This window comes from Pseudonaja textilis, chromosome 7 (assembly GCF_049901715.1).
Source record: "Pseudonaja textilis isolate UNSWEBS1 chromosome 7, rPseTex1.2, whole genome shotgun sequence".
Classification (NCBI taxonomy): domain Eukaryota; kingdom Metazoa; phylum Chordata; class Lepidosauria; order Squamata; family Elapidae; genus Pseudonaja; species Pseudonaja textilis.
In genome coordinates, this window is record NC_141996.1 from 39,029,621 (window position 1) to 39,101,709 (window position 72,089).

The 72,089-nt window shown below is 35.5% G+C and overlaps 2 protein-coding genes across 2 annotated transcripts; one reads left to right on the forward strand and one right to left on the reverse strand.

Annotated features, from left to right (window-relative positions):
• The first annotated feature begins 16,080 nt into the window (after positions 1-16,080).
• POU1F1 (POU class 1 homeobox 1) lies at positions 16,081-32,434 on the forward strand. Its single transcript, XM_087937491.1, has 7 exons — positions 16,081-16,222; positions 20,726-20,791; positions 23,107-23,220; positions 26,285-26,527; positions 26,672-26,836; positions 28,427-28,487; positions 32,017-32,434. The coding sequence occupies exons 1-7, from the start codon at positions 16,081-16,083 to the stop codon at positions 32,225-32,227; spliced, it is 1,002 nt and encodes a 333-aa protein (XP_087793617.1). The 3' UTR covers positions 32,228-32,434.
• CHMP2B (charged multivesicular body protein 2B) lies at positions 32,176-53,653 on the reverse strand. Its single transcript, XM_026700680.2, has 6 exons — positions 53,560-53,653; positions 37,478-37,569; positions 37,090-37,284; positions 35,473-35,575; positions 35,048-35,154; positions 32,176-34,915 (listed from the first exon to the last, which is right to left on the reverse strand). Exons 1-6 carry the CDS (start codon positions 53,591-53,593, stop codon positions 34,802-34,804), a joined length of 645 nt encoding a protein of 214 aa, XP_026556465.1. The 5' UTR covers positions 53,594-53,653; the 3' UTR covers positions 32,176-34,801.
• Positions 53,654-72,089: the final 18,436 nt, after the last annotated feature.

A 72,089-nucleotide genomic window follows, 5' to 3' on the forward strand; every position in this document is an offset into this window, starting at 1 on the left:
GCAGCCATGTATTGGTTGATAGACTCTTTTTCAGTCTGCTTCCTCATGCGGAATGTGAACCTCCTGGCAATCTGTGAGGGTCTAGGAGAATAATGGTTAGTGAGGATTTCTAATAGTTCGGTCCAGGGGACGTTTTTAACTCACGTGGAGCTACCAGGGCTGTGGCGTGTCGAAGACGATGGCCCCGCAATAGCTCAGAAAAAATGATTTTTTCCGGTGCTCCCCAGCATCAGCCAGCCCTATGGCGTCGATGTAATGGTTAAAACGGTTCTTATATGACTCCCACTTCTCCTCATCCAGTTTGAACGATGGGAAGGCTGGGTGGGAGTTCATGGTGAAATCCTCGTTAGATGACCTGTTGAGAAAATCTCTCTGGGTAGCAGCAGGAAGGTTTTTGTGTCAGCGATAGGCAAGTGACTTCAGCTCTGGAGAGGTGTTATACAACTCTCACTTCTCTCTCTGGGACTGCTGGTGTTTTGGCTGCAACGGCCGTTGGCAGCGTTTTTTGAATTTCGCGCCTGTGTGGGCGTTAGTGATTTCAGCATACAGCACCGCGCTGTTACTTGACGGGAAATTCAAACTGACAGCCGTTTGAATTTCGCGCCTTTTAGAATGAGCGGCTGCGGCTCGCAGCGCTACACTTCCTTCTGTAGCAGGCTAGCAAAATGGCTACAGGCGTTTCTCTCACTTTCACTAATTTGCTGACCGCTTTCTCTCTGGCTGTGGCTCAGCGTTCGCTGCAGGCTAGCAAAACGGCTACAGGCGTCTCTCTCACTTTCACTAGTTCGCTTTCGTTGCCGGCTGATCGCTCTCTCTCTCTGGCTGGGATCAGCGGCTAGTGACTCAGCGGTCGCGTTATGCCTCTGGAAACGATCCCATCCTCGTCGCCAGTGTTAAGTTCAGAGGAATGAGAGTCTAAACCAGGGCATTTAAGCAACGAATACTTTATTGTCAGAAATAAAGGGCTGATTGAGCTCGCCAGCCTGGAACGGGCTCGCAACAACCAGCAGCTAACCGAACCCCGCAGCCTGCTTATATAGCCGGCTGCTGGGGTGGTCAGCCAATGGGGAGGCAGTAACGCCCCCCACAACTTGGGCGGACCTGAGTGGGGACTGTGGAGAGTCCCAGGGACATAACAAACACTATTACTGTACTTAATTATTTTGAATTTCTAAGTTAGGATTTTGATAGAAGCATACATTTATGCTTGCATCCATTCCACATTAACTCTCCATGTATAAAAATGCATATCAGTCTGTTAAACACAGAATAAAAGATTCATAAGTATGGATGAGGCTACGTAGAATATTAATTTGAAATAATTTTATATGTGTACATGTTTACAACATCACGTACACAAATGTAACCTTTGTTTTTTAAAGACATACAGAAAATTTTATATATATACACACATTACATTCTAACATAGTTCCGCATTTGGTTTCCTTCTGCCCCCACTAATATACATTTATTTCAAAAGACCATATTATTGTGCCATCTGCAGGTAAAAAGATAAATTGCCACATACTCCTTAGAATTACCAACTGTAAAAGCAAATTTACATTTAGGAAATCCCAATATTCTTATGCTGAATGACTTCTTTGTACATGATATTTCCTATTTTTATTGAAATAATTCTTTTATTGTGCATTTACAAAAATTAGTAATACTTTTAAGTGTAATATTATTGCTGTAGTTTGACGTTTTTAAAACACTTTGTCATTTTAAAAGAAAGCATCGTTAAACTTTTAATCACTGGCAGTATAATTCTAATGTGAAACATTACCATTGAGTGTGCCAGTGTTAGAGACTCTGCACCCACTTTGGGCTAGGGCAAAATTTAAGACAGAGCACCATTTTCTTATTTTGACCTTTATTCTTTGCTTTGGTTTATTTTAGACTTTCTCAAGTTATAAAAGACAAAGTTATATAAATAAATAATCTAAATATTCTCCGATGAATATAGGTTGAAGATCTTCAGAAACACAATTTAAACCTATGATCAGCCTTACACAGTATGTTTTCCCCAATCTTTAATATTTTAGAAGAGTCAATCTGCACCACCAATGCACTTGTCATAGGATGACTACAGATATCCTTTTAATTCCCATAGATCTTAAGTAAACAGCAGGGAAATACCCTTTTCAAAATTCAGTTGTTGTGCCAAAGGAAGATAATATGTGGGAATGTCTCCAACAACCTTCTTCAGATATAGTTCTTTAATAACTGTGAAAAGGAAAGTCCACTTTGAAATATAGAATTTCTCTTTTCCCTGGATGTGGTAAAAGAAAGGGACGTCGGAGGTCTTTTAGTCTAAGCTCCTTGTCAGGTAGCAGACCCTATGCCATTCTGGACAAATGACAGTCAAATCATTTCTTTAAAACTTCCAGTGATGGAGCACCCACAACATTGGAAGCAAGCCATTTCATTGATATTATTTTCATTGTCAGTAAATTTCTCCTTAGTTCTAGAGTGAATCTCTCCTTGATGCTGTAAGTTTCCACCCATTGCTTCTTGTACTCAGGTGCTTTCGAGAAGAGTTTGACTTCCTCTTTTTTGTGACAGCCCTCAAATATTGGAAGACTGCTATCATGCCCCCCCTAGTCTTGCATGTTAGACTAGGCATTTCCAAGTCCAACAATCATTCATAATTTTAAAATGTAAATGTTAAAATTAAAATAACTCTGAAACCCAATAGGAACCATTAGGCCAATCAAATTTTCCACAAGAGAGGGGGAGTCTGATATAATACACTTTAGAGACACCAATTAGTGAACAGTCCCTTAAAAGGGATAGATGGCAACATCTGCCAATTCTAAATCACATAACCACTCCCTAAACAAAACAAAGATCCAAAGTTTACCTCCCCTCCATCATCATGGATTGGATGTGTAATAAGCTGGGTCGGGTCCATGATTGTCATGATTGCCATAAATTTCCACACCATCTTTGAGTCTGCTCTCAAAGATGGTAGATTGAATTGCCCCAGAGTTGTACCATAAGTCTGGGTAAATATACTGCCAGGCTGGATGAATGATTGCAACACAAATAAAAATTAATCTGGAGTGATTTGGTATTAGAGCATATTAAATAGGATATTTTTTTTATTAAAGAACTAAGTAACAAACTTGAACATTGGGCACTATCTAACAAAATGAAATTCAATGGGGAAAAAAGTAAGGTTCTACATTTAGGCAAGAAAAACAAAATGTACAGTATATGTGGTACCTTTCTCAATAGTAGTAACTGTGAGAGGAATCTGGGAGTCCTAGTGGACAATGACTTAAATATGAGCCAGCACTGTGCTGCAGCTTCCCAAAAAGCCACAGTTCTAGGATGCATTAACAGGCAAAAAGAATCAAGATCATGTGAAGTGTAAATTCCACTTTATAATGCCTTGGCAAGGCCACACTTGGAATACTGCATCCAGTTTTGGTCGGCACAAGATGAAAAAGATGTTGAGACTCTAGAAAGAGTGCAGAGAAGAGCAACAAGGATGATTAGGGGACTGAGGCTAAATATACAAAGAACGGTTGCTGGAATTGAGTATCTCTAGTTTAATGAAAAGAAGGACTCAGGTGTCATGACAGCAGTGTTCCAATATCTCAGGGGTTGCCACAAAGAAGAGGCAGTCTGAAGGCAGGACAAGGAGCAATGGATGAAAACTAATCAAGGAGAGAAGCAACCTAGAACTAAGAAGAAATTTCCTGGCAGTTAGAACAATTTATCAGTGAAACAACTTGCTTCAACACTGGAAGTTTTTAAGAAGAGATTGGACAACCATTTGTCTGAAATGATATAGGGTTTCCTGCCTAAGCAGGGGAGGGGGTTGGACTTGAAGACCTCCAAAGTCCCTTCCATCCTATCCTATCCTATCCTATCCTATCCTATCCTATCCTGACTTTCTTTTTTGAGATTAGGTAGTATTAAGAACTCTGGACCAGAATTTTGGAATCTTTGCAGTTGATTGAAACTATAAAGCTCTTTTTAGACTTTATTCAACAAATCATTTTACTCCCTAAAAAGCTTCATGAATACTGGTAATGAGATGTCTTAGATCTCTTAAGTTATGATCTGAGATTCATTATTTAATACTAAACACTTTGTAAAAAGTCTCTGACAGGTGGTGTCCCTAAGTAATATCAAGTAGACTTTCATTCAAATATGAAAATATTCATTTAATAAATTTATTTATTTTCTATTTAGAGTTTGTTAACTGCTCAAAAGCCATAACTTGCATAGAGCTGGACATCTAATGACAGCTCTGATATCCTGCAAGTTCTTCATACAAAAATTTTAACATGGTTGGGAAGAAATTTGAAAATGATGTTTAGAAAGTATAGAAAAGAATTTCCTGAATGTTGGATGAAGAACAAGACCAAATGATGGATTTTGAGACCACTTCTGTACAGGTATATTTTTATTTCATGTGTAAGCAAGAGATGTAATAGGCACTTCCAACAGCTAGTGCATTTCCTATCCTATTCTTATTAAGATGCTTGTCAGAGCAAGAGGCTGCCTCTTGAATTTAGTTATCTCACATTTATCAGCACCCTATTAAAATAGCAGCATGAAGAACTAATTCACAAAGCAGAATTAGTTTGCTTTTATTTAATAGTCTTTCTGAGAATTGTATAGCATGCTAAGTGCTTGTATTTATAGGAACATGAGGCTGTTCATATAAACAATGAAACAATAAATCAACTATGCATTGGGAAATTTATTACATATGTAGTTTCTAATAATACGTTGTTACTATTTAACACACACACTATATTTCTGCTAAGATTTTAATTGCAAATTGCAATTAAATTTAATTGCAAATAAGAACAATCTTTGCAATTGTGGTCAGAGATCAACATAGTCAATATCATGAGGACATATTTCCTTTAGACAACTCAAACATACATTACTGAAAAAGCTTCAAATGCCAAAAGGGTTGCTTGAGTTTTAGGAACTCCATCATTCTGATGGAGTTGCTGGCAAACTATTACAAGCTTCCCATGAATCTTTTTTTTTTTAAATAAAAACATCAGAATCTTCATGGTTTCACCAGAGAGGAGTACTGCAGGAGATATGACCATCTATGTCAATTATTTTAGATAGATGGGATGTGTGACAATTATCCTTCCAAAACTGCCAATGGCAAAAGGCTTAAGCTAAGGGGTTTTTGGTAGAAAATTATAGATATATCTTGCTGGAATGCAATCCTTCTGTTCCATAAAGATTTTTAAATACAGATGCTAAGCTAAGATGTCTTTGCAATTATCCTTTGTTTTACTTTTTTTTAAAAAAACTGTACCTTTGTGAATCCTTAGAGAATTTTTAAACTTTTTGAAATATCTTACTTTTGGAAATCCTGCTCTAAATACTTCAATAGCGTAAAATAAAATGTGTTGTAAAGAACAAAGGCATCAAGCTATTGTAAGTAAATATATTTTTATCAATGGCTCAGTGTTTGTGTATCTGTATGTGTGTTTTACAGAATTACAGAAAATTCTTCCACCTGTTTGCAACCCATATGGTCTTGAGTGTTCTTTTACCAGTTGGGCCTGCAATTATTTATTTTTATATTTGTATGTGTTGTGTGTGTGTGTGTGTGTGTGTGTGTATGTGTATGTGTATATGTATGTGTAATATGTAATATGTGTGTGTATTGGAGGATATTTTTTTTCTCTGTGCATCCAAATGCATTTATTTAAAGTGTTCCTGATTGGGATCCATTTCCAATCATGTCTGATGCCAGCTGCTTGTGATTACTGTTTTTTTTATTGTGAAGGATTTTTCATGATTTTTTCCTATTGCTTAGAAAATACTATCGTACATTTATTTTTCCTTACAGAACTGCATCAGTGTAAGCAATTCTCAGTTTGGATACTGTTTAAATTATGCCATTTATGACCATACATTTTCACCGTTAAATTCCATTTTAAATTTATATTTTATACAGACACAGGCAAATATACACAGATATACACAGACACACATATACACATAAATCAAATTACTGTTTATTATTTGTATAAAGTATGACAAAAGTAGTTGAATCACTAATTTTTGCTCCATTTTGTGAGCATTCCTTTTTTGGCTCTGAATCCTCAGAAATTTCTGATTTTGGAGGCTTGATGAATCTAGTTCTACAATTCCTGGTGCCTTCATGTGAATTCTGGCACCGTCTTCTGAAATGCCTTGGGTTAGCATGTATGTGGGGTTTGGCTTTATCTGAATATCTACTTTTGCGGTATTCAACTTTCAAGTATCTTTTTAGTCTTTCTGCCAAAATTGAAGCAAAAATTTTATAGACTGAGTTCAATAGAGATATAGGTCTATAATTTTTAACTTGCTGCAGGTCTGTACCTTTCTTTGGTATAAGTGTAATGTATGCTCCTGACCATGTATTTGGTATTCGTTTCTTCAACATAATTTCATTCATAACTTCTAAAAGATGAAGATTCAATATTTCCTGAAAAGTCTTGTAAAATTTTGCTGGCAAACCATCTGGACCTGGTGCTTTCCCAACATTCTGTTTTTTTAAGGCTTCTGTTAATTCCATCATTGTTATATTTCCTTCTAATATTGTTTCAATATTTTTAGGTATCTGAGGTACGTTCCCTTTCTGTAGATATTGCTTAATTTTTTCTTCTTAAATATTCTCTTGAAAGTACAGTTTTCAATAGTAGTCTTGCATAATTTTTTTCTTCTCTTCATTTCCATAGCAAACCTGTCCTTCTTTATTTATTAATTAACGAATCCTTCTTGCTTTCCTTTCCTTTCTTAGTTTATAAGCTAGCCATCTGCCTGGTTTGTTTGCATCTTCAAAGTAACATTTGGCATTTTTAATTTTTTGTGCAAATTCTTCTTTTTCCATTAGTCCCATTTTATGTTTAATTATATCCATTTTATTTTTAATATTTTTTTTTTGGTGGGGACTTCTGTAAGTCTTTTCCCAATCTTTTATAGTCATCCCCTAATGTCTTAAAGGTCTTTTTCTGTTTTTTGTTTCTTCTCCTAGTATAATCTATTATCAAGCCTCTTGTGTAGGCCTTCATCATGTCCCAGAGATTCTGTAAAGATATATCCTCTTTTCTATTTTCTTTGAAGAAGAAAACAAGTTCTTTCTCTATTTTCAGTTTAAAGTCTTTTTCTTTTAATATCATAGTATTTAAAGTCCATCTAGATCTCCTCTTGTACCCTTTCCAAATAACTGACACTGGATTATGATCTGCCCAAGTGTTTGTTTCTATTTCAATCTGTCGTGCATTAGTCAATAATTCTGCTGACATCCATATCATATCTATTCTAGACCAGGATGTATGCCTGTTTGAATAAAAAGAATATTGCTTACTTTCCGCATTTCGCTTTTAAGTTAAATTCTTCTATTATTCGAAGGAAGGATTTTGGTGGTATCGTTCTAACTTTCTTTGTTGTTTTCTGTGTTTTATAATCCAACCAGTCATTAATTATTCCATTAAAATCTCCCATCATACAAATATTAACATAGTCCAATTCAATTATTTTCATGTGTAATTTTCTGTAGAATTCTTCTTGTTTATCATTCGGGGCATAAATTGCAATTAGAAGTGTTTTAACACTGTTATCCATTATTTCCACCATCAGAATCCTTCCATCATCATCTGTGTAGATTAGTTCTGCAAAAATTGTTTCTTTAATATATAATACCACTCCTCTTTTTTTGGATTGTGCCAACGACGTAAATAATTTCCCATGTTGTTTTTAATATGTACCTCTTGTAAGCAGATTATGTCAAATTTTAATTTTAATTTTTTTCTAATTTGGGAAATACTATCTTTCTTTTAGTAGCCAAATTAAGTCCATTTATGTTAATCAAAATCAATTTTCTTTCATCCATGTTAAGCTTTATAAGAGAGTTTTATTGCTCTAGTAGATCTCAATTCTCATTGTTCTCTGGGTTCACCGCCTACTGCACCTTCTTCTTTTTCTTTTTCAATTACTGCTATACCTCCTCTTGAAATTCAGTCAGTGACTCTTCCTTTCTTTCTTCTTCCTCCTTTCCTCTAAAGTATTCTAAGTAGAATAGCTCAGCTTTTTCAACTGTGTCAATTCTGTATCTTTGTTCCCACCAAGTGAACAAGAGGCCTTCTGGCATCAAACATCTGTAATTTACTCCTCTTTTAAGTAATTCTTTAGTCGAGAATAAATATTCTCTTCTTATCTGTTACTCTTGGTATCTGTTTCAGCACCACAATTTCTTTGTCTTTATATTTTAGTGTTTTCTCTCTCACCACCTGGAGTATCTGTGTCTTAATAATCTTCCTAGTAAATCTAATGTGAACTTCTCTTGGTAGCCTATTCCTTGTTGCATATCTTGTATAGACATGAAACACTTCATTCATCCCATCCATCATCTTTTCTTTAGTTATTTCCAGTGCTTCTGCCAATATTTCTGCCATTATTTCAGCAAGGTTTTCACCTTTTCCTTCTTCTATATTTTGAAATCTTAGATAAAATTCTGATTTATCTATTCCCCATCCTAATGGTTCACATCTGCCCTTCTTGACATCATTCAATCAAATATCAATATCTCAAATTTTCTTACCTCTTTGTATATCTTCTTTTTCAATTTTTTAAAATCTGTCTTCATATTTCATCATCATCTGTTGAATGTTTTCCACTTTCTCATCTGTCTTTTATATTTTTTGCTCAATCTTCTGGATTCCTTGCAAAATCATCTGTAATGTCACTTCCTCTCTTTCTCTTTTTCCTTTTGCAATATTGTCTGTATAGATCGTTGTCCTCCAGATGGTGAGGAGGTTGGTACTGAAGAAGCTGGAGCTGTTGTCTTTCTACTCATCTTATAATGCTTATCTGTAAAGAAAGAGAGAGAGAGAAAAAGAGGAAAAAAGAAAAAAAGATGAAGGCAAACAGTTGCCACTCCAAAGGAAAAAAGGAAAAAGTTTCAGGCACTTGTATATCTTAGTCCAATTAGTTACAATGGTAAATGTAAAAAGTAAAAAAATCAACGATAAAAAAGGGAAAAAGGAGAAAGAGAAATATTCTATATGTTCCTCTTAATAAACAAAAAGAAAACAAAAATAAAAGATTTACATTCTGGTTCCTGGTTTAAAAAGTCAAAATCCAATTAAAGAGGGAAAAAAACCCAACTAGTGGGGGGGGTGGGGTGGGGTAGAAAGGGAGGCAAAAGTTAAAAAGCAATTCTAATATAAAACAAGCCTCTGCCACCAAACATCCAAGGCTCTTTGATAAATCAGCTCAGAGTTTTCAAGGTCACTTCAATCTTCTTTCTTTCAACTTCAACTCCAGACTCGTGCTATCTGTTCACAAATGAGCACCTGAATAAACAAACTGCCATGCTCATCTCTATCTTTTCCAATACACAGCTCAGAATCCTTGATTGTAACACAAACTAGTGAAAGAAAAAAGAAAGAATGCATCCAAGCCTCTGGGAGGCAGTGCTACTTACTTTCCTTCACTTTCACTTCCCCCTCCTCAATCTACACTAAAAGAAAACTAAAAGAAAAAAAGGAACTAAAAGAAAAAAAGTAAAATCTCTCCACCCCCCTTTTTTTAAAGGGAGAAATATAAATCTTAAATCAAGCAGAAGAATCTTAATCAAAAAAGAATTTTCAAAAGGATTGTTAAAAAAAGGAAAAAGAAATATAAACAGAAATAAAAAGGTTAAAAAGTACCAGTCCAGCTTAAAGTTAAACAGCTTTGCCAAGTTCAAAATTCCAATAAAAAGGGAAAAAAAGAACAAAACCTTTCACTTTGACAATCAATCACGCTGCTTAAACTCTTTCCTCTTCACTTTTAGTCCACTTTAATTTTTTCAGGGTTTTCTCTCCAAGAATTAATAAGTAAACTGACACACTTTCTTCCAATCTCTTCCATTCCGGAGCTGTCCCAGCTTCAGCAGCTTGGAAGGCTGCCTCTCCAACACCTGCAAAAAGGGCTTTCCCTGGATCAACCAGGGACTTTGCGATGTCTCTGGGATCAACAGGACATGCCCTTGTCAATCACCATCTCTATGGGATGGTTTAGGTCCAACAGGTGAGATATCGACGGTGATCTTGGAGGATCAAGATCACCCGTCCAACCGCCATGACACCAGCTCCTCCCTCCTTCAGTTCCAGTATTCAACTTTTAAAAGCATATATTAAAATGAAATTCTTCAAAAAAATTATAATATGTAACTGATTGATTCTAATTTGTAGAAAATTACAAATAGAATGTTACTTGATCCCAAATCAGACATTGGTGCCTTTAACTCAATATTTTTGATGTTTGCTGACTAAAGTTTTCCAGGATTCCAGAAAGACATTATTTTTTTAATTGCAGGTGGGGATTCCAAATTCTGAACATATTTTACCTGCAAATTTATTTATTGGAATTTGTCAAACAAAAATGAGAACAAGAACAAGAGAATAAAAATACAATGACAGGGACGATAGGCATGTTAGTGCACTTATGCACGCCCCTCTACTGACCACATACGTATGAAGGTCCACGGAAGTCCATTTGTAACTGAAACTGTGAAAATTTGTAGCTGAGACAACTGAATCAGGTAGGGCATTCCAGGCTTTGACAACTCTATTACAGAAATCATATTTTTTACAATCATAGAATGATTTACATTGAGTTTAAAGTGGTTATTTGCGTGCATATTATTGCGATCAAAACAGAAAAAGTCATTTACAGGTAAAACATTACTATGTATAATTTTGTATGCAATCCCTAGATCTGACTGCAAGTGACGCAGTTCTAAGTTATCCAAATCAAGAATTTCAAGCCTGGTAGCATAAGGAATTCTACTGTGTACAGAAGAGTGCAGGATTTTTCTCATGAAGTACTTCTGAACCCTCTTGATGTCAGATATATGGTGGGGATTCCAAAGAGTTGAACAATACTCTAAAATTGGTCTAGCATAAGTTTTATAAACTTTATTTAGCAATACAATGTTTCCAGAAACAAAGCTTTGCAAAATTAAGTTTACAACTCTTAATGCTTTCATAGCAATGCTGTTACAGTGAGCTTTGGACCATACATTGTCAGAGATAAGTATACCTGGGTACTTAACAATTGAGGGTCATCTGCTAGATCAATGCCACGTAGCTTATACTTGACATTCTGATTACGTTTACCAATATGTAAGACAGAGCATTTATTAATCAAAAGTTAAAGTTGCGAAATAGATGATCATACAGACACATAGTTTGTATGATCTTTGCAAAACAACAGAATTATCTGTATAATTTGAATAAATCACTTGCTTTGTTCTACAGCTATAACAAATCCATAAACTTCAGGAAAAAAATGTTTAACTCTTCATGGATGACCATAATAATTGTGATGGGAATATGATAGACACTATGGAAATCCATGGGCCTTTTTTCCCCCTTACTCTTACTACCAAAGCAAATCTGTTTAAAATATTCTGTTTTAGAATATTTAGTTTTAGAGGAAGCTATATTTAGTTTTAGAGAATATAGCATATTATTTATTTTGGATCATATTATTTACAAATTGGAAAGATATTAAAGGTATAAGCATACTTGAATAGTAGGCTTAAATATGAGTCTTGGCCCTGAAGAAGACTATTAGTTTCTACTGCTTATTTGCTACTGTAGAAAAAATAATAATAATACAAATACAAATTATGAAAAACCTGCTCAGCTCTTGAAAGTGTGATTACAATGCTTCATTTTATTGCCAGCACTTCAAAAGCTTACTAACAGGACTTTATTCTTTTTTTTAAAAAAAAATGAATTATTTTTCCTATAAGACAATTTTAAAAAGTTTATTTTTTAAAGTTATTTCAGTGACCTTCAAACTAAGCTGGTTTGGAACTTGAATATGCTGATGAAATCACTTATGTTGAAAGTTGTTTTGTTTTCTAATGAAACTCTAAACGACCAACCATGCTGAACAGATGATGTTTTTTCCATTATAATCCAATATTCATTAATACACGCAGTAACAAAAGTTCAAGTATGAATATAAATGAACAATAGGATTTGCAGGGTGCTCGTATGATAATCTCCATTAGGTCTTTAAACTTTCTATTTGTAGGTGTGTTTCTAAAACAGCATGACCTTTACTTTATGCTGATTTTTGAAAAGAGAAAACAGTATCTTACCATGACAAATACTGCACCATTTTCTTTCTCTTTTTATTATTGCCAATGTATAATTATTTTATAATTATAAATTATCTATGTTATAGATTATATATTGCATATACTGAATTCATTGTAAACAAGCACGGAGTTTTGTTATGATTTTGTTCTGTCTCTCTCTCTCCTTGTGGTAAAAAGATTCTTTTTTTTAAAAAAAGAATAAAGTCCTGTTAGTAAGCTTTTGAAGTGCTGGCAATAAAATGAAGCATTGTAATCACACTTTCAAGAGCTGAGCAGGTTTTTCATAATTTGTATTACATGTTTTCTACTTTTTTCTACAGTAGCAAATAAGCAGTAGAAACTAATAGTCTTCTTCAGGGCCAAGACTCATATTTAAGCCTATATTAAAGTATGCTTATACCTTTAATATCTTTCTAATTTGTAAATAATATGATTCAAAATAAATAATATGCTATATTCTATTTGATGATAAGTTGAAACAAAAGCTATGGATTCAAGCATACAACTTCCTTGATGAATCAATAGGAAGGTAGAGAAGATGAGGTAGACTATCTAATAGGAAAGATGCTTTTTCCAGAAATGATACACATGAATATATAAACTAACCAATTAACAAATTAACAGAAATGATACACATGAATATATAAACTAACCAAATAACAAATATCGCTAATAAGGGTGTTTGGATAATAAGGGATACATCTTTTGCAAAAGACATTTGCTGTTAGATCTTATTCTTATTTTTCTGCACATATATTCTATGATTTGTTCTGAATAATTAATGGAAAGATAAGCATATTAATTGCAAGATAAGAAGTACCACAAACTATACTGACAATTTTTGCCCTAAATTTCCATAAAATTTCAGTACAGTATATTAGCTTGTATTCACTGCAGATTTTTATACTTGTATTCAAAATACAATAACTTTCATATTAATTATGTGTAATTCAATTTTTCTTCTTGTAGTAAACAATAAAGTGGCAGATACATTATAAAGATAAATTAACTTTCTATGGGTTCTGCAGAGCAGGTATTTGAATAAGCAAACTCAATAGTTCCTAACAATGTGAATTAAAAAATTAGTTGGGATGCCTGGTTATCTAAATAGCAGCATATTTGAAAAAAAAAGGTATATGCCATTGCCAAAATTATATATTTGTGTCTGATTCATTTGTGGTGTGAGAAGCGTGGGAACACCCTTTTCTTGACTAATATTGAAGCTGCGACATACATTCAAAGATAGTTTTTCATCAATCTTGTGTGAAACAGGTGTCTTAGGAAAACAAATTATCTTACATTTTGATCCTTCAGCAAGTAGGCCACAGCTTATCTCAATCAGGCTTTAAAACTATTGTCAACTATAATACAATTATCCTGGTTATAGTCCAAACCAAATGAACCAAGTCTTGGCAACAGGAGTTAATATACCTTCTATATATTTTTAAAAGCTATGTAGGCTGCTTTTCATACATGGGAAAGTGTTTTCCCATAAAATCTTTTAATCCTATCTTTTTTATCAGTTTTCTAGACTACCCTGAAGGTACCTGTGACTGTGATATGACTTGTTGAGAAAATCATTCTTTTTGTCCCAATAAGGCAAACTGTTAATTACAGTGTTTTGAATGTGTATAATAAACTATCAATCTTTAATAATAAGTGGTATTATTATTCTTATTATCATCATCATCCTTCTCCTCCTCCTCCTCTTCCTCCTCTTCTGGAGGGTAATGTTTGGTGGGTGGCATTTGGCATTTTTCTTTCAAGACTGGATATCAGAATTTCATTTTGATGCGTGCCATTGTTTTATGCAGAAAAATGACAGTAAAGGTTATCTTATCTAAATTTGATTTTATTCTGGTGATTCATTAAATATTGTGTTACTTTTGCTTAATCAAGGCTATCAATTGAATATTGTCATCTTAATATGCTATTCATTTTCTAGATGGCTATGATGATCATCTCCATAAAAGGTTTCCAGAATTCTGCTTTTATCTCTTTTCATCCCACCCCCCACAAATAATAATATGCTTGCATTTACATCTAATGTCCCATCTTCAGACCTGGTTTTGTCCATTTCTGCTATAATTATTATGTATTTCTCCATTCTCAGCCTAACCTTCCTCACAGAAAAAGAAAATAAAGAATTCAAGGACCCAGAGCTCCTAATTAAAGGAGACTACACATCAATCAATCAATCAATCAATAGATAAACAATGTCCTAGACTTTTTACTAGCTCTTTGAAACCAGCATTAAAGTATATCTTTCTAATGACAAGTCTTTGTAACATTTCACAAGGCCTGTTCAGCATGAATCTCTTTTTTTCTTGAAAATAAAGAAGGGGGAAAGGAGAAAGATCTTATGGTTTCTGGAACAGATTCTAGATAATATAGGATTGTTTATGTCTCTTTGGCCATGACTGGAGATGAAGCTGATAAGAAGTGGGAACCATCAACAATATTATTTGCATCACCATGGGGTATATAAATATATTTCTTCCCTTTGTTTGCAAGCATAGTTCTTTTACAGGCAGAACTTTTGGTCTGTGATAATACCCTGCCCAAGACACAACATTATTACATGAAATTAAATGCACATTAAAATATATATGAAGAGAACAGCTGATATTAATGCAGCAATTTTGCTCTTGAGTTGGAGCATTCCAAAGGTACAGTGATTTGAAAAGCCTCAACTTTTGCCACTTAAGAGAGAGGGATCAAGAGCAATGTTTATTTAAAAGAAAACAAAATCCTTCTGACTGCTTGGTTGGTTGTTAGATTCTTTCTGCCTAGTATCATTCACAATACTATTCTTCCAATTCTGTTCCTGCCATAATCATGATGATGATTTCAATGATGATAATATGTGAAATAAGGAGTAAAGGCAACAGAATCAAATTTTCATGCATTAGATAAATATACAAACATAATTCCAAACTTCTTCATCAACCAGGTAGTTATAATGATAGAGAAATTGGTCCAAATCCATTCCAACTCTGATGTTGTAGTCTAAACACTCTATCATCTGGGTATCCCATGGGCAAGTTGAAGAAAAAAACATATTCTAGCAAATTAGATAGTCTAATCTTGGAACATGGACTGGACTGTTATTTTAGAATTGAATGAATTGGATCTAAATTATCTTCATTTCTCATCAATCTGCCTGTCTGTCCTCAGCGTACTTCTTTTGAGATTTTCTGAGGTTGGGATTTTGTCATTTCTAAAACAGTGAAGTGTATAAGTTGACAGGACTGAGCAAACTGGTGTTTTCCTGTGTCCTAAAATAATATACACTGATTCATAAAACAATATATCCAACCTAGTTTTCCCAGACTCTAAAATATATTTAATATTCTTTCAATTAATTATTCTTAGTTATATTCTCCAGATGTAAAGAAATAAATCAGATCGCTGCAGTCTAGAATTTAATATCATGTATAACATTTTAATTTCTCAATATTTACTGGGGATGGTAAAACCTAGACAGGTGTTCATAAGATAACGCTGAGAAGCTTTTCTCCCCCTCACGAGCAGAAACTGAGGTAAAATGACTCCCTCATATAGCTTTATCCAATATTGTTCCTTCACAAAAGCTAGCTTGAAAGAATTTGAAAAACTAGCTCTCTTGTTTCCCCTCATTAATTGGGTATCTGTTGCTTTTGGGTGGGAAAGAAGGAGTTTCCACAGTGATTAAGCAACACAGCCTAGCAAAGCCCATTAACATGGATAAAAGGATTTCCTGGTGGTATAAATGCCTGCACACAACTCTCAGTGCACCATAACCCACGTTATGTATATATGCAAGTAATGAAGTTGGCCAACTGAATTTGAGTTGCTGTGAACTGTATAGGATAGTCTTGAGAGAAAAGCAAGGCAAGGCATACCTTCATTCCTCTCTTTCACTCTCATTCTATTTGCTTGTTTTTTGCTTATTTTTGGTGGGAATGAGTTGTCAAGTCTTTTCTTCAGCTGACACCTTCATCCCCTTGACTTCTGACTCGTCTTCCACTCTGCCTCTGATAATGCATCATAGTGCTGCAGAGTGCTTGCCTGTCTCCAATCATGCCACTAATGTGGTGTCTACAGGTACTGTTTCTCTTATTATAAAAATGCTACTTTTATCAGTGTGCCATTTTACTGGCTTCAGTTTAGCATCTTTGCTATGCTATAACAAATAATTTAAGAAATTCTTCAAGCAAAACCAGCGTTTAATTAGCTTATGGTATCTTTTAATTACCACGTTGCTTTCACATTGCTCTTTGAGGCTAATCTTGTAATCAATATTTGACCACAAATCAATGTCATTCTACTCAATATTTAATGATTTGAACTCATTTAAAATAATATAAACTTTTTGCTTTATTTCCATTTAAAACCTTCTGGCACAGAATGGAAAAAATAGAAACTTTACATTTTATGAAATGACAGGCAATGACTTAAATGAATGATAGGTATCTATCAGTGCTTTAATCCTGAGGTAATCCATTTTGATGCTAATTATGCAAAATTGGTTTATTTCAGGTGATATGAAATGACTTTGCACTTCCATCTGATTTTCATTATGCTTCTTTCACAAGTAGTTGGAATTAATTCAATCCATGAAATATAGAATGCTTTTAATATTATAAAAATTCATTGGTGAAGAAAGCAAACAATCATGCTGTTCATGTAAAAATATTGAATTTCTTTATGAAAGACTGTAATTTAATTGCAATGCAATGAAAAAAATCACTTTTATCCCTTTCTATTCTGCCTTATGATTTGTTTTAAAAAATAGTTTTTCCATTGCTGACCCTCTATCATTGTCCATGTAATTACAAGCATGATAAAAAATAAAACTTGATGAATACTTTAAAATAATAAAAGCTTATAATTATCTCTAGAACAACCTTTAAGTTATTAAACAATGAAAGTATGTACAAAATTTTGTAGCTTTGCATTCTATACATGTATTCAGAAAAATGATTTTAGTTAATATCTTCTACTGATTCTTCAAAAGGAATAACAGAGAATTGATAATGTTTTTAATATATTTTATAGAATATCTCAAATCAATTTAATCTGGCAACTGATAGTTGTACCTAAAGAAATATTTTGCTTCTAGTTGAATGGAACTACACATTTGGAAATTTTTAATTGAATCTGACAATTTGGAAAAATTGTTAATCAATATTTCATATGATGCTAAACTGAAGATCCTGCTATAGTGTTCATTAGTGAAATACTGATTCATATTGATTCATAAATTGATGTACATATAATTCTTGGAAAAGGAGTATAAATATTTTCTTGCTGGAAGATTTTAACTGAACTTGTATTTTATTTTATTAAATAATAGCTTTACTTCTGAATGCTTGCTTGTTTACTTAATAAATCCCAGTGTATTCAAAGAGTCAGAATTCCAAGTAAGCATATATAGACCATAGCTTTGTTTTCTTTAGTACTGTTTTAATCGTGTCATTAAAAATATATATATATAGATAATTTCCTTGCTTTGTACCACCATTGATAGCAAGATATTTTAGGCACTTTGAGTGGTGTTTTCAATGTACATCCATGGGAAAAAAAAGATTTTTAAAGATGTGTTTTCATTGTTATGCATACATAACTCAAAACATTGAATATCTAATACTCCATGCAAAGAAGTTCATGATCAGGGTGAAGAAATGAATGAATGGAAACTGTCTTAATTAACCATTTCATTAATGTAAATAAACGATTTAAGCTATTTAACACAAAAATAACAAGTAGATAAGTATCCTATAATGACTTCTGCAGGAACTGAAGTTTTCAGTAGTGGTGGTATCATTTTGATCAGAACTTTGATATGATCAAATGTTAAATCACAACCTTGCACTGAGCTTGGAAGCAAATCAATAGCCGTCTCTTTTAAAAAGGAACTCCGTATTTGATTTGTTTCATGACTTTGGCATTTTGCTGAATTAACATTTTAACACATTGACATAGTTTGACATATAATCTGTTACACAGTTGTATCCTGTAGAACAAAATAAGAATATGCACCAGAAAAACAATAACAACTTTAAAAGCTGTTTTGTATGCTCACTTTCCTTCCTCTCTCTCTCTCTCACTCTCTCTTTTTCTCCTCTTTTAAATGATCAGTCCAGGATAATTACTTATAGTATTCATTAGTATAAGGGTCCTCTTATGTAATATGCGGGTGGATAGTCATCTTTACCTCAATGACCAGTAGTATCATCTTAAACATTCTGATACTTTCTGTAATTTTAATCAATAAAGACTGGTTAGACAGCCTGAGCATAATGGTCTAGATTTAGTGCAGTTTCATTTCATGTCCAAATGGCCAAACTCTTTTTGGCCAAAATTGTGATTCAAGAACAAATGGAGGGTGACAGTGTGGAAAAGTTTAATCAATGCCATAAATCTGCTATGATAATCATGAACGAATTATTGGAACTCTAAGTCGTAGCCCAGTGATTCTTCCTGGACAAGAATGTGTTCTGACAAAAGACAAAGGTTTCTATATATAAACAACTGCACTTCTGAACAAGAGATGTATGAGAAACGCTGTACACCACTACCTTGGCTATTGTGCCAACTAACATTTTAAAGCACTGCAGTCAGTTTTTCCTGCAAATAAAAAAAACTCAACCCAATGAAATGTCACTGATAAATGCTTTCCTTATCTTATAACTCCCACCCCCCAAAATTATTTTAATGATGCCTGAAAGTCACTATTCCTAGGAAAAATAAACTTCTTTTCTTATGAAGAAAAAAGTAAATGCAATCTCCTGGAACATTGGGTTTGATTCCTATATTTCTAGCTTTTAATGGCATGGTAGTTGGAAGGCTTACAAAGCAGACAATCCTGAAAATATATTATGCTATACTTTTTAAACTTTATGTTCTACCTTGTAGTTATAGCAGAAACCTCATTTTGAATTCAAAAGAAATGAAAAAGCAAATAAAACATTATGTGGAGATTTTGATTTATTCAGCTTTTTCAGGAGTATAATTTATTTCTATTTTAATTATTTAAAATCTGCTTCATATATGTAACAATTAAGGTCAAGAGTATCCTACCACAGAATGGTTTGTTTTCAATTGATGGTTTGCAAGTTATCATATGCAGCCTTCTTTTAAATAATGCAATATATACAAATTCCTTAAATTTACTTTTTGAAGTTCCCAGAAAAGCATTAGCCTTAAACTGTTCATGTTTGTTTGAAAATTTGCATGGATGCCTTTAAGTAGGAATGTTGGTTTAAAATAAAATGTAATAATATCATTATTTTTTTGCATAAAAAGTATAAATAACACAATCAAGAAGACATTAGTCGAGTTAATTCTTAACACAACAGGTAATATTTTATGTATTTTGTTTTGCATTCTATTAAAGTTACAGCTCACAGTGTTGACCTGTCTTAGATGTGCAATATTATCACAATTCAATACATAATCTGAAATGATTCCTAGAATTTTTGTTGCTCAAAATAAGTAATGAAGATCTCAAAATAAGTAATAAGAAATGAAGGTAAAACTAGCAGGCAAAGGCCATGACTCTGACATAATCAAATAACATGTCATTCATTATACAATTGACATATGTTAATGAAAGAATAGACTTATACTCATCTTGACCATTCCTAATCTTTATCCATTCAAGATTTCATTTATAAAGAAAACAATGTATTTACACTGAAACATGTAATCCAGCCCTTCATTTTATATGATACAAATTGCTCAGAGAGTTCCATACAGGTATACTTATCCTATTTGCAAAAAAGATCTTCAAGACAAAGAGGGTATGGGCAATTATTCAGTTGATCTCTTTCTTCTTTCTATATGTGATATACATACTTTCAAAGATTTTATTTCATGTTGTCCTACATTTCAGAGTATGATTCTTTCAAAGTGTTTTACCGATAAAATAATGGAACAATTTAAATGTAATTTTAGAGGAGCATGTTACAGAATTTGAAGCAGACTTCAAAAGTTATTAACAGAAAACTAAGTACAGCTGTCACGATACTTATCTTTGTAATGCAGTAAAATACTTATTTTATGTTATATTTGAAAACTAAGGGGTTGTTTTAAAAAATGTTTAAGTATACTGAATAACAATAGTAATAATTGTAATACTTTATTAAAATTATTCGCTGGTTATTCAACCATTTTGAAATAATCATAGTACTGTTTAGGTAACTTTTTTTATAAAAGTCATGTGGAAATGAATTTAGTAAATTGATACCTAAATATATGACATGAATGGAAATATACATAATTTAACATGTACTAAATGTTTAACCAACTGCACAGCTTATTCCATGTTTCAGCCTATAACTTACCGGCCAGAGAAAATGGAATGAAAACTAGGTCTGTAGTCATTAAATTGGATTACTAAATTGCTGCATTGTATTCTTAAGATATTCAGTGAGTTCAGCTCCTGACAAATGCAAAAGATAATTTTCATATATTTTGATAGAGCTTATATTTTATGAATTCATGTGCATGTTCTTACTGGTCTCATCTATTTGTTTTTGAACCCAACGCTTAAATATGCCCATATATGCTTTTCCATGGCTATTGTGGGAACTATTCCTCCAGGTCTGCATTATTCTGTTCCTTCTTGTCATTATGGAAACCAACAGACTGCGTATGGGATGATGGCAGGTAAGAAATACTTTCTCAAACAAAATCTATTGCATTTTGAGTCTGTGGGAATAATAAAGACAATTCAAGTAATTGGTTAATTGAAACTATAGCTTACCTGTGGCAATTACAAAAACCTAATGCCAAAATGAGTGCCAATCTAAAAGCCTAAAAAACTCATAATCATGGCTACTTGGAATTATGTTTTGGTCTGCTAGCTAATATTGTCATTGTGTTATCACAAAGTATTAGCATGTATAGAAAGCATGGCTGTTATGCATAATAAATGTAAGACCAATCAATCATTTGGATTTTTTCTGTTTAAGGATTTGTAAATGCTTACATAAGGAGGTCTGATCCATGAGAAATATCTTGATAAAGGCCTTTCTTTGGTCTTGTGTCATTATTATAGAATTAAATTTCCCTTTAAGCTGAAACTGAATCCAAATAACTTCTTAATTTATTTATGTACCTTTCTTGACAATGTGTCAGAAATGCCTTCATTTCAGGAGTGGTTTTCTTTTTTCTTCAAATTCACATTCTAGATTATAGATTGGCTTTTCTTCGAAGGACTCTCATCCACATACTAACTAGGCTTGGTTTGTTTTTGAATTGTAGCACAGTTACTGCTACTTCCTTTGACTTGTGCCAAGGAATATTACACACTGCTTTAATTCATTTATTTCATTTATTTATCTTTAAGAAAAAATATCAACAAAAGAAAAGGGAACTATGGAAAAGAGTGAGAGACAGTTTCACTCCAATTTCACTAGACTGTTTATGTTGCAATTAGAACACTATGTAGACCAGTGTTTTTCAACCTTGGCAACTTTAAGACCCAACCACCATTCAATTCCACATGCCTTAAATTGGCCAGAGTTGAAAAATATTGATGTAAATCTTTTGTAGAACAGTTCATAGTAGTTCTCATCATTCACCTACATTACTTATCATGGCAATTCTCCATGCTAAATAATTAAACTTTCTAAAAAGAATCTTGGTATCCATTAAAAACGAAAAGAAAAAAAACTTCCAGATAAATATTCAGTGGAAAACTGCAAGAGGTTCTAAATAAAAAACAAAACAAAAACAAAACACATAGTATTACTTATAGGTGACTGGAATGTCTATGCAGATTCTCTCCAGATGGTTGTCCCAAAGGCAACTGGATTTTGTTTTTCTTTGAAGGCATTTTGCTTTTTGTCCAAGAAGCTTCTTCAGTTCTGGCTGAATGGTGAAGAATGGAAGAATTTATATTCCTTGCAGTCAACTTGGTCATCAGAGTGATAACAGCCAGATGACTTTTTCCACCATTCGGCCAGAACTGAAGAAGCTTCCTGGATAAGAAGCAAAATGCTTTCAAGGAAAAACAAAGAAAGCCCAGTTGCCTTTTGAAAAAGCACTTTTGGGACAATCATGACTTAGATTCTGAGAATCTCCATAGTCATTCCAATCACCCATATATAATACTATGTGTTTTTCTTGTTTTATTTAGAACTTTTTGCAAACAAAGAAAGTCCAGTTGCCTTTTGACAAAGCACCTTTGGGACAGATGATTGGAATATAAAATCTGTAGAAAGATATGACCTGGAAATTACAGGTAGATTTGGGTGAGAATATTTTCAATACCTATATCAAGCAGCATGCATATAAATCTTGTCTTTGGATATATCAAGTCTGTTGAGATACTTCTTGATTCAGACTATAAAAAAGATCATGATTTATTGGTATCAGTTATATATGATACATTTATAATATTTAAACAAAGAAAAGGTTCTTCCTCACTACAGCACAAAAGTAGTGTTATCAAGTGGACTAAGTGCCATAAAATATGCTGGCTCAAAGATTTCTAAGAACCACAGGGGAAATGACAGGTGGAATGGAAAACTCCTTTGTTGACAATTACTGCGAGCAGAAGACCAGTTGGTCTTTTGCTATCAGTTATCCATTTTCTGGTGCTTTTCTCCTCTGTCATTTTTCCTGCTATCTATATCAAGAGAAGTGCGGAAAAGAGGAGAAACCCAGTTCACCTGGAGGAGATGAAAGAAACTACAAGATGGTTCTTGGAAATTGCTGCAGATAGGTCAGGATAGCAAGCATTTGTCCATACAAGCATCTAATTCCCTAACTTTCATTAGCTTCCCCTTTTCTTAAAACTTATCTACAAAACAAACAACACTGGATGAATATAATACAATGCATTTTTTTAAAAAAGAAAATTTTGTGGGAATGGTTCTTATTTATTAATGCTATTATTGGCTAAAACTAAGGTGGACTTCTTTATCTCTCAATTGATATTCTTGCAGTGTCCTCTCCCTCCCGTCCATCTCTAATAGGTATCAAGCCTACTGCTCCAGATGTGCTGGCAGCAAGCCTCTCTCAAAGCCGTATCTTGCAGACCTGCAGCATGTCCCATCCCAATGTTGTGAATGGAGTTGGGACTTTACAAGGCAAGTCTCCCGTTCCTCCCCAGTGAAGTTCCTCTTAACCATCTCTTATTTAAAATAAGTATTTTCTTTTTGTGCTCTTGATAGGCTGTCATTGTCTCTTTTGCAGTCGCAGCCACTGCTGTCTTATGTTTAATCTCTGTGCTCTGTAGAGGCAGATTCTATCTACCTTGTATGTGTGCATCTGGTTTTCCTACAAAATGACACCTTACATTTATCACCATTGAACAGAATCTTGCTAGATACATACAACATATCAAGATTTTTTGAAACACGACCCTGCAGTGTGATAATATCTCTCATTTATCTATTATTTACAAATTTTCTCAGTGTATTTCTAGATCCTTAAGTCATTTATAAAAATAGTGAAGAACACTGTACCAAGGACAGTACTTTCAAATACTCTCATGCATTCCTGCTTCCATGTAGTCATAGATCCATTAAGGACCATACATCAGGCATACTTGTTCAATCTACTATGAATCTGTGTGGCTGGTGGATTATCTATTCCATACCATTCCCTTAGTCTAGTAATATGTTGGCTAAAAACAGTAAGATTTGTCTGTCATGATACATATTTTAATATAACCACACTGGCTTCTAGAAATCACTGTGATTCTTCCTAAGTACTTGCAAACTTGTTGCTTGCCAATTCTTTCTAATTTTGCCAGGTATTGATTTCTTATTGGCCTATAGTTTTCTGTGTGGTTTGTAGCTTTCTTCTTTATACTTAGCCGTGTCCATCAACCTTGCTGCTTCTTGCTCCCTTCTTGTATTTACTTTTACTTTTTCCAGCATTATAAACTTTTTAGTAAAGGTAGATCCTTTTCATAAAGAGCTGAAAATATGATATTTTCAATGTGATCATTTGTGCCTCAAATAAGAACATTTGATGATTTGTTCTATGATTCAGTTATTGTTGTTGTTAGCCACCTGCGGTATTTTTAAGGGAGTTCTCCAATACTAATATTCAAAAGAGTCAATATACTTTTCATCCAGCTTCTTCAAAAGCATTTCACCTTCACTTTCCTACAATATCACAGAGAAAATAGTTGCCTGAATGATAGAGATATTTCTATCATTCTATGATAGAGATATTTCTATCGATAAACACATCATGAAGAGTGGATGGGGGAATCCAGAGTGGGATAGAGGCTTGTTTGATTGCTTGTTGTTGCAAAGGGTGGGGTGTGGGTTCATTGGTTTTACTCATTTTATATTTGTTTTTTTTTAATAAGCTGTATAAAGTTATTGAAAGTGAGTTGGCAGCTATATACTCTAAATAAATGAATGGATCTAAATATCTTTCAAAAACTTTATTGCTACCTTATCAAGTGCCTTATCTACAGCATATTTTTTGACTGACTTGGCTTGTATTTTTAATGGTCGATCTTTTTGAATAGTGTACCTAGGCAGAAATAATCCAGTATTTCATAATCTTCATTTTCAATTCTAAGGCTAATTGCCACATTTATTGGCATTAATTTTATATTTGTTAGATTTTATATTTAATATATGTTCTGTATTGCCAAAATGTACAGTTGCAATTAAATGTTTTCATTGTAAATATGTTTTATATTTATACTTTTTGTATTTAATCTTAGTCCCATTGTTTCACTATGTTCTTTGATTTTCATTAGTAAAACTTTCATATCATTTGCATTATCAGAATATTACTGTAGATACAGTGCAGGTTACTTATGTTTCTTTCTCAAATTTTAAAACCATGCTGATCCTTACACTGATCTTGGCTTTCATGGTTTTATCTGTTGGGCAGTGCTGGGCTTCAGTGTTTAGTGGACAGTTCATGTCTACAGATCTGACTTCTCAAAAAAATCAATGAGAAGTTAGGATATTTCGATATAAAGACAGGACTCTAATCAGTCCCTGATCAGTTGCTTGTGATGTGCATAGCAGAACCACCCTGTGTCTGAAAATGTCAGCTACAATTGTTGGCAAAACATCAAGAAATCTTTTGTCTAGACCATGGTCACTAAACATTGAAGCTCAGCACTGGTCAACATGTTCATCTTCTTTTAGTCCAGCTCCCTTAATATATACTCAGCTTATAAATTGAATAAATACGGAGAGAGTACACAGCCTTGTCTAACTTTTCCAACTTAGAGCTAGTGCATTTCACCTCATTCTGTTTGGAATGAGATTTTTTTTTAAAGACTTGTCTTGTTTCCATGATGACAATGAAATATTTTGAGATTCCCATTCTCCTAAATACATTCCATAACTTAACTTGGTTGACCCAATCAAGGATTTTTCTACATCAGTGAAGCTGATATTGATTTGATATTTTCTGGATTTCGCATTAAAGCAATGTGAATCAGCAATGATGTCTCTTCTAAAACCAGCTTGATCATCTTGTGTTTGCCTTTTATGAAAGATTATAATCTGAATCAGATGATCCTAAACTTTATTGTCCAAGTTTGTAAAATTAAGCTATTGAATAATTTGAACTATTTTTAAAAATTTTCTGTTGGCTATCATGTCGTTCTCCAGATTTGCTATAATACCTTGGTTGGAACTTTAATTCTTCTTCTGCTGCTTAGCATATTTTTGTGACTAATCCATTAACTCCTGAAATCATCCAACTTCCACCTAGATTGCTGATCTATCTTAATGTTCTACTACTAAAGGTCTTTGTACTTATGGAATATCTACTAAGGTTTCTTTGATGTCAACATCTGTATAGTATTTTACTATACTCTTTCCATCATAAATAAAGATGGACTATTTTTAAAAAAAATCAGTTACTGTTGTCCAATGTTGGCTCCCAATCTAAGGTTAGCTTTCTGAGTTCAGAGATCTTTTGAATGACATTTTTTTTCTGTTTCCATCTTCAGTGTCTTTACAGATATCATTGTAACACTGCTGTTAATATTCAGGCACATGTTCTCTAAAAACAATTGACTGAATTCAAATCACTTACAATGTAAGCTGTTGTTACCTATTCTTTACCAATGATTGATACACACTTAACAATACTAATACAATATTTTATCTCCTTAAAATTGGTTTTTAATCAGAATGCTGTATGTGTTTTGTTTCTGAATAGGTGGTCTCACTCCTTGCCTGTATAAATTCCCTGAGCATGCTCTAAGTGCCAGTTCATGTGCTCTAGGTCACAGCTTTACTTCCATGCATCCATCTCTACTTGGAGCTGATCCTACCACTGATTTTAAGCAGGAATTTCGGAAGAAGGCCAAGTCACTTGATGAACCGATAGATATGGATTCTCCAGAAATTAGAGAGTTGGAGAAATTTGCCAATGAGTTCAAGTTGAGAAGAATTAAGCTGGGTATGTGATTCATGCAACTAGACAACATATATTTTTATTCTAAAGTATCATATTCAGTGTTTGGAAATAAATGTACCTACAGTACCACTCTTCTTTGACCTTGGAATTTTAGTTTGATTCTTTAGACCTATTTTCTTTTGGCAGGTTATACCCAAACAAATGTTGGAGAAGCTCTAGCTGCAGTGCATGGCTCTGAATTCAGTCAAACTACTATTTGCCGGTTTGAAAACTTGCAACTGAGTTTCAAGAATGCCTGCAAACTAAAATCCATATTAACTAAGTGGTTGGAGGAAGCAGAACAAGTAGGAGGTATCAGAGATTTTTTTTGTCAAAATTATTTGTGTTTTGTACAAGTTAAGTCCTTGAAGAATTTGAACCTGAAAAGTTTTGAACACACATGGATACACAAGTAGCACTCATCAGCAACTTGCTAAACCAAATGTACAATAGGTTTAGGATAGTGCTGTAGTTGTGGAGTGCAGCCATTGAATTTAAGGAAGAAATGTAGCTATTTTAAGGACTTGTTGACAGGGGCAAAAATATGGTATTCTCTGTGCTCCAAATAACTTCTTTCCTTTCGAAACTGAAATGTTTAAAACTGTACGTGGAACAATGAAAATACAACAGCATGGTTATTTTCAGACAATGATTCTCTTATTTTTTAAAGGAAGAACTTGATTATTCTCACAATCCATTTCCAAGTTTAATGTCATGTACCTTAGAAAGCTAAGCTAGTGTATATTTGCATTATAACAAATGTTGTGTTTGTGTATGTACATATATTTACATAAAGCCCTCTATATACATAGAGCCCTTTCTCACTGATGTATAGTGTGTCTTGTAAATAGGGATGAGATACATTAATGCTATGGAAACAGTGATTCCTTTTTACTATACATGTTCACTAAATTTATGGAAAAAATGCATATAAATAAAATCAAATATTTCCAAAGCCTCCCTGACAGAAATAGTAAAGTACAATCTATAGCTTAAACCAATAATGCTAAATATGTTCCTAAACTCTATCACTTTAGGCAATTATAAAGCTACTTTAATAAGTAATACTGTTTACACAATTTTAACTTGAGAATACAAGCAGACAACACTTTTTATTTGCCTAATAACATACGTGAAGGTAAATTATGAAGCATTTCCTCAGAAAACTATGAATATGTAGATTTACACAAATGTTGTTGGCCAAATACACAATCAGATGCATATATATTGGACAATAATAGATTTTTGGGCCATTGGCCTCTGTACACCACCACATTGAATTTGAAATAAAATAACATGAATGAAGTGAAGACTTTCAGCTTTAACTCTAGGAGTTTAACAAAAGTGTGGCATTACACATTGAGGAATTACAGCTACTTTACATGCGCCCCAATTTTGGGTGGTTCATAAATAATGGGACAAATGGCTGACAAGCAGTTACAGGGTGCATTCTTCTTGATTAGTCTCTAACAAACAAGCAGCTAAAGATTCATTCACAGCTTGACTGTTTCATATCAAATTCAATGTGCTAGTGTACAGAGACCAAATGCCAAAAAACTTATCATTATCCCAATATATGTAAACGGACATCATATGCTCCTGGTTTATTCAAATGCGTTCTCTTAGTCATAATGTACAAAATGATTCTGAACAATTTAACTTTTATTATACAAGACCATAGCAGACTGCCAGTTAATATGCATGTTTGTCATAAGTGAATAGTTTAGTTTGAATTTTAACAAACTTTACTGCATCTATCTCTCACTCTCACAAACAAGGATATATTTTATATACATATAGAAACAAATATTAAACACACTACAGGTGACAAAAGATGGTTTGCAACATTGTGATCAATTACTGAAAATTAATTATTTTTAATTATTTTTTTTCACTGTATAGCTCTATACAATGAAAAAGTTGGCATGAATGAACGGAAAAGAAAACGCAGAACCACCATTAGGTAATAAGAAATGCACTTTCTTCACATGTACAGTCCTCATGAGTTATAGGGATTGTCTTGATGATTAGGCTTCTCTATTATATTTTCTCCTAATGATCTACAACTTGTATGCAACTGTTTGGACATGCCTGATTAAACTATAGGTTTCAATGAATATCTAAATGAACACAAATTCTATGAACTGTGAAAATAAATATTACAAGTTTCTGCAAATTATGAACAAAAACTATGAACAATTGAAGTTGAAAAGAAGTCGGATTTTACAGCAATACAAAACAAAATATACTTCCAATTGAACTATGGATTACTCAGTAGGCACACAGGAGGCAGGCAGGCAGGGAATGTGGAACTAAATCTGAATATTATTAAAAGTCTGTTGGGAGATCTCATATATGCAATACATGTGAAGGTACCTAAGAATATTAGTGACCTAGAAAACATCTGTTGTGCAAGGTGGGACAAATTTTAAAAAACAAATGGAAAGATGGTTACAGAAAATATTTGAAAAATATTAACTTGGCCATAATTACAAAAATACAAATTGAAATACAAAATACTGATTGGAGGGCGCCTTACTTCTCTATCATATTTTTCTTATTTTGAATTTATAAGCTATTACTATTAAATATTTGTTTATATTCTTAGAAAAGTATCTTGCTTAGTTTTATACCTGAGATTATATCAAGTTCTGTTCAATGAAGAATCCATTGTAAAACATATTTTAATCTAAACAACTGAATCTTTTCAACAATGAAAACAAGCCACAAGTGTTGTTTCTACTGTATCCATATTAATTGTTGCAATGTTGTGTATTATTTATAATTTTATGAGACTGTAAACTGCTCAAAATGGGTGCAGTTTATATGATCACCTCAAACTTCAAAATCAGTATCACTAATATTTAACAGAATACTGCATTTATAGCAAAACTGAAGTACTGTGCTGCCCTCTTGTGATCAGAATTGTTGGCTACAGTTATATTGCATTTTTGAAATTGTTAAAACTAATTTTGTTATTACTGTATAGAATCTTTTATAGCATTTATAAGCCAAATCAAAGCATTTAATTAAAGTAATTAAAGCAGAAAAGGGTCTTTGTGAGCCAAATTGACACAAAAGGAAGCAAAAGAATTTGTTCATGGGATTAAAAGACAAGAGATGTTGTCTTAATTTTCATTTGTCCTTAGTATTCCCTAGATAGATGGAACTGTTTATATTCATTATTTCCAGGAAGGTACATCAATAACGTCAAATATGTCAATAATGACATCAAAGCAATAGTATAGGGAACAACAGCAAAGAACAATGATCTAAATATACATCATTTAGAAGTACTGAGATAACATGAGCCTTGGCTCCTCTCTTCCTGTAATTTTTCTTTCTTACACTGTGTGGGGAACATAAGGCCAATGAAGAGGATTCTTCTCACTGTTGTCCTTGAGGCCTACTAAATAAGCACTGACAATAAGGTCAACCAGCAGCCAAGAGCAGGGCACCAGCAGGCCTCTATAGCTCTCAGCTAGGCCCAATAATGCTTACATTTCCCATTAGCCAGATCTTTTTTAAATTTTGCCAATAGCAATATAAGTACATTAGCTAAATCATCTACAGATGAAACTCAAAAAATTAGAATATTAGAAATTAGAATAAAGTTCATTTATTTCAGTAATGCAATGAACCTAATATGTGAGATAGAGTCATTACATGCAAAGCAAGATAGTTCAAGACGTGATTATGGCTTACAATTCATGAAAACCCCAAATCCACAATCTCAGAAAATTAGAATATTGTGAAAAGGGTCAATATTCTAGGCTCAAAGTGTCCTACTCTAATCAGCTAATTAAGCTATAACATCTGCAAAGGGTTCCTGGGCCTTTAAATGGTCTCTGTCTGGTTCAGTAGGAATCAAAATCATGGGAAAGACCGCTGACCTGACAGTTGTGCAGAAAACCATCATTGACACCCTCCATAAGGAGGGAAAGCCTCAAAAGGTAATTGCAAAAGAAGTTGGATGTTCCCAAAGTGCTGTATCAAAGCACATTAATAGAAAGTTATGTGGAAGGGAAAAGTGTGGAAGAAAAAGGTGCACAAGCAGCAGGGATGACCACAGCCTGGAGAGGATTGCCAGGAAAAGGCCATTCAAAAATGTTGGGGACTTTCACAAGCATCTTGCCTAGGCTAAAGAAAAACGGACCTGGTCTGTTGCTCAGTGGTCCAAAGTCCTCTTTTCTGATGAGAGCAACTTTTGCATCTCATTTGGAAACTAAGGACCCAGAGTCTGGAGGAAGAATGGAGAGGCACACACTGCAAGATGCTTGAAGTCCAGTCTGAAGTTTCCACAGTCTATGTTGATTTGAGGAGCCATGTCATCTGCTGGTGTTAGTCCACTGTGCTTCATTAAGTTCAGGGTCAATGCAGCCATCTACCAGGAGTTTGGAGCACTTCATGCTTCCTTCCACAGATGATCTTTATGGGGATGCTGACTTCATTTTCCAGCAGGACTTGGCACCTGCCCACACTGCCAAAAGCACCAAAACCTGTTTCAGTGACCGTGGGATTACTGTGCTTGATTGGCTTGTCTGACCTGAATCCCATAGAGAATCTATGGGGCATTGCCAAGTGAAAGCTGAGAGACATGAGACCGAACAATGGAGAAGAGCTGAATGCTGCTATTGAAGCATCCTGGTATTCCATAACACCTCAGCAGTGCCACAGGCTGATAACTTCCATGCCACTCCACATTGAGGCAGTAATTGCTGCAAAAGGGACCCAAACTAAGTACTGAGTACATATGCATGCTTACACTTTTCAGAGGTCTGATATTGTTCTATGTACAATCCTTGTTTTATTGATTGCATGTAATATTCTAATTTTCTGAGATTGTGGATTTGGGGTTTTCATGAGCTGTAAGCCATAATCATCACAATTATGACGAATCACAGCTTGAACTATCTTGCTTTGTATGTAATGAGTTTCTCATATTAGTTTCACCTTTTAAGCTGCATTACTGAAATAAATGAACTTTTGCATGATACTCTAATTTTTCGAATTTCATCTGTATATATCTATATATATCTCGCTCTCTCCATCTCTCTATCTAGAATTTTTATTCTTTTGAGCTACTTTCTGCAACTCTACTGAATGTAAATTTTAAATCTAATGCCACTCTAATGCATATCAGGTACGGGAACCAATGGCAACATAGGATTTCAGAGAAACTTCTTGGATGAGAAGCGAAATGTCTCCAAAGAAAAACCAAAAAGTTCAGTTGCTTCTTGAAAAACTACTTTTGGGACATAGGATATTAGAGTTCCACCAATTGTTTTGCTAGTCTCTTTTTATGCTACTTTATGCGCTTATTGGGGTGAACATGGAACTGTCCTTTCCCAGAAGCCTGTATTGTACCTCAGCATATAAAATGTACATATGATTTCACATTGTTTGCAACACTGAGATACTGATTACATTTAAGCTGCGTACTGAAAACAGCTGTTAGGAATATGACTGCAATGTGGTATTTTTCTTTTCAGTATTGCCGCAAAAGAAGCCTTGGAAAGCCATTTTGCAGAACAAAGCAAGCCTTCATCTCAGGAGATCATGAGGATGGCAGAAGGGCTTAATTTGGAAAAGGAAGTGGTGAGAGTTTGGTTCTGCAATCGAAGACAAAGAGAAAAGAGAGTAAAGACAAGTTTACACCAGAACACCTTTAATTCCATTATTAAGGACCATCAAGAGTGCTAGAATTCTTTCCACAGACAAATTGATTTCTTAGCTTTAACTGTTTGAAAAACGTCTTACTTCACCACACAGACAAAAAAAAAAGTAGCATGTCATCTTTACAATTATTATTATAATATTAATGTATTTAATAATGGAAGTTTAGGTATTTCTGTAAATACCTTAACTTAAAAGAAAGCATTAAAACTGTATACTTCAAAAAGGATTGAGGGAATCTTCACACCTCCCTATTCATTAAGATATTCCTTTTTCTTCAGAATTTTACATCAGCTGGAAAAAGAAGTCTAGCTATTTAAAAGTCAACTTTAAATTATGCTTGTTCAACTTCTAGGCCATTCTTCAAAATCATTTGTGAAGGGTCTATTGCTCTGGAAGACCCATCATATTAGTGCAGAAGGAGAAGATATTTGGAAAGCTCAAAAACATGCATTTTTTTCCTGTTATGAAGACTGCTTGGTCACTTTATTGCCTGCATTTTTAGTTTTTGCAAGGAATAATTCTTGATGCTGGAAAGGAAAACATCTAATATATGTAACATATCAATTAAATATACCAATAAATTAAATGTATTAATAATACATTCTTTATATTTAATTAAATCATTTTTAAAAATTGTATATTGATGTTTAAATAGGAGCATTATGCCAAGTCCCATTTGGAATTTGGAGATCCAGTTTTTAATAGTTAACTTGGTACTATGTATCTCATTCACAAAATGGCTATCACAAAACATCACCCCTGATCCCCAACCCCAAATCAGGTAACCAAAAAAAAGGTGATTATGGTATTTATATACTGTAGTTATTTAACCCAATACTTATTGGCATCATTTATACTTAATTAGTATAGAACATTACAATAAAAGCATTTCTCTCTCCTACAAGGAAAATGGCAGAAATTCCTAAAGCAGGAAGAGATGAGAAAACAAACAAACTCAAATTGAAAAGTTGCCAAGTTAAATTCTGTCTCACATTGGGCGAATTTTTCCTGTTTACTACTTCTTTTAGATGTTTCCTTTAATCAGTAATTATACAATAATTAATTTTTAAACATAATTTTCAATATTTCAGCTGAGGTAGTAGATATAGAGTAGTAGATATATATATTTTTACCAGATGAATTATTTCTCCTCGTAAGTTTATTCTAATAAAATTATTACAGATGTTTTGTAAGCAAAAAAAAGAAAACAAAGATTTATATACTGTACTAAATATTCTTGTAGCTATAAAATCAACTTTCATAATACTTAAGTGATTTGACAGGATGCATAATTAAATAATTGCTTCATTTTAAAATTGAATGCTACATTGTCATTGCTGTTGACATTCATTTTCATGTAATTATTGGTCAAATAATATAGCCTCAACAATTTTGTTATGTCATTCATTGACTCATCCTTTGCACAGTGTGAAGTCTGCACTGCAGTTTGAAAAAATACAAAATACTCTTACAACCTGCTCTTCTATTGCTACATAGTTCAAGTAAATTATTTGTACTTTAATACGTTATTTAACCATATTAGATGCAAATTCAAATAAATTCATTAACTTCAGTTAAGCCAGTGTATAACATTCAAGTGTAAAAATGGATATAGAGCATTTTATATTGGACAATAAAGGATATTTGGAAAAGTAACATTTGTTTAATAAAAAATGCTGCATGGTATTTATGTACAAATGCTATTGCAGGAAAAAGGTTATCTTTTTCAGGTGTTACCTACTCCATACCAATCATGGAGTTCACATAGTTTCAGTGCTAACATAAGTTAATGGCTTAAATTATTTTTCCCACAATTCAAAACTTAATTAAAAGAAACCAAGCATTATATACACAAAGGCACAAACTCTTCAAGTCAGCTATATTACAGTACGATGGAAATTATTCAATATTTTCCTTTCCAACATTTTTTGCTAACAGAAAATTATTTTAGACCACAGTCCTGTCTCCAGAAGTTCCACTAATTGACTATCAATACTATTCCAGAACCTATAATGGAAACATATGTATCATTTCAACATTAAATTGAACTAGAATAAATCGTTAAAAAGTATTTAACAAAAGATTACCTAAATGTTTATTGAAAATTTTATAATCATTCTGCTGAAGATGACAACTGTCTTTTCCAACTCAGAGAAAACAAGGTTGCATTTTAACTCATGTTATTTCTTAAGAACAGTTTACAATTAAAACACAGCTGAAATGCTTTCAGAAAGGCTGCTTGTAATAATTTACAAAATGTAGAAATCTAAAGATGAATGGAAGAGTTATCAAGCTAAATACATTTTGTCCAAAATTAAACTGAAGAAATCAAAATTTAAACCATATATAATAAATGGCCTGTAAACAAAATATCCCAATTTAATTAAACATATACAAATTCTTCATCACATAAATTTGTTCTGTTTTCTGTCTCTCACATTTAGTTCTTCCAGCTGTCTTTAGAAATTACCATTACCAATAATGGCTTAGGCAAGATTTGCGATGAAATCTGGTTTTTTATTGAAACCTGTATTGGAGGTTTGTGCATATGCCAATGTTGGAGCAGCTGTAGAAATCAGGCTTCATATTAGCATAAAGCTAATCTACTCCTAAAGCTTTAAGCTGCCGCTCAATCTCTTCATCTGAGATTGTAGCATTTTTTGATGTAGATGCAGACGGCATGCCTATCGCAGCTGAAGGAGCCTTTGCCATCTAATAAAAGAAAAATAATACAAAAAGTTTAATTTATGTAACCATGATAACAGTCATCAACTGCAAGCATACATCCAAAAAGACTATTACAAAGTAAATTAAAGTGGGGAGGAAAATGACATTTCTTCCTACCTTTCCAGATATTTCAATTCCAATTTCATCAAGAACTTGGTTAACAATATCCTGGCTTTCTTGTTCTTCATCAGAATCATTGAAGATATCATCTAGGGTATCGTTGACTTGAAAGAGAAATCAAAGCCAAGACTGAGCATAGTAGCTCGACAATTTCAGCATAACTTTTCACTATTATGTCACATAATTTTTAAAACTAATGTCAGGAACATACTTTCAGTTATTTCATCTCCTGAATGAGCAGTGAAAAATTTCATTTCAACATGCTGCATAAATCTTTCCCAGAAAGTTGTCATTCTTTTCCAAGCCATTGATGTTTAGTAACTTCAATCAAAACTAGTTTAAAATCTATGACATTAATTATATCACAAGCCTAAAGGAGAACTAAGAAAAAGATTTAGCATAATATGAAAAGAACAGCTTACTCATTTCTTCGGTCATTTCCATTTTCATATTTTCTTTCTGGAAATTCTGCATAGTTTGCAATGTCTTCTGTGGATCCATCTTTTTATTGACAGCCAGCATTGTCTATCAGAACAGAGAGAAGGTCATTTCATATTCAAACATATTGTAGTCTAATATTTTATAAGAATCACACCACCATAGCAATTTTATATATTTAAAATAAGAAAATTCTTATCTTGTTTGTAATCCAAGTTTTATCATCATAAAGAGTTGTTAGAACCAAGCTATCTGCAACCCATATTTTAATATTATATCTAATTTTGATTTGGCTTGGTCCAATAATAAATTAGAACTACAGATTCACAAATTTGGAATAGGCTAAGAGCCACAAAGTCCAATATTTATTCAGTAGACACATTCAGATTAAAATACGCCTGACAAATGTCCATTTAAGCCTCTTATTCAGCAAAGGAGAACTTGCTTTCTCCTTAAAGTACTGACTTTACTGCTCTTATTGGCAGGAAGTTTTCCGAGCATCCATCTGGAATCTGTTGCCCTGAATTGAGGGCTATCATTCCATATCCTTCTACTAGGATGTTTGAGAACAGGTCATGACCTTTTTCCTTGTGACATCACTTCAGGCATATGAGAATGTTAGCATATTCTCCTAGACTTATCATGTTTCATGGCAAAACAATACATTTCCTTCCTTTTCTTTTCTTTTAAACATGATTTTGTTTCCAGACTATGAACATCTTTACTGGCCTGATCAAGTTTGTCATTTTTTAAAATGCTGCACTGTAATCAAGATGTAATCTAATTAATTAGTAATCTAATTAATGTCAAAGCCTAATATTACCTGATCAAATACTGGATTCATCAAGCACCTCCTTTGTGTATTTTTTCTGGGGCAGAAATTCACTTTGATTATACACATTGTATTTAATTTTAATTATGGTTACTGAAACAAGCCAGCTTCAAATAATGGCTGATGGTTGACTTGTTTCAAGTATGTATAAGAATAAATACTGTTTGTTCAGGAGCTGGAAAATGGCAAGTTTAAGGATGGTTTCTGTAATGCCAGCCCATACTATACATTAATGGAGACATTGTGGCATGAGTTTACATAATATTTTTATTATAAAGGTCTTACAAAGTAATGGAACAGCCAAAAGTCAGAAATGTTTTAAATTTTTTAATTAGCGGCCAGCTGAAAAAAATGCCTTAAACTTTTGTTTTCTGTACTACTTAGTTCTAATCAATCAAAATGCTCTAGAATTTAGATCAACAGTTTTCAAATGCTGTGCCACAGCATATTTGTGTGCCACAAAAGGTTAGCTGGCATGCTGATTCAGCAAACCAAAATAAACGACAGAAAGTGCTGTGCCGCTGTGCAGCAGCATAGCCAGAATCCCACTTCCATTACACCACAGTGGTAAATTGCTTCCATTTTTCTTTCTGGGTCCCAGAAACCTGTGATGTCAAAGGCCCTTTGGTTTTGTGACCCAAAGTCCTGACTATAGCATGTGTACTCTGAGATGAAAAAGATTAAAAAATACCACACTAAATTTTCAGACAGGGCTTTTTCCTAACTACCGGACTCCCACTACTTGGGTTAGTTAGAATCAATTGCCTACTTTTGCTGTTGTTGACATTGCTCCTGCCATCTTCATCTGGGAATTCATCAGTTTTGTCTGAGTTGACATGGATGTAACTTTTGAGCTAACAGCGTAGGTCCGAGTTTTCTGTTTTCTCAACTGCACAAGCTGTTTTGCTAGAACCTTACAGGCTTCTTTGTTTCCTGTTTTAGCCATTTTCTTTATTTCCAATTCCTATTAATTGAAAAAAAATGTTGATTTTGAACCTTATTTGCATTTGTATTTTATCAATTATCAATATAAGTATTATAATAGAAACATTTACAGTAATTGATTAACTTGTACTTGAATACTTTAGAATAGAAAAATATCATTTTACTAATGGTCTCGTACTGTAAACAACGAACTAGTTATTTGATACACTTACCAATTGCTTTTCTTGTCTCTCCAAAGCTGCTCGATCTCTTCCTATAGCCCTCTGCGTACCTCTTAATTCTTTATTTTGTTCTTTAATTATATCTAAAATGCAAAACATTTACGATTAATTCATAGACATTAAAAACATGAACAAACAAGAAATTTTCTAACTGTGAGAAAGTATTCTTAGCTGGATTGTTTTTCTTATTTCAAAATGTCACCAATTTTTCTTAGATTTCTAGAAAGAAAAGAAACCAACTTTTCATCCATTTGCTTTGGCAAATATAAATATAAATCTCCATGTTCCTTCTACTTTTTAAAAAATCTTATATTGCTGCAATTTAATACTCATCAATCTCTAAAGTAGTCCTGTACTCTTTCTAATACATTGACAGAAAACTCAGTTGTGTGTAGTCACCATTATCTGTCTCCCAGATAAATAGGAGCAGTAACTCAAATAAGTTTCACATGGTAAATACATGATAATTCATGTTGTCTAATATTCTTATTTATTAATGGCAGCAACTAATATTGGTCACATGGGATGGAATAGAGAAAAAGGCGATAGCAAAAAAGATACAGCATCCAATTTTTCAAAACTCCAGGAAACATAAACCAACAACAACAAAAAAAACCCTCATAGGCATGAGTAACATAAGCTACCTTAAACTGCTGAAATAGCACTGCTATGAGTAGTTTGTGAAATAGCATTAGGGCCAGACAGAATTCTGTAGGACGAAAGTATTCAATAGAATGGGGGGAGGTCACCATTGGAAAAAAAATTCCATGCCTCATGTACTTTACGAATTGCTATATGGACTCTTTTTATGACCAGATTGGATGGATAGATTTGACTTGGCACAGCATTACTGTTATGTCTAGCATTGTACAAAGGACTTTAAAAGTAATGACCGACACTCTAACTTGAGTCCAGAAGCCTACAGGCAACCAATATAACCAATTTATTTTAAAACAGATTTCAAAGTAAGTTTTTTTCTGCCTTGGGAGGGTTACCTTTGGGGGATCTGGCTGTCAGATTTTATAGCAGCTGCAGCTTCTAGTTGCCTCCAATAACAGCCCTAAGAAGAGTATTACAGTAGTCCAAGTGCCTGCCTGTAAGGTATGACTGTTGCCAGAAAACATATTCTAATGTTGCAGCATAAAAAAGAACTATGAAACTTATAGTTTGATGAATTAAAACTGAACAATTTATTGCCAATAATTTTCTGTGCGTTCACCTGAATAAAAAACCAATTAATTAAAAAAAACTTAGTGATTTTTCTAATACAGGAAAGGTGTGTGTGTGTGTGTGTGTGTGTGTGTGTGTGTGTGAGTAGGCGTATCAGTTTAAGTTTGAAGATGTGAACAGCAACTAGCATGCATGTCTGTTTTTATATCTTCATATTCAAAATTTACAATGTTTTACAAGATAAAATTTAAATTAGTATAATTAATTTTCATACAATAAACCTTAAGAATAAGACAACTGAGCATAAATCAGGCAAGCACAACTTCTCTTGCATTAAGATTGGTGAAATTTAAAAAAAAATATATTTGGCATACATTCGTATAAGTATAGACAGCCTTTAAAACAAAATTCAACATTAAACTTAATTTTAAAATTATATACATATCATTTTTAATTCAAATCAAGAAAGAGGGTTTCACTAAATCTATCTATCCCAGGATACTTTGTTTTAAAAAATGATATATTGAATACTTTATTTGGCCAAATGTGTTATTAGACACCCAAGGAATTTGTCTCCAATGCAGAAGATCTCATGTGTAAATAACAACAACAACAATAATAATAATACCAATAAGGGGAAATAAGATAAGGATAAGTAATAATACTACAGCTATTACATGGGAAAATACACATAGACATTAGACAGCAGAGATGAGAATTAGGTGTTCAGCAGTGATGGCCCTAGGGAAAAACTGTCCCCATGTCTAGTTGCTTTGGCTTGCAATGCCCTGTAGCACCATCCTGTGGGGAAGAGTTGAAACAGTTTATGTCCAGGTTGTAAGGGGCCAGCAGATATCTTCTCAGCCTCCTTATATATAATGCAATTCAATCAACTATTTTGTGGTTGCTCAAGTACAACTCAATTACATATACAAATAATGCCAATGAAATATTAACTACTACCTATATTTGTCTTAATTGGCTAATGTCTATAAACCAATATTTTTTTCACTAGAATAATCAGACTATGTCATAATAGATTAAAGAAAGATTCAGATAAGAATAGTATTTCAGCAACAGGAAGACTAACTTTAGAATTATATATACAGTCCAACTTCCTTTTCATAAGCTTGGGGGAAGGAGGTTCTCAATTTTTACAGTTTTTATATATTGTAAAGGAGCGCACAACATATATACATCCATCTCTTTGCATCTGGTATCTTTAAAAAAAAAATGTAATACATTTCATAATGTTGTTATTGAATGCCTATTGGCTATATTATAACCATTTCAGGAACCACCTTTAAGTAAGATTATCTCTTAAAGCTGCATTTTCCAAACCGCATTCTACTACTCTTCAGAACTGCAGTCTTGAAAATGCATACCTAGTGTGGCTGCTGACTTAAGATTTCAATGACAAAATACCTTCCACTCTCTTGGTACCACCTTATTTGTTAACGATATTGTGCATATGCCTGGCTGTTCTTTGAAATCCTGGGTGGTTGAAACTACAACTCCTAAATTTGGGCCCTTCTTTTGCTGAACCAGCTCTGTGTGGCAGAAGCAATGCAATAGGTGGTGTGGGTAGGCTGATGAAGGCTGTATAAGTAAGACATTCTTTTTTCCAATTCTTTTTTGCCGGAGTGTATGAAGAATGCTTTTTTATTCATTCAAACATAATGAAATGCTGGAAAGAAATATCGTAAACGGGTTAGAATTCTGTCAGTCAGAAAGCTATATCTTAGACTAAATCAGAATAGCACCAAGTTTAGTGTAACTAACAAAAGAAAGATCAAATTGAAAAACTAGTTAGATTTGACCATAGTTGTCTGAGTAAAAATTCAAGAAATTTCCCAATACAGTTCAAATGGAGAGGACAAGAGACAGTGGCTTGAAATGCTGTTAACTGCTCTGTTCTTAAGCAACCTACTTCTATTCTTAAACTTACTTCTAGATGACTTGGAAGATAAACTTACCGTATATACTCGAGTATAAGTTGACCCGAATATAAGCCGAGGCACCTAATTTTAGCACAAAAAACTGGAAAAACTTATTGACTCGAGTATAAGCCTAGGGTGGAAAATGCAGCAGCTACTGGTAAATTTCAAAAATAAAAATAGATACCAATAAAAACTTTCACTAGGACAGTTGAGAATAAGTTTGATGTTCACAATTTCCTCTTTGAAAGAGACCAGTAAATAGGGAACAAGAAGATGAAGAAAAAGAAGTGTGTTTTTTCACACTTTTCACACTGCAGTAAACAAAAATGGCATCATAGGAACAGGCTTATTCTCAGTCCAAAGGTTTGTTTCTGATTTCTTCCCTGATTTAAGGGAAATTTGGGAAACGATCTCACTATCATGAAAGGTTTAATTGATTCACTAACCCAAAAGAAGATGATGACAGTGGGAGGCAGGAGTCACTCTCTCCCTTGCGAGAAAAAAGCAAGAGCCATTCTTATGATCTCTCTCTCTCTCTCCGTAATACAGTCAAGCCCTTTCCAGCACGCGCGATCTGCCACTGCCGCTTTGCACCTTGCAAATGCAAAATCCCGGGGTTTTTGCATTTGCAAGGTGCAAAGTGGCGGGGGCGGATCGTGCGTGCTGGAAAGGGCTTGACTGTATTCCGGGAGAGAGAGAGAGAGAGAGAGAGAGAGAGAGAGATCATAAGAACGGCTCTTGCTTTTTTCTCGCAAGGGCCGGGCACTGGGGGCTTGCAAGGAAGAGGGTGACTCCTGCCTCCCACTGTCATCATCTTCTTCTTTTGGGTTAGTGAATCAATTAATTTGGGAAATGATCTCACTATCATGAAAGTCAGTGTTTTCTGCCCATGGGGCGTTTGGAAGAAAATGCCCCGCGGCATATCCACGTGCATGTAAGGGGAATCAGAAATCCCGGCGTTCAACGCCTAGCACGGCAGAAGAGAAAACGCAGCTGTGAGCAAATACTGGGAAAACCTGATTGATCAAAAGGAAAGAGGCAAAAGAGGGAGGGGTGGTGGTGGACGGAGGTCCCACTGGTATTTGTGAAACACTCGGTCAGCAGCGCTTAAAGTTAACATCCTCGCTCCCACCCACCCAAAGCCACGAAGTCCCCCAATCGCGCATCCCAGAATCACCCTCCCCTCAGGGGGCAGCAAAGCGCCGGTGTTTCCCGAGACAAGCTCCGCCGTGCAATGAAAGCGCCCTGGCTCTAGGGTCGTGGGCTCAGAAAACAATGCGAGCCGAGGTGGCTTCGGCTCCACTCGGCTTTGTTTCCTCAGCCCCAGCTGCTTTCAGTCCGCTCGGGAGGAGGAGGTGGTGGTGGCGGTGGCTCACATTGTTTTCTGAGCCTGCGAGCCTAGAGCTCAGAAAGCGCGAGCCGCCGCCACCACCTCCTCCCCTCCTCCCGAGCGGACTGAAAGCAGCTGGGGCTGAGGAAACAAAGCCGAGTGGAGCCGAAGCCACCTCGGCTCACATTGTTTTCTGAACCCACGACCCTAAACCAGGGCGCTCATTGCACGGCAGAGCTTCTTGTCTCGGAAACACGGCGCTTTGCTGCCCCTGAGGGGAGGGTGATTCTGGGATGCGCGATTGGGGACTTCGTGGCTTTGGGTGGGAGCGAGGACTGACGGAGTCCGCGAAGTGGGGCTTGCCTGCCCTTGCTGGCTGCCTCTGCTTCCTTAGGGGCGGGGAAGGGGGCTCATCTGGACCAAGGGTGAGTCTCCCCTCAGTTTCCCCTGAAGGATCTTCCTCCGCTTTTGCCTTCTCCCTACGTCTTCCCCTGTTAAAATCCCCCCACACACACACTTATTTTCAGGCAGATAGATTTCGTGTCTGAGCATTCTCACATGAGGGTGGGTCTTCCCCCTAAAACAGTTAAAAAAAAAAAACAATATATCCTCATGCAAGAACTTTTCTGCTTCTGATTACCCCCATGCTTACAAGTTGCAAAGGAAGCAGGGAAGCGGCTGCCCAGCTCCGGAGCTCCACACCATTTTTTTTTTTTTCAGAGAGGAATCTCACTTGAGTATAAGCTGAGGGATTTTTTTTCAGCACAAAAAATGTGCTGAAAAACTCGGCTTATACTCGAGTATATACGGTATATTAAGGGGATTGGAAGTCATTCCCTTCATGCTATCCTTACCATATTTTTTTTTACAACAGATTGTCAGAAATAAATTACATGAAAGGGACTGGGGCTGTTAATCTATCTTTTCATCAGCATAATATGATTATGGATAATTTTGTGAGATCAATCATTGACAAGATTATTGCCAGGAAATGGAATGACAAAAGAGACAACTAGAATATCCGTGGATAAAATGTGAACTTGACTAAACAAGGCGGGAACTCATCATAGAAATAAGAGCTTCTTACTTCTTTGCATGTATTTCATCAGTGGACAATGACTCAGATGTGTCATTTAGAAGGATCAATTTCCCTTTTGAGGTATTGGCAAGATCTACCAACAGGCTGCTTGAGGGAAACCTGGAGCAACATTTTGCTAATAAAATTAGTCAAAGTTGCTCAAATTTTGACTGCAGATGTGCAGAATCCCTGAAAATAATGTAAGTACAGACTTGGAATACTATCTGGAATTAATTTTATCCAATGCATTGCACGGAGGTAGGTGGAATGCTAGGAAATATCTGTGTTACCCTTTTGGAAGTCTGCTATGCTCTGCCTAGAGAGATCGGGTTTGGGTCATGTGGTTGTTGACATGTTGTTAGGGAAATGGGTAATATTCAACAGGATTTTCTTAGACCCAGCTATATAAAATAAATGTCATACAGTTTTTCAGTTCTAGGTAAGATTGTTAAAAGAATGGTAATCTTCACATAAAAGCATCCTAAAGTAAATGGATCATTTTTAATCAGCATGGGAAGAAATAGTACTGGTCATACTGGTGGACTTGAAGCTGGTTCCCAATATAGTAAATACATCCGTTCTGGTGTTCTTAGGTGTCCCAGCAGCATCTAATATTACTTTCTGGGCTACCTGAAGGCTTAAGTTCAACCCAGGCAAGATAGGATGGTTATTGATTCTGAAACCTACCAATTCTGAGGTGATAATTTTAATGAGGTTGTAATGGCCCCGAAAGAGGTGGTTTGCAATCTGAGGTTCCTTTAGAAATAGTTTCGACTTTGTCGTTGCAAAGTTGACAGTTTGTATTGCCAGTGGCTTTGCTTTCATGGCATTAATTTGTCATGCTTGTTCTTGAGCAGCAAGTATTAAACTTTCCATTTCTTTCTTGATAGTTTCTATCTTAAGCCATGCCCATGTCAAGTTGTCATCACATTTTCCTTCAATGTTTTTTAAGCAAAGCTTTGGTTTTCCATCTATTTAATCTGTCAAGCTGTTTTTCCTTATATTCTGTCTTTGTTTCTGTTATTTCTATACTGTTCTCAGTTTTCACAGCCTGCACCAATTTTTCTTTATTTTGTTCACATAATCATTCAAACTTCGTTTTTCTTTTTATACATATATTAATGGCTTTAATTATGTTTCCAGAAGTCAGCTTTGATTTTAATATTTTGCAGATCATCCTGATGTATTTCTTTTGTGTTGACTTTGATTTTTCCATTCAAGATGCTATCATTATTATCATTATTATTATATCCTATATGGCTTGAACCAGGGTATTCCCTCCCAAGACTATGTGAGAGATTGTGGAAAAGCTGAAGACGACGTATCTAGATACGTCTTATTTTTCTCAGAATAGGCAACTCGGTCCAAGATGGGAAAAAACACTCAAAGAGGTTCAGCCTTAAATTAACTCACTACAACTGAGATTCGCCATTCCTCCTGTAGTTTTCAAGATTCTGTATTTACCCCTATGGTTATTCTGTTCCTCCATTAAGGCAAATAAAGTTCTCTGAAACAGTGACTCAGTCAGTCACAGATTGTCTTCTAGTTTAATGGAATCCATATCATTATTGCTTCTTTGGTTATTGCCAATTACTTGGGACTTGGTAATGTATTTTCCTCCCTAACCAAGATGAATAGGAAATAACTGGGAATAATTTCCTTTCTTAACGGAAGGAATAATTTCCTTTCTTAAGAGGATGTGTAATAATGAGGAAGACACACAAAGGTGGACCTCAGGGTCTGTCCTCATTCTTATGGCATTCTGAGGAGTAATGAAAATCTGGGCTTTTGATGATTAAGCTGGTAAGGTAGATGCTATTATTGTCCTGTATTATAAGAGTTCCATTGTTTTCATTATAATAAGCTTTATTCTATGCTTTATTTTGTACTTTGCCTAGAGCTTCTAAAGTGAGACAGCTGATAAATCTTAATAAAAATATTTAGGTTTTCATGTACACCATTATGAATCCATGTGGAATGTGCCAGTATATTAAAAACTACATACTAAACACAGAAATATGTTCTTCCTGCCTATTTTTAGTTTGCAAAGTAATGAATTACCTGAATTAATATATTATGCCACTAATGTTACTATGTAAATAACTGCAGTTACTTCTAAACAGATTGTTTTCTGAAATGCAATATTAACTAATATTTATGAACAATTTTATTAGGATATGTTCCCTTAGAGATGCTATTGGAAACACATTCATATCTATCAATTAGAAGCAATATTTTATTAACTATAAACACAGAGTAGGTAACAATAGTGTCAATGATTTATTTTTAAACAAAGATTTAAAAAAAAAAAAAACCTGCAGTGTTATCATTTGTTATACTTTGGTTGAAAACACAAACTGTATCTTCTTTGACTAAAAGAAAATCAAACGACAGTCTGGGAAGATTAGAAGCAGAGGTTCAGCTTCTAAAGAAAATGAAGTTTTTAAATTATACAGCTGCCAGTCAATGATTACATTTATCTATTTCTTTGTAAAAAACAGTTTGTGGGGTTTCTTTTTATGCCTAAGGCCATTTCAAAGTAACATACAATAAAACCAAAATAATTCATTTGCAGCTCTTCCGGAGTCAGACAATTTCTTCCTCTTCTACAGAGAAAAGGACAGTCTTTTTCTATTAAAAATCCCATTTCTTTTGAAAATGAAATATTTCCAAAGTAAGTTCCATCTTGGTTTCACAATCTAAGGAAAAGGACAATCAATAATGTTAGGAAGTGCTCCTGCTTTCCCCAAGCCAAGCTAGATTGTGAAAAATGAATGAAGTATGAATTGTAGCCATGGTTTTATTTTAAAGCTTATATTAATCCTCCTTGAAATATAATTTTCCACACCAGTAACATTTCTAAAATAGTCCAAAATAAAATTATTTCAATAATAGATATTACTAATTTGCAATTATTGGAGTATAGTTTTAGGAATGATTACATCCATCTTTCTCTCCAAGAAACTTATTTTCCAAGACACAGTAACTTAATTTATTCAATTTAGCATGGCCATCTAACCCAAAAGATTCTGGGTCTTACAAAATCTATAGAAAGAAGTAAAACAGCTAAACCAATTAAAAGACACATAAACAGATGCCCTGTTATAAAACAATTAGAACCGGTACTACGAAATACAGTAAGAGTTTAAAAGTAACGTATTCCAAGAGGCTTGTTAATAGACTATACAAGGAAAAGGATTACTATGAAAAGGCTAGCCTCTAAGGCCCTAGAGGATGAGCATAAAAGACATGTAAAAGAGCTACAGAAAATCACAGAAAAAGGACATCAAGTTAAAAATGGATATAATTAAACACAAAATGGGTCAAATAGAAAAAGAAGAATTAGCACAGAAAATTAGAGGTGCTAAACAGAACTACTTTGAAGACGCAAATAAACCAGGTAGATGGTTAGCATATAAATTGAGAAAGGAGAAAGAATCAAGGAAAATATTGCAATTAATAGATGACCAAGGCCAAGTTTGCTATGGTAGTAAAGAGAAGAAGGAAATCATTCAAGACTATTATGGGAAACTATACAAGAGAATATTGATGAAGAGAGAGTCAAGCAGTACTTAAAGAATGCTAAGTTACCTCAGATACCTAAAGAGACTGAAAAAATGTTAGAAAGCAACATAATGATGATGGATGATGCACTCAAGAAGCAAAATAATGGAAAGCACCAGGCCCAGATGGACTTCCGGCAGAATTTTATAAAACATTACAAGAATCATTGAATCTTCCATTGTTAGAAGTTATGAATGAAGTTATGTTAAAAAAGAAGATACCTAAATCATGGTCATAAGCCTATATTACACTTATTCCTAAAGAGGATGCCGACCTATTACAAATTAAGAATTATAGACCCATTTCCTTACTAAATGCAGACTACAAAATCTTTGCTTCAATATTAGCAGAAAGATTTAAAAAATATTTAAATAATTTTATCCATCCTGATCAAAATGGATTTCTGCCAAAGAGACAAATTAAAGAAAATATGAGAGTAATCTTGGACACCTTGGAATACTACGAGGCACATCCTGAAAAACAAATGGCTCTGATATTTTTAGATGCACAGAAGGCATTTGACAATGTGAATTTGGCGATTCATGTTATTATTGTTGGAACAGATGGGTTTTGCTAGAAAATTCATCCAAGCAATAGAAGCTATATACTATAAGCAAATGGCAAAGGTAATGATAGAGGGAAAGCTGACAGACTCTATTAATAAGAAAAGGAACAAGACAAGGGTGCCCACTATCACCTTTGTTGTTTGTGTTAACTTTGGAAGTGTTAAACAGAAATATTAGAGATGAAAAGAATATAAAAGGAATGAAAATTAAAAAAGAAGAATTTAAGCTGCAAGCATTTGCGGATGACCTGGTTTTCATCTTAGAAGACCCTTTAGAAACAGCATCAAAATTGATAGAAAAGATAGAGACATATGGAAAGGTGGCTGGTTTGAAAATAAATAAAGATAAGACAAAGATTTTGACAAAGAATATGCTATTAAGACAAAAGGAAGAACTGGCAGACCTATTGAAAATTCAAGTCACGAATAAGATCAAGTATTTGGGGATATATTTGACAGCAAGATGTAGTACATTAAAAAAGAATAATTATATTGAACTTAAACAGCAGATAGCACTAGACTTGGAGAAATGGGAAAACTTACAACTCTCACTAGTAGGGAGAATCTCAACAATCAAGATGAATATATTACCCAGAATTTTATATTTGTTTCAAACAATTCCAATTAGGCTTGGAAAAGACTACTTTGAAGATTTAAATAAAATTGCATTGAAATATATATGGCAAGGTAAGAAAGCGAAAATAAAGTTAAAACTTTTGCAAGATGCTAGAATTAGGAGGATTTGGTTTGCCTAATTGGGAATTGTACTACCAAGCTACAAATCTGATGCGGGTTAAAGAATGGATAACACTAAGAAATGCTAGATTGTTGACATTAGAAGGACATGATTTGTTGTTGGGGTGGCATGCTGTTTTATGGTACAAAGGAACTAAAACACAGGGGTATTTTAGAAGACATTATATACAGGAGTCTCTGTGGTTAAACTGGGAGAAGACTAAAAGACAATGTTATTTGAAAATTCCAGTCTGGCTATCGACTATTGAAGCTTTTTCTTATCCTATAATATATAAAAAGGAACAAACAGTTAGATATGGTGAAATATTGAATGAAAAGGGTGAACTTAAATATGTACAAAAACTAGAGGAACAAGGTATAAAGATGAATTGGTTCTCATATGCACAAATACATTCAAGGTATGATAAAGATTCTAAAACAGAAGGTTTCTATGACTGACTTAGATAAGATTTTGACAGGTACTGATGAAAAGGTGATTAAAAAATTGTATGGATATCTATTAGAAATTAAACTAGAAGAAGAACAAGTTAAAGAAACTATGATTGCTTGGGAGAAGAATTTTGGATATGGGATTGATCTAGAGAAATGGCAAAAATTGTGGTCTCAAAAATTATAAAATGACATTGTCAACAGCATATAAAGAAAATTTGTATAAGATGTTTTACAGGTGGCATTTCCCCCCGACAAGAATAGCAAGAATGTTCAAGAATAAATCCAAAAAATGTTGGAAATGTCATCAGACACCTGGCTCATATTACCATATGTGGTGGACTTATGTGGATGCCAAAAAATACTGGACTAAAATCCACATGTGGTTGGAGAAAATGACGAAAAAACATATAGACTTGAAACCAGAAATATTTTTATTGGGAATTTTACCTGAAATATATAGTAAAGATTTGAAATACCTGATTGTAAATGTATTAACAGCGGCTAGGATTGAATTTGCTAAAAACTGGAAAAATGAGAAGATACCATCACAGGAGGAAATCATTAAGAAAATATTGGAATGTGCTGAAATGAGTAGATTGACATTTGAAATTAGAGAACAAGAGGATAAACAATTTTATAAAATTTGGGATATTTTCTATCAATGGTTAGATAATAAAGTACAGTAATGAAACATGTAGATTTCTAGAAAATAATAAATATATAAAGATGTACTTTTTTATTATAACTACAAAACGATTTTAGGATAGATTTGGGATGATAATATGAACTGTTATATAATAAATTAAGTAAATTATGGTTATCTTGTATAACATGAATGAATAAAAGTATAGTCAAATGATTGATTAATAATGATACTAAGGTATTTAGTTTTGGATTGACAATATGAGATTATATGCAATGTAATTGTAATTGAAGACTACGAAATGGAAGCACAAAAATAATTTGTAAACCAACCGGCACACTGTATGTACACCTATGGAAGACAGCTCGATGTTTTTATGTTTTGTTTGTGTTTGTTTTTAAAAACCAATAATTTTTTTTTAAAAAAAGTAACGTATTCCAGAATGAAAACATGCACAAAGATGAAAGCAATAATCTTAAACCTGCAGTTCAATTTAATTTACATTAGTCAAAGTTAAATAAGTATTTCATGATAACTTCTGTTTTTGCAAACTATACAATTATAAACTCCTACTGAAAACTGACTAAGCTTAGGTTAGAAAACCATGCTGATAGTTGGATCTTAAATGAGGTTTTTAGGGGAAGGCTTTAATTCATTAGAACAAAAATAGCTTGTTTTTGACATGATCTTAAATTTGACACAAAGTTTTTTCTATTAAAACAGAGAAACATTAAATGAAGATTTTATATATACAGTAAAGAAACCATTATAAACAAATTCAGAATGATCAGACAAATGATCAGAGTAATATACCATATACCATACATTTACCATACACAAACACACATGTGTATATATGTTTGTATACATAACTGAGGCAATGGAGAAAAAGCAGGCCTCTTCTTGTCTTATAGGCTCTGTCGGCAGCTTTTGATACCAAAACTATGAGGAATGAAGATAATAAGAGGTCCACAGGCTAAATTATATGAACAATTAATGGAACTAGGTATATTTAGTGTAACAAAGAGAAGGTTAGGGGAGTTATGATAGAGGTCTTCCAATACTTGAAGGGCTATCATGGGCAAGAGAAGGTCAATTTATTCTCCAGAGCACCTGAGGAAAGGACAAGAAGTAATGGGTAAAAGCTCATCAGAGAGATATCAAAACTGGAAATGAAGAATTTGCTCATTGTGAGAATGAATAATCAGTGGAGCAGCTTTGCTCCAGAATTGTTGGTGCTCCATCATTAGAGATTTTCAAGAATAGACTGGACAACCATGTGACCAGGATGGTACAAGGTCTGCTGCATTGAACAGAATTAGACTGTAAGACCTCTGAGGTCCCTTCCAGCATTATGAGTCTATGTTTTGTTCTACATATATTCTAAAATTAGTCTTATATATTCTGGTCAAATATATATCTGAACTGCTTGTTTCTTAATTTAGTTAGAAAAATATGTCTTAAATAATTCTGGATGGCCTACAAATAAAATGTATTAGACAAACAAAAAAAATGTGATATAATTATGGTACCTTATGAACCAAATCACAAAACAGATGTCAAGTCCACTAATAATCTGGCTATAAGGACTGAGTGGAAATTTTGGGAATACCTGGGAGGAAAGCTGTTTCACAGACTATGATAGAGAGGGTATCTCTCCTGCATCCATCTAGATGAAAGTGTTTTACCCAAGAGACTCAGAGCATATTTTTCTTGACAGATCTGATGGGATGGGAAGTGGTCTTGCAATATATTTGCAAGTGGGAAAAAAGCAACAATCAAAAATAAAGAATCCTGCCTTGGGCAGGCGTTAGACTAGAAGTTCTCCAAGGTTACTTAAAGCCCCATAATTATATGATACAGAACTTTATATTACCATGTTTAGATTAAGGAGAGATTCTGTTGACATCACATTTCAATTCCCGGAGAGCAGACTGAATATCAAACTAAGAAGATACAATTGCTCATGTATGTTGAGACCTGTCAACACCAGCATTTTTTCTATCTGGGCAAGCAATGCCAGGAAGATGATGATTTTAGAGGTCTTTCTGGACTTATGAATCATGTTTGACCAGGAAGTATAACTGGATGCATAATTTTCATTGATGCATTTTATAACTTTACATACCACAGAATAAACTATAACTTTTATCTTCATTATCACCAATCATACAACCTAGTACACTTTATATGGCTACCTTTAAAGTCTTAAAGGAAATTTCAATGTTTCAATAATGCAATGGCCTATACAATTCCTGACTTAAATCCTGTTCCTTATTTTACTTTTCACCATTTCTTGTTACTGATATAATTTGGGGAACAAGAGTTTATTTTTAATTGTATTGTTGTTTTAATTTTGTAATATAACTGCAAATTTTTGAGAGTTATTTTATTACTATGAAATTTACATTAAATATAAATTTTAAAATAATAAAATGTATTAGTGGTCTTGAAAATGGAATTTTGGAATTAATCTTATTCTTGGCAACTATATTGTGCATTTTTAAAAATTTTTTAATTAGTTCTCATAAACAAAGCTACAATAATTTTATTTGGTGTCCTGGTTTTCTGCCCATTCATTCTTACTGTCACTACTTATACCTTTAATATTTATTTTGTTTTGTTATCACAACTATTTTGCATGGCAGAACAATGCATAATATAGAAGGTCATCTTTATCACCTGACTGGCCCAAATTTTAATAAGTAATCTCAGAAATTTCTATTACCCGGGAAAACTTATGTAGAAAACATGTGTTCTGTGAACCATTGATACTATCTGTAAAGTGAATTCATGACAGCAAGAATATTAGTGGCATATAAAAACAGAAACTGAAAAATACTGCCTCCCCTCCTTTCATTTTTACAAACACTAGCTTTCAGAAGCCACATGAGTTTATCAATGATAGTTTGGATTTGTTTGCCAATGTCTTTTCCATGAATTCAACAAGAATTCATAGAATGTAAAAAGGATGCTACTTTTGCATAACAATCTATTTTCAAATTAAATCAATATGAAAATTGTGAAAATTAGAAAACTTAAAAAAAGCCATGCATGCAAAAATATTCAACATTACATTCCGAAGCTCCACCACTATTGTAATTTAAGTCTCAGCTCACAATAAGAAAGCAGCATTTGTTTCAGTCATAATAAAATTCTCTTTTGCCCAGATATAAATTATCTGCTTCAAAGCAGTTCAAACATTCCCCTGCAGTTATCTATTCTGTAGAGGAGGGGAAAAATTATTTAAAATGCAGAGACTTCTGCCTTTTGATCCTGTTATTGTTTGAGCTGTGATAACTATTAATAGCTTGTCTGTCTGTCTGTCTGTCTGTCTGTCTCTCTCTCTCTCTCTCTCTCTGTGTGTGTGTGTGTGTGTGTTCTCTTCAAATAAAAATATATGGAAGAAAATGAAGGTGTACTTTTTATTTTCCAAGAAATATACAGCAATGCCAATGGGAAAAAATATTTTTGGAATACTAATCTATCTTCTCTTTTTAAAAAAGTTTTTTTTTTAAACTACTTTTTTTTCCTAACACTGGTGTGCCCTGGAAAGTTCCTAAGTAAGGATTTTTGGTTTTTAATTTCTAAAAAAACCCTGCTTGAAACACAATTTTCAAGATTAAAAAAAAACTCTATTTAAACTATTCCTAGCAATGTTTTCAATTTGCTATAAAAAGCAACTTTTAAGTATCTCACATCCTTTAAAGAATACCTTGTTCTATTTGAGCAGTTTAGTTCTCTATAAAGTTTACTTAAAAGTACATACAACAGTTATCTAAGAGATTATAGCTTCCTCAAATTCCTTTAGATTTAAATTAGTTTCCATGAGAATTGTTTCAGTCTAAATGTTTGGCTTAATTTCATTTGTTCAACAAGGTTTATATATGTATAAAACAACTCAAAAATTAAATAACCTGGTAAGTTTGTTTCTACTAATTCTATAGACTATTTCAACATACGTTCATAACAACAAGAGTCATTCCACTCCCTTTCCCCCTTTTTTAACAATGCAAATGAACACTCAAAACCACCTACATATTTAAACCTAGTACTGTACAAGTCAAGCTTAAAGTGAGAAACATGTAGACCAAAGGGCAAGGAACCCAACCCAGAAAGTATCATGACTACAATTTAATGTCCAGAATATTTTGGCAATCAATATTTTTGGCTGGGAGTGTGGGGGGCAGGATGGACAGTCATGGGTGGGGTGGGGTGGGGGGAGCAAAGACAGAATTTCGCCAAGAATCTTACAGGTAATGGTAATAAAATACAAAATGGGAGAGTTTCGCCAGGAGCAACATTTGAACTATCACCCCTTTAGTTTCGTCAGGAGCAACATTTCTATCACCCATTTACTCCAGAACGTTGTCGCAGATCAGTTTCCTACCGTAAAAGCTCTTAGGAAACCCTGGAGCCAAGTTAAGCTAGGGGACCTGTGCGCCTCTGACATCAGAAGTGGGCTACACAACCGAAGGGAGCTATAGGAAGAAGTACATCGTTGAGAAATTAAGGGAACCTCTATTGCAAAAGGCGCGGCAACCCCACCAAAAAATAAAATAAAATAAATAAAAGCAGATTTCGGCCTCACTCACCGTCCACCGTCTTCTTCTTGAAAAGCGAAGCCATGGCGGCGTCCCAAGACCGAAACGAGTGGAGCCGCCGGCCTCCTTCCTATAGTTCTCAGGTGACCAGGAAGCTGCTTCAGCGCAGAGAGACGGAACGAGGAAAAAAAACCCGCCTCTCTTACTTCTGAAAACGCCAAGGCCGTGGCGTCTGGCAGCGCTGGAGGTGGAGCTGGAATCGGGCTAGACTGGGAGGCGTTTCCCCGCCGCGTTCGCCCCTTGCCTGCCTTTCCAAGGGCTGCGGCTTCAGCTGCGCGCAGTTTTTGGCGTGATAAGAGCGCGCTGAGCGTCAGCTGGGCTGCTGCCGAGGCTGCTGTTAGTCCTCCAGAACTGTCGCCTGTTAAGGAGAAGCACTAACCCGTTCCTTGTATGAACACAGCCTATTTGGGAAGGCGGCGGCGGCGGCGGCCCCCAAGCATCCTTATCCCTTTAACTCCATTCTCCCTTCTGAACAGGAAATATTTCCGAAAGGCACATTCGCTTGACATTTTTTTTTTTTTTTACAAGGGAAGGAATGTAACAACCTGTAAAATCAGGCTTGTTTAATATTTCTTGTAGAGCAATCGCTTGAAGATAGAAAAAAAGAAGCAATACCTTGAAAATTGATAAAATAGCAAGCTGGTAGATGACGGGTTCTGAAAACAACCTTTCCAGATCCATGTTTATCAGGAGTTATCCTGTACAAAACTGAGTTCTTTTATTAATGTAATGTCAGGTACTCTGGCTTTTTTCAGATGTTTAAATATATTGGTTATCCATGATTGAAGCACACAGACTTAGTAGATACTTGAAGGTTACAGTAATGTACAGTGTGATCTTAATGGTAATGGAGGCTATTCTGCCTGGTGATATAAGTATTTTGTGCATTAGGTAATCTTGTATTGACTATACATTCTTGAAAGTAGAATTTGACAAATGACTAGCTGAACCATCTTTTTATACTTATAATTAGATTGAGAATACAATTTACATGATGCTAGGGAATTGCCAACTTTATTTCTAGAAGCGCTAAGATTCTTGTTTATCTTTTGGCATCTTATTTGGCAATGGTTTTTGTAAATACTTCGATTAATCTATACAAACAATAAGGTATGCAACAAACCAATTGATTTAAAGTGATGATACAGAAACGGAATCCATTCACATAGATCAATATAATCAAGAAAAAAGGTGTAATATTACACTTTGGGATCATACATTTTTTAAGAATTATGAAGTGAATACCATAAAGAATTTATAAGATCACCAAATATAAACTATCACAAAATAGAAATTACCATACAGTAATTCTGAGGAAAGAAAAATTATTATTTTTGAATATAGTTGTGTTCATAAATGATATATTTTGTCTTTCCAAATAAATAGCTAATAAATGTAAAGTCTAAAAGAGGTTATATTTTTTACTGTAAATACATTTTTTCTGAAATAATCATATTTGAATAACATCCACTAACATGTAGCCATATTCCAAAAAGGTAGTATTTTTAAACATAACTTAAAATATACTTATTTTAAAAGTATACTTTTAAAGCTAAATATTAAAAATCATTGCTAGTTTTCATTCTTTATCTTTTTAATAAGAAACATTTAGCCATGTTTTCAAAATACCTTGAGAACAAGATTCCATCCTTAATGCATATAATAACACAGTTACCTTAGAATTAGACATATAGTTTGAAGTCAGCTTCAAGAATAGGTAGCCTTTTTGTGTTCTGATATCTGACTGCTTTCTTGATACTTCATGGCATTTCTGGTTCTTGTTGTCTGTAGCTGAATTGAATTTTTCATATTATTTTGCAGCATCCTCTGAAAGCATCTGACTGAGATTATAGCTTTGTAGTTAGGTACCTTTATTTTGAACATTCATATATAGCCAGCCATCCTATTTCAAATCTTTCATGTAAGCCTGAAGATTTGTATTGCCAACTCCACATTTGTATCTAGCCAGCCATCCTATTTCAAAGCTTTTTTGTAAATCTGAAGATTTGTATTGCCAACTCCACACTTGCTGAAGTGCATTCACCAAGAGAGCTACTCCAATAGATATGCAGGACATGTCTTTCTTCATATTCTTTCAGTTCCTGTTATGTCTCAGGCTTACAGAACCATTTTAATGTAGTTTAAAGTATTAACTGAAGTGCTCTCTAGCTTCACGAATCTACCAATTCAAGTGCTGTAAAAAGGGAGTTGCTAACTTACTTCATTTCAGCTCCATTGCTTTGCATGATGTGACACTGCACATGTGACAATAAAAGCAATTACGTCATGACAGTCATCTAATTCTTGATATTCAAGGTTTGTACTTAAAGGATCATAGGCTTTTGTATCATTTGGTATTCGTTTGTTGAATCTTCTTTAATAAGATGTGTTTACTGAATCAATCTTTATAAACTCATTTTCTGAAGTTTTAGCTTCTCTTATAAAGAACTGGCAAGTCCTGACCACAATGAAATCTTTCTTTTTCTCTCAACTTTCTTTTTTCATATTTTGCAGATTAATTTTTCCCTCATTTTCTTATATGATTAAGCCACCTCAATGTACTTTTTTATATTTCTATATTCAAACTACATTTAGTTTGATTTCTTGTTCTACCACAGGACGTTTTTACGAAAACATTCATACTGCAACCTGTTTGAATGAGTTTTTGTAATATATCCAAGTATTCCAGCTACAAAGTGGGCAGAAGCATTCTCAAACATAACCATCTTTGTTTTTTTCTGACAAATAGTAATCCCTCCCAAAATGCCATATACTATCCACTACCTTTCCACTAGCATTTATGCATCTGAAAATTTTTCCAACCATTTCCCCAATGTTAGCAAACATTTACCAATGTAGACAAGTTCATTTGTTTACTCTAGTTTTAAAAATAACATTCTAAACTGACCCACATTTTAACCTATAGTTTCAGCCTTAACGTTTTCAGCATTCTTACAACAGATTCATAATTTGTTGCAGTTAAGCAGTATTTGCTAAGTAATTCTTCTTCTGCCTGAATCTTCTACTGAAGTGTGACAAAAGTGTGACTTTTGGAAATTTAATTATTGTGAAGCATTTTGAAATCAGAAATATTCAAGTTCAAGGATGAAATTGTTGGAAGAAATATCCTTCTGGGGTCAGTTCCAAGTGAGGAAAAAGACACTGGAAACATGGAGATTGTTTGGAAAGATGGTTTAATGGTGGACAGGACCACATGGCTTGGAGCTCCAAAGTGAAATGCTTCAAGATGTTGGGTGAAGGAAAAGAACAGCCAAGATGCTGAGAGACCCTTAGTTACATACCCTTTGTTGGCCCCCACCTTAGTGTTTCCTGTTCCTGTGTAAGAAATGTATCCAATTGGCTGTCAGACTCCCAGGGGTGGGGGTCTTAGCTAACTTTGTAGGCTTTTGTCTGGACCACATGGATTCACTTGAGTGCTGACTGATGCAATCTTCCCAGGCCAGGTGGTGAGATGGGTAGAGGTCTTTGTTATTTAGAATACTCTGGCCCAGACCTCAATGGCCCGCCCATTAACAAAGGTATGGGGGGGCTGAGCTTCTGCCTTTCTGAGTTTCTACTTCCCTTTTAGGGGTAATATTCTGCCTTATTCCTAGGATATTTCAATTTTCTAAGAGAGGGGTGAGTGCTAACTTCCTAAAAAATGATATTTCTTTACAAGATAATGCTAACACTTCTATATAGAGGGCTTTATGCAGTTTTTTCCCCCTAGCATATTGTAATAATGGAGTGGTTTACTAGGAGCAGAAAAACATATACAAATGTACTTAGCCATGAAGTTGATTGGAGCCCTTGGGCTAAGTACTGAACATTTCCAGATGGTGATTTGATGTGATGCAAATTTCCAATTCCCCAACATCCTCAGATAATCTATTTCGATTTTTTCTGAGTTGCTTCTGAAATGATTGAAACTTGGTATCCAGCAGTTTCAACTTTATAGGCATCTGTTTTCCAGATAGAAGATATTTAATGCTGTGTCCCTCTTTCTCCACAAATAGATTATGTTTTATATTGCCCATTTGAGTATTCTGCTGAGACTTTTGGTCATGGGGTAAAGCCCTGAAATTTATTTTTTCCCTTACTGTGTTAGTCTTGCTAGCTTGCTATATGTGTGTAGTTCCCTGCTGTATGTGTGTAGTAGCCAGAATGTTGCTTTACTTTACAATGACACTCTGGTGAATGGAAAGTTCCTGTGGCTTCTGAATACGTTTGTTAATTGCTTTTTAAAATGATATCCCCCTTCCGGCCTATTGGAAGATCATTTTGCAAACTACCAGTCAAATCTGCAGCAATATATGTGGACAAATTGCAACTATTATTATAACACATGAATATTGTGTGTATTGGGTCAGGAATACTAGAAATGTGTTACTTTTCTTGTCAAAAAAAGCATGAAAAGCTATTTGTTAATTCAATAGAGCACTAAAATGTGTTTCTGTATGTGACTGGTTCTATATGTCTTATTGGTTATTCATCTTGAAACAAAGATGTGCACTGATTGGTTGGCATTCTGCTGAGTAATTGGATCTCTGCAAACTCCAAATTTGCAATAATGTAGATAGTATCAGGCTAGAAATATTTAAAGTTTTTGGATGAAGATAAGAACAGAAATACAGATAAATTTTAAATTATTTTAGAAATTATTAGATAATAAGACTTGTCATGTGACAGATCTAATTCATAGGGTAGTTGTACATATTCATTAGCAATAGCACTTAGACATATATCCCGCTTCATAGTGCTTTACAGCCCTATCTAAGTGGTTTACAGAGTCAGCATATTGCTCCCAACAATCTGGGTCCAATCTTAGGACTTCTAATTGATAAATATAGATTATAGATAGACATATAGATATATAATATGTGATCCTTTAAAAAAGCTTGAATATTTACAAAGAAGCTAATACTACTGTGTTAATTGTTTTTATAGCCTAAGATAAATGATAAGAGGTATATTTCTAATAGTGATCAACTCATAATTTTTAAGTACACACAGATTTGTGAGTATATGAACATTGTTGCAAAATTGCTTTTGCAAAACTGCTTTTCTTTTTATACCTTGATATCAATCTCCTTATGCATTTCAGTTATTATTTGAAGAAAATACATAATATTTGCTGAAATTACTAGAATTACATTATATAGCTATTAGGAAAAACATTTAAGTGAAATATATTTCCATTAAAGATTTTTTCCCTTCTTTTCCTCTCTGATTTTTTTAAAAATAAACTAATACTGAACTTGTGATGGTATAAATTACAAGGATTTATAATCATTTCCCATTTAATGGAAGCCCTGAGTATAATGAAATTCAAATCTTATTGAAATATATATTTTTAATGTGGCTTGAGAAAAAACATGTTTTTTGTGGCAATTTGTAAAAATCTAAATAAATGCTGCAATTGTAATTTTACAAAGTTGTGATGATTTATGGTGCGTCCACTTGCATTGTTCTGGAAGGTTTATATCAGGTAAGCATACAGAGGAAAGCACAAAGACTTGGGAAGCAACGATGTCTTTATTGAATATTATTGGTTGATGTGACTACCTTTGCGCTGAATTTTATGAGATGTATTGTCTTTTACAGGTAGTCCTCGACTTACAACAGTTCATTTAGTGATCACTCACAGCACTGAAAAAAGTGACTTTATTTTTCACATTTAGAACTGTTGCAGCATCCCCATGATCACATGCAGGGGTGGGATCCGACCGGTGTAACTACCGGTTCAGTGATTTACGTTTTGCGCTGTGCGTGTGTATGAAATGTTGTCAGCTTGCTACCTGAACAGCTGAGCAGCGCTGTGCATGGGTGCGCAGCATTTGAAAAAGCACTTTTTTCCTGCTTTTTCAACCGCAGCTGTGCTGCGCAAAGCAGCTGAGATTGAAAAAGCAGGAAATAAAGGATAGGGCCCGGGCAGGCGGGTGGGCCAAAACAGCAGCAGACACAGAACCGGTTTTATGTCTGCTGCTCTTCAGAGCTACTGGTTCTACAGAGCCGGACGGAACCGGTATAATTCCACCCCGATCACATGGTCAAAATTCAGACACTTGGCAACTGACTCCTATTTATAATGGTTGCAGTATCCCAGGGTCATGTAATCCCTTTTGCAACCTTCTGACAAATAAAATCAGTGGAGAAGCCAGATTCACTTAACAACTGTGTTACTAATTTAAAAATTCAGTGATTCACTTAATAATTGTGTCAAGTAAAGTCGTAAAATGGAATAAAATTCACTTAACAAATGTCTTGCTTAGCAACATGCACTTTGGGCTCAATTATGGTTGTAAGTGGAAGATAACCTGTATTATGCGTTGTTGTATTGTTGGTTTTTACCTTATTTTAACCATTTGTAATCTGCCTCGAAGACTGAAATGAGTCTGTAAAATTATTATTACATATTAACATTACATATTAATTGTTTTTCTATTCAAGCCTGTTTTCTCTTGCACTGTTTATTGAATACTCATTACTCTTTACTCTGTGCCTCTCACCTGGGCTTGGGAGTTCACAGGTAAAGGAGAAGCATGAGATAAAGCAGCAAGAAATCCCCCCCAATCTCTCCACACCATTCTTCAAAGCCCTCATGCTAATGTCTGTGACCTATCACTGGTGCTATTTCTGAACATGAATCTAGTGTCTTTTGAAAGAGATAGATTCCTATAATTTTTGTAGAGAGCTTTCATCTCACTGAAGTTATTTTGGATATTGGTTTATAGCCCCAAGAATGATAGCCAAGAGTCAGAAATAGTCTAAATGACAGGTACAGACTGCTCTTCCCCTTTCATCTTTCTCTCTCTCTCCTTCTAATTTGGTGAGAGCTGTCCTGCTTTTCTAGGAAGACTTTCACCATCCTGCAAGTCAGCTGCAAACTAAGGTGTGCTGTTGAGGTGCTTCCCAATAAAGCAGGAGAATGAAGCCTGGCACGAGATGCTTTGAGGGAGGGAAAGCAAGGGCAGGAATCCAGTATCTTTCCTTAGCTTGTGCCATATTAAATTTTTTGGCAAGCAGTTCTGTCATGATAATTTTTCCTTAGCACAAGTTAGGAAATTTCCTTATGAGGATTCTAATGAGGCAAATAGAGTTTGGCAATGAAAGCATTTCAAAGTTTGCTGCCATACTTTGCTCTTGGCATGAACTAGAAGGAAACACATTAAGCTCAGTTATAAAAGAGAACGCTAAGTGTCTAAAATATATCTATCTATTATTCATTATCCGTTGTATCTGAAAATTATCATTCCAGATATTCTTAATATTTTAGGCTTCTTGGTCTTATAATCATCAAGAGAATTTAACTAAAAAAAGTTGCAAGAAAATTGATTGGAGTTAAGAACAACTTCATAGTATTTATTTGTCCCATGTGTTCAAATTAAAACAATGATAAATTTTCATTTTGCCTTCTTAATACTATCCCATTGAAATTTTCATAGAGGAATACTTGAAAACTTTTTATGAGTATTGCTTTGCCCTTATGTAGGAAAGAGAAAGTTAAAAAGTTTGTAATGATCATTTTATTCTGGAATACAATTTTTTCTCAAGTTGGTTATTTGAAATATGCTAAATTGTGATAGATGATACCAAATATATACTCATTATTCAGCTGACTAATGGTTTATAGGCTAAATTTTCTGTGGCAGCCAATTAGTTCAATGTGTAATTAATTCAGTGGAGATACATTCATCTATTAATGGTTTAATGTTTCTTCTTTTTTTCTTTATTTCTTTTACCACTTAGAGTGTCGAGAAAGGTTTAATGTTTACTCTAACTAAAAGCAATGGGAATAAGGTAAGTTTCATAAGGCAGAAAAATTTCAGATTATAAATTATTCCATTTTTCTTTGTTTAATTTGTTATCACTCCATAATAGAATAGAGGGCTATACGGGCCTATATCTTAAATTGTTGATATATTTTGAATGTTTTCCAGTTATTTGATATATTAATGATGCTGATAATCATGTTAATGACTAACACATTTTTAGTCACTATTCTTTGAAATGATCGGCAACATGAATACAATGCATACAACTTTTTGCATACCATTAAGTAGTCCTGGATCCCTCTTTTGATTATCAGACTGCTGCATGAATCTGATCAATTATGGGGAAGATAGGTTGGAACAAAATGGTTTTGTATTACCTCTGAACAGTTTTTTCTTTAGCCAATGGAAAAGTTAAACTGTTGTTGACTGAATGTAGCATATTGTTTTGGGAAACCAGAAGTGCAGTTTTCATGGCCCTGTTCTCCTGGTAGAATCCTTGATTACTCTACATAATGTTAATTTAATGTAACTAACTTACATAAGCAAATAACAATAAATGTATCTTTAAAAAACTGTATATAATGCAATTTGCAGGACTTTGAGACAGGACAGTGCTAGAAAAAATGACAAAAGTGTTGTTTTGCTTTGGTCATACATGTCCATTTTAATAACAGTAACTGCTGGAAGCATTTCACTTTCTTTCATGTTTTCTTCAAGACTCTTGATAATTTTAAACTGTGACAGATATGTGGAACACATTAAAGAAGAATATTTCTGAATTGTATACCAGAAACTCATGAGAGATCTACTTCAATATTTTTGCCTTTAACAGGCATGGAAGCAAATGATTTTTTCTACAGTTGTTACTAGAATCTTATTAGAATATTTTTAAAAATTGTAAAAAATAGGTAAGGTTTTTGTCTAGGATCCTTTGAGATTATTTTAAAATAAAAAGCTGAAAACAATAAATGATATCCAAAACAATTATTCTTTCTTGATTTTCTGTAGGAGCTTACAATGTTGTTGGCAAGACAAATGTACCAGAAAATAAGTTGGTTTTTTATGTTCTTTATAAACTACCTTCATTCTCTATGCATACAAAACTTTAATATATGTCTCATTTAATATTTATAGTGAAGAAAAACAGTAAGCTATGGATTGTACTTGACATAACCTTTAATCTAACCATATGAGGGTATAGTCCTAAAATATACATTTAAAAGACACCATTATTTGTGTGAGAAAGATTTGCACAATTTTCCCTGCATTGCACTGAAATAAATGGTTCCTGCCAAAGAGAAGTAGTTTAAGGCTTTCAGCCAAGTCTAGCTTCATCAACCAAGGAAAGTAGGTAAATATGTTTCTTGAGGGCATTCATAAAAACTAATGCTTATATTTTAAAGGCATTTAACTTGCAAACTTTCTACCTATAAATGACTTTGCCCAAGGAAGAATAGACATCAGGGATGGCTAGCGACTTCAGAAAGTAAATATTGTTAGTATTTCATCATCAGCTTCAAAATATCCTTAAGGCAAAAGTTTATTTTTTTAAATGAGATAGATTAGATGAAATTATTTATTATTATATACTCCAGAGTCAACTGGGATTTCTCCTAAATGCTTTTACAAATAAAATAGCCAATCTTGAGTTAATTTTAGCCTGAAGCTTTTTGACTTTTTATATGCAGAGATAATGGGGGGTGGAAGATGCAAAACTGTAGACTTTTGGCCATACAGCAAATTCTTCCCAACCATGTCTAATAAATTATACAGAATTGCAAACTAAAAATGGTTTGGGATTGGAGGAATTCCCAGAAATAATATGCAAAATATATTACCCTTGATAGTTAGGAGATGTTGTATTTTGTATAGTAGTTGATGCTATATGAATGAATATTTTCTGTATTATGTGTTAGAAATAATGTGTAGTCCAATGTTACACTTTAACAAATTAGTTAAGAAATTATTTTCAAATAAAATGCATTTATTCCTAACCACTTGCTTCATTTGTACGTACCATCATATTTAACAGATATTACATATCTTACCATGTTATTAATCCCGATTGTAGACATTTGGTTTAAATATATCATTTTTTTCTCTTTATTAATTAAGCTACTCCTGATCTATATAAAACTACTATGCCTTATATTATTCTAAGACCCGTTTAATTACCAGTAATCTTTCTACAGAACTTTCATTTTAAATAATATAAAGAATTGTTATAATGTGCACAATTGAATGGAATACTTAGAATATAAAATGCCGGTAATATCCTAATTCTAATAATAGAATCATTTTCAAATAACTGTGCATAGGATTTTAGCTTAATTCATAAGGTAATGATTAGACAACACAGCTATTAAATAAATCATTAAAGTAATGCTTCAGTGGAATAAAAGCTAGCTTGCTTAAATTAGAAAACTGCAGCTAAACGTCACTGACTTTGAATTATTAATAATTTGAAAATTGCAACAGAGAATTTTTTATTATTTCTGTTCCTTAAAAGTTTTATTCTATCACACTGGTTAATACTTGTCACTTTTATGGCTAATTGAGAATATAAAGAGCCTGTCGATAGTCCAATAACATGTTCAATGTCTGCCTAGAAACTTGATATAAAGCCTTGAAAATCACTAAAAATAAGCTCCCATGGCATGGGGAACCAGAAAAATCAGGCAATTTAACTGGGCTCTAAAGAATGATAAATACAGCTTTTCCTGTTCTTGTTTTCCTGTTTTGATTTGTTAGTTGTCACTGAAAGTCCGTATAGGCTGAATCAAACAATTTATGACAAACCTTTATTTGTGCAGTACAGAAGTATTCATAATATGATCCTTGACTATTGTTTCTATAGCATATCTCTCTCTCTCTCTCTCTCTCTCTCTCTCTCTCTCTCTCACTGTGTGTGTGTGTGTGTGTGTGTGTGTGTGTGTGTGAAAAACTGGCTTTGTTTTTAAATTTTAATTTAAAATCCAGTATTTGGATTCCATTAGGGATTATTGAAATTAATCTAAATAAAAATAGTTGGAGAAGGCTATTATAAAATGCCTGTTTTGTGGTGCTAGTACAGCAATGGAAGAAAACATTTCATTCACATTTCTGCTGAATAGCATATTTCACACAGTCCTTTTGTTGATAATTGCCTAATTAGTTTCATCATTACTTGCTAGGTTAGCTAAATTCTGAAATGATTCTTACTCTGCTGTGTTTATTCATTCATATGGGAAGTAATTGGGATGGCTTCCCCAGATGACAGTTTAGACAAAGAAGAGCCAGACCTGTCTCTGGGGACTTTGGATGATGGTGCGGAGGAGCACTGAGAAGGTGCTGAGGGCTCTGAGCCAGGAGTGGACAGACCAGGTAATCAGAAGGGTCACTAGAAGCATGACCAGGTGAATGCTGGCTGGAACAGAAAAAAAAGTGAGATGCAGTTGCAGCCAGAGGTCCTATTGGAGGCACAGGGTGGAGAAAGCACACAGCTGAAGCTCATCAGAGGAAATGAGGAGGAAATGCCTGCTCCACCACATATTTGGATGCACAGGGCTGAGCAGAGGCAGGAGGAACAGAGGCTATTCACAAGGTATCAGTGTCGGCCCTCCTACAGAATTGCACTGGCAAGTGCCTTTCTCAGTCGAGCTGCTCCGAGCATCCAGAGAGTGGGAGGTGCTCTAGTCTTCACCAATTGCGGGCTGAGCTATAATTGAGGAACGCTCCTCCCACCACGTGGCTTCTCCATGCGTTCCCCAGTTTTTAGCTCAGCCTCGCAAGAGACAGGCAGCTATAGATCATTCTCCTTGGCCGTTTCAGGATTTCTGTTTCATTTTCAGGTTTGATCGTTTTCGTTTTGGCTTCTTTCCTTGATCCCTGCACTTTTGAGTTTTAGTTGTGTGTAAAGGAGCGAAGTTTCGCCCCTCGGGGGAGATAGAGGGGTTTTAGAGCCTTTGCTCCCCCCACCCCCCTTCCCTCTTTCCTGCCTTTTCAAGCCGTTCCTGCTTTTAAGCAGCAGCTTACTATCGTGCTCTCCTAGCGCGCGTTGTGTCTTCCCCCTATGAACGCCTTTTCCTAGCCCTCATTTGTCCAGCTCAATCTTTTTAGCTGACTGCCTTTTTCTTAGGGCTATTCCATCTCTGAGCCCTGCGTCCAGCCCGGTAGCCATTTTTAGGCGTGCCTCGTGGCGGGCGCCATTTTGCCCAGGCTCAAATTGCTGCGACGTTGATAGAGCCCCATAGCAGGCCCTACAGGCCTGTGGGAGCTTTTATTTCAGAAGGGGTGTTGTGGCCTTGTGCCCTGTTGCCCCATTTTAATTGTTCACATTCCGCAGCCTGCTCAGAGGCGAAGACAGGCACCTACTTCCCAGGTTGTTGGGAGGCAGCCTCAGAGGCCTTTACAATTTCTTTCCTGGTATATTTTTTCGTGTTTTAAGTTTGGCCTCAGCGTTCATTTGGTTAAATTTGGTTGTTTAGAGATAGTTTTCTCATCTTAATTTTTCACTATTTAAAAAAAAATTATATTTTATTAATAATTTAGTTCCTTTTTTTGGTCATTTGGTGCAGTTTTTTATTGTATACCCTTAGAGGTGTTTTTTCCTTTTCCAAAAAATAAATAAAAAAATTATATATATATATATATATATATATATATATATATATATATATATATATATATATATATATGGATCTTTGGTTGTTCGGTTTTCTCCGCGTAAGATTCAAAGTATCTAGGCAACGTTTCGATGAAGTCTCATTCATCATCTTCAGGCTTCTGTCTCCGGCTCTGTGCTTCTCAGAGTAATGGAGATTGCAGCTGCTTCCTCCTTTAACTGCCAGTGGGGTGGGACTTGATTGGGTGGGGGCTTGGCTGTGTTCTGATTGGGTGGGGTGTGTTCTCATTGGTAGGGGTTTGGCTGTGTTCTGATTGGTTGGGGGTTAGCCGTGTTCTGATTGGTTGGAGGCGTGTTCTGTTCAGGTGGGGGCTTGGTTGTGCTCAGGTTAGTCTTAGTTGCTGGGGGATTTGAGCTGGAGAGTTGTGATCTTGCTGTTTGGCTTCTAGTTCGTGGTCCTGCTGCATCTTCATAGTGGGTGTCGGTTTGCTTCATGTATGGCTCAGAGGGGTTTGAAGTGGGTAGTGATGCAGCTGCAGTGCAGCTTCTGGTCCATGGTCGTGTCTCATTTTCTGAATGGGTGGGAGTCTGTTTTCTACATGGAAGTGTGGTGGTGGCATCTTGTGTGGCTCTCATGGGTGTGGGTCCGGTGTCCTTCTTCATGTTAGGTACTCGTCTGTTCATGAGGGCGGGTTTCCAAATGGCTGGAAGGCGGGAGGTGTCATCTCGTTTGTTCATGCTGTGTGGGCGTTTTCTATCTCTATGGCTTCTCTGATTATTCTGCTGTTGAAGTGTTCGGTTTTGGCGATAGTTCTGGTATTTTTAAAATCAATTTCATGTCCTGTGGCTTTGAGGTGTTGGACCAGGGAAGAGGTCGTTTCTTCTTTTTGATTGAGTTCTTATGTTCTTCAATGCGTGCACTTATTCTTCTGTTAGTTTGTCCAATGTATGTGGTAGGGCAGGCAGTGCAGGGGATTTCGTATACTCCTTGGTTTTCTAATTCGATTTTGTCTTTGGGGTTTCTTAGGATGGTGGATATTTTTCTGTTTGTGCAGAATGCTGTTTTGATGTTGTGTTTTTGGAGGATCTTGCTAATTTTGTCTGTAGTGCCTTTTATATATGGGAGGAGGGCTTTGCCGTTTTCTTGTTCTCTGTCTTGGATTTTGGTTGGGGTTTCTTTTTGGATTAGGTGGGTAACTTCATCGAAACGTTGCCTAGATACTTTGAATCTTACGCGGGAGAAAACCCGAACAACCAAAGATCCACATACAAATACCATGCGAGAACCTCAGAAAACATATATATATATATATATATATATATATATATATATATATATATCGCTATCTAAAAAATTTTCCAAAAGAGGGACGTGGCTCAACTATAGGATACCCGGCTCCTATTGTGGACCACATTCCTAGGCGTGCCAACCGCCTTCATATTCAATATACCTTGTTTCTACCTTTTGGTTATAATGGCAGAGGAAAATCCCAGAGGGCCTTCTCTAAAGGCTAAGTCTAAAACTCACCATCTGCGCAAAAGGGCCAAGGAACCTACCACAGCCTCTGAAAGGGACACCCTGAGGCGCCACAGAGCTCTGGAAAAGGAGTTTGATAGGTGCTCCAGGGACTCTCATTCTGTAATTCCAGCTTCTATTCCCTCTACCTCTAACCAACCTCCCCCTTTTCCAGAACAACCTTCTCTCTCCAGGCACAACACATCTGTCCAGAGCCCCCGGGCCACTCGAACTCCAGAGGCGACCTTCACCCCAACCGCTGCTGGCCTACGCCCAGAAGACCCTTCAACTAGCATCATCCCTGACAGCGTTAAGGAATGGATGCAGCTTGCCATCCGCCAGGGGATCGCGGAAGGTATGCAACAGTTGTCCAAGACAGCCTCTCAAGCAATGGCACCCGAGATTGATTCTGCCTCCGGAGAACCTCTACCCAGACCGGTGACTCTCCACAGACAGGTACCTCCCCAAGGGGACCCTCCTTTCCCAGAAGGAGAGGAAGAGGAGGACGAGGAAGAGGAAATGGCCTTTGCACCCTATAGGGCAGAGGAAGGGTCAGAGAGGGGGTCCCTCCATTATTCTGAGCCCTTTTCCAAAGTGGAACAGCTGGAAGGGGACATGTCGGAGGATGAGGGCATCTCCCCCGACCAGCCCTCCCTTGTAGGCCTGTTCAAGCCTCATTTAATTAAGTCCTTGCTGTTCAAAGCAAAGAATAGCTCAGGCCTAACTCCCCAGCCGTCTTCTGATTCCTCACCAGCAGCCTCTGGGGCTCCAGAGGATGCCATTTTCAGGCAGCCAGCGGTGGAGGCTGAAGTTGTGCCAGTCCCTCCAATCTTCTCCGATCTAGTGGCGAAACAGTTAGCCTCTTCCGGTCTCCCCTCCGCCCCCTCAGGGCAGGACAAGAGATTTTTTAATCTCGATGCAGACTTCTCCACCATGCTAGACACCCCCGAGGTGGATGACCCTATTATCAGACTGGCATCCTCGTCTAACCCCACAGACGCTCTGGAAGCCTTAAGGCCGGAGGACAAGAAAGCGGAGATGGCGCTGCAATGGGCGCACCAATTTGATGCCTGGGCCATTCGGTCTGCCACCGCCTCATCCTTTTTTACTAGGTCGTCTATTAGGTGGCTTCGACAGCTGAAGCAGCATGTTCCTCCATCTAATACTAGGGCCCATCAAGATATTGCAAAACTAACAGCAGCAGCTGAGTTTGTGGCCAATGCAAATTTTCACTCGGTGAAGTTCTCTTCTCGGGCCATATCCTCTCATGTTACGGCCCGACGGCTGCTTTGGCTTAGGCATTGGCAGGCCAACATTAAAAACAAGTCGAAACTGGCCTCAGCTCCCATCTCCGGAAATAAATTATTTGGTCCGGCCCTGGAACCATTGTTGATGGAGAGCCGGAACAAAAAGAAATTTCTTCCGGCTCTTTTTCGTAGGCAAGAGTCCAGATCCTTCCAGCCCTTTCGAAGGGGCTCCTTCTGTACCCCCTTTCAAACTCCCTTCTCCCCCCGTTATCAGAGATCTCCAACCTTTCACCTGGCCTATCGAGACGGGGGTGATTCGGGAGACAGATCCAGAGGGGGGGTAGTTACAGAAGACCCTTCTGGGGTTCGGCAGGTAAGACTCCCCGCCGTCCAAGATAGGTTTTCAGCCCCCTTACCCATTGGCAGTCGCCTTAAATTCTTTGCGAGCCAGTGGGAAGCATCTACGTCTGATGCTTGGGTTAAAGACACGGTCCAATTTGGTTTTTCCCTTCAGTTCCAAGTCCTTCCACCCAAACACTTCATGGTTTCTCCCATTTTCAGGGATCATACCAAGCACGCTCTCCTAGAGACCATTAAACATCTGTTGGATATTAAGGCCATACAGCCCGTGCCACCTTCTCAATGAGGAGAGGGATTCTATTCCCTCCTCTTTCTAGTCCCTAAGCACTCTGGGGGTTGGAGGCCCATTTTGGATTTAAAAAGGCTCAATCGTTATATTGTTCATCATAAATTCAAAATGCATACATCTTACAGGGCACCAGGGAAAGAGACTGGCTCACTTCCATTGACCTCTCTAAGACATATCTTCATACCCATTCACCCTTCCTTTTCTAGATATCTGAGATTTTATTACAATGGCTGTCATTATCAATATGTAGCCCTTCCCTTTGGGTTAGCCTCGGCTCCCAGGACCTTCACCAAGGTTTTGGCAGCCTTAGCAGCTCACCTCAGACAACTCCCTGTCCGTATTTACTGCTATCTTGACGACATTCTCATTCTTTCTCCAACCCAAAGCCAAGCTGAGAGGGACACCAGAACCACTCTTTCAGTACTTCAGGATCATGGTTTCCTTGTAAATTGGGAAAAGAGCCAGCTTACCCCTTCCACTCGAATAGTTCATTTAGGGGCGGTGATTGATTCAGTTGAGAGAAAGGTTTTCCTCTCCCCGGAAAGGTTTGCTAGCATTCAAAATTCGATTAAGGCCATCAGGCGGGCAAAGAAAGCTTCATTGCTGGACCTATCTAAATTGCTTGGGAAAATGATCTCATGTATATCCATTGTTCCCTGGGCCCGATTTCATTCCAGGTCCCTTCAATGGTTCCTGCTACCTTATCAATGCTCAAGAAGGAGCAATTCAAGATTCATAGTAAGGATCCCTCCAAAGGTTCTCACCTTGCTACTCTGGTGGACCAGACCCACTACCAACAAAGGGCATCCGTTCAAAGAACCCCAGAGAGTCACCCTCACAACAGACGCCAGCCTAACAGGTTGGGGGGCCCACCTTCGTTTGCTGTCAGCTCAAGGAACCTGGTCAGTAAACGAGCGCTCTTGCAGCATAAAGGTTAGAGCTCTACACAGAATATCTGGCATTACGCACCTTTCTTCCTCAAGTTCGAGGGCGTCATGTCTTGGTCTTGACGGACAACACTACGACCAAGGCCCACATCAGCCGGCAGGGGGGCACTCACTCCATCAGGCTCATGAAAGAGGCCGAACGGATCTGTCGATGGGCGGAGGCCAATCTGCTATCCATAAAGGCGGAGCACATCTCGGGGGCCTCCAATGTTCAGGCAGACTGGTTGAGCAGAACCGTCGCCGACCAGTCCGAATGGCGCCTGCATCCCTCCCTTTTCTGGGAGGCCTCAGGGAGGTTTGGGTTTCTGCTAGTGGACCTGTTTGCGTCCCCATCCAATGCCCAGACACCGAGGTTTTTCTCCCGGTACCCCACACAGGGGGCCGAGAACCACGATTCCCTGCGTTGCCCTTGGCCCACGGGGCTCCTATACGCTTTCCCCCCCGTACCGCTGCTGCCCAAGGTGATCCAAAAGGTAACCCCCAAGAAAGTGGAACCTCTTCTGGTGGCCCCATATTGGCCCAGGAGACCCTGGTTTGCGGACCTGTCAGTGGCTCCTCCTTGGAGGATTCCACCGGAAAAGATTTCGCTGTCCCAGGGACCTCTTCAGCATCCGAATCCACAATGGCTTCAGCTGACCATTTGGAGGTTGAGCGGGACCGTTTAAGGAAGGAAGGCATGTCCGATCTGGTCATCAACACTATTCTGGCAGCCAGGCGGCCTTCAACCACTCGCATATACAATGCCACCTGGAACATATTTTGTAAGTGGTGCCACAAGTTACACATTAATCCGATCTCTCCATCAATCGCACAAATTCTGGCCTTTTTGCAAGAAGGATTGGGCAAAGGTCTTTCCCCCAACACTTTAAGAAGGCAGGTGGTGGCCCTATCTACGGTTATCTCTGGCAACCTGTCTGGCCCGCTGTCCCACCATCCTCGCATTAGAGCTTTTCTTAGAGGTGCCACTAATTTGCACCCTCCAGTAGTTCACAGATACCTGACCTGGGACCTCAACAAGGTTCTCTCGGCGCTAACTAAGCCCCCCTTTGAGCCTCTAAGAGAGACGTCACTCCAACTCCTCACGCTCAAGGTGGTTTTTCTTGTGGCAATTACATCGGCTCGTCGGATATCTGAAATAGCAGCTCTATCCGTTAGAAAGGAGTTATGCATTTTCCACGCTGATCGGGTGGTCCTGCGGCCAGATCCCTCCTTCATGCCCAAGATAAACTCAGCCTTTCATAGATCACAGGAGCTTGTCCTTCCTAACTTTTGTCCAAGACATTCTCAAGAGAGAGAAAGGCAGTGGCATACTTTCGATGTTAGACGGGCGCTCCATATCTATATCAGACGCACTCAGCCTATCAGGAGGTCTGAGGCTTTGTTTTTATCTTTTCAACCAAAGACGCTGGACTGCAAAGTTTCCCCATCTACTGTTGGCCGTTGGATTAGAGCTACAATATCCAAGGCCTATTTGTCACAGGCGCTTCCTGTTCCCAGTGGAGTAACCGCTCACTCTACAAGGAGTGCTGCTACTTCTGCAGCCTGGGCTACTCAGGCTCCTATTCATGATATTTGCAGAGCGGCTACCTGGTCGTCTCCATCTCCATTTATTCGCCATTATAAAATCGATGTTTTTGCCTTGGCAGAAGCCGCCTTTGGCAGACGAGTCCTTCAGCAAATGGTGAGAGATCCAGAACGTGCTCCAAGCCAGACGGAGTCCCCCCCATAGGATAGGCCATGTTTTGGTATGTCCCACTCTCTGGATGCTCAGAGCAGCTCGATTG

What these genes read in the sequence shown, in the direction of transcription:
- POU1F1 (XM_087937491.1), top strand. Translation starts at nt 16,081, where the DNA reads ATGAGTTGTCAAGTCTTTTCTTCAGCTGACACCTTCATCCCCTTGACT. An exon ending in TGCGTATGGGATGATGGCAG is followed by an intron (nt 20,792 to 23,106) that starts GTAAGAAATACT and finishes CATCTCTAATAG; the next exon opens with GTATCAAGCCTACTGCTCCA. An exon ending in GGAAGCAGAACAAGTAGGAG is followed by an intron (nt 26,837 to 28,426) that starts GTATCAGAGATT and finishes TTCACTGTATAG; the next exon opens with CTCTATACAATGAAAAAGTT.
- CHMP2B (XM_026700680.2), bottom strand. Translation starts at nt 53,593, where the DNA reads ATGGCTTCGCTTTTCAAGAAGAAGACGGTGGACG. An exon ending in CAAGAAGAAGACGGTGGACG is followed by an intron (nt 37,570 to 53,559) that starts GTGAGTGAGGCC and finishes TTTGCATTTTAG; the next exon opens with ATATAATTAAAGAACAAAAT. An exon ending in CAATGTCAACAACAGCAAAA is followed by an intron (nt 35,576 to 37,089) that starts GTAGGCAATTGA and finishes CTGTTCTGATAG; the next exon opens with ACAATGCTGGCTGTCAATAA.